A 63,061-nucleotide genomic window follows, 5' to 3' on the forward strand; every position below is an offset into this window, starting at 1 on the left:
AGCCGACCTAGACACTTTAGCACATTACAATTTTATGTGCTGGGCAACAGCTCAAGTTAAGAATTAAACAGAGAACCCTAAGGCAGTCAGCTAATATTTGTCATAATAAACATAATATTTGTCATTTAATGCTGCAAGATGCCTAAGGTAATAAGGAAACTCACAGGATCTCCTCAGGTTTGGGTTTGGGTTTTTTTTTTTTCCCCCACCTTTTCCCTATATTAACTTCAGATTTCATACTTACATACTGTACCTATTCATCTCTCCCGCAGCAGATCCTAAGTTCCAGCCACACATTCTGAAGGCTCCTTGACATCACCTGCTGTTATTACCATTTTAGATTCCATGCAACGCTGCACTGATTTCTACCACGTGAAGGCACCCAAACTCCAGAGAATTCTTTTAATCTTTTCAAACAACCAGAAGTATTACCACTGTTGCTATTTAGTATTGTTGCTATACAAGCTCAATATTAGTGAAAGGTGTGCAGCTGCAGCAAAGAAAGCCAACAAGATGCTGGGTTACCTCAACAAGAGCATCACCAGCAGAGATATAGATGTATTGTCCCATCTAGTCAGTGCTTGTCAGGTCACACCAGGAATATTGTATACAGTTTTGGTCCTCACTATACAAAAAAAGATGTGGACAGGCTGGAGAGGGTCCATAAAGATATAACCCTCAAAGTTAGTCTGAAATACCTTTCACAGGAATAGGCAAAATCAATCACAGAGGAAAAAAAAAAACCAGTAAATTTCACATCCACATCAAACGGTATAAGTGTTACACATAAATTCTAAGGAGATCCAAGCTAATAAGACACTGAACAGAAGAAAATAACATACCTGTTCCTTCACACAGTGGCTGTAGAAGTTAATAAAATGATGCTTGCAGCTACAGTAGCTGGCTGTCTCCTGTTGCTTCAGTTCTTAAGCAGAATTTATTCCCATTGCTCATCTGCATAATTTTAATCCTCTATTACGCTCATTAATGTAATTTTTGTACATTTGCTGTCATATTCTGGGTTTTAATAAACTGGTCTTCTCAAGCCTCTCATCATGTTTCTTTATTCCCTGAACCTACCTTAAATCCTGCAATGCCAAGCAATTTGCTTCTATGATCCTCCTCAAGAAGCTTCATTGAAACCTCAATCTGTGGAACTAACATTACCTGTGTTAAACTAAAATCTCCACACCTGGAGATCCTTGCACTGGTCCTACTGGGAATCCCACTAAATCCAAACCACGTCAGGAATTTGTACACAGCCACTCTTTTGACTTCAAACAAGATCTATCAAAGTCTCTGATGTCATCCTCTAGGTCAATGCCAAAAAACACTGTTTGTGCCTGGTTCCTTCACAACACAGTTCTATACAGGTCTGAACACAGGCTGTAGAAATGCCTTTATAAAGTTTTTAACAACACAATTCCACACTATCAATTTATGCATTTCTTCCTGTTAATAAATGGACAGAATTACTGGCACCATAAACCAGAAATGACGCAAAAAGAGGTCTACTAAAATGTTCTAAGCATGGGCAACAACCTAGCTCTTAAAAATGAGGAAGCCGGAATCTTTTTTCCCCCTCCCCGAAGCCATCTTTCAGGCTTACATGAAAACCTCCATGCAATATCCCTAAAACCTGTTTGCACAGAACATTTGAGAAGAGGACCATGTCAACAGCAGGGTGAACACATCTAGAGCCTGAATTTTCCATGGAATGTCACAAGGGCATACACCACAGCCACCTTTAGCTTTCCTTCTGCATGGAGTTATGACTTGGCTATCTAAGCAGCAACACTAAAAGCACATCTGTGAGGCCTGGACAGTCCCAAAAGCTAGACGTCTTACTGCTGCCAGAATATCTGACATTAACTCCACGGTTTAAAAGAGCAAACATTCCTCATTTTCTGCTTTTAGAAAGCCCTATTTTCTCTGCACCCAGAACTGACCACACAAAAACCTCTGCAGGGCAGCTGGGAGCCACTTGAAATCTCCCCTGCACCCACAAAGGCCACAGCCACACACAAAGACCATGCAAATGCAAAAAAGTGGCCACCACACTTCACTGCAGCCCAATAAAGTCAAGCACACCCCTGCTGTCACATGTGCTGTGAGTGAACACTCCCATCTGCCTCCATTGCTTACTCACAGCCTGTGTGGATGTATATTCTTTATTCCAGAGCCCCACAGTTGAGGAAGGGTCCATTCCTTCAGCTTTTTCCTCTCACCCTCTCCTGGGTTCAGCAGTAGCAGTCATTTTTCTCCTTCTTAGTAGCTGGTGCAGTGCTGGGGTTTTGACTTTAAGCCTGGGAACAGCACTGATAACACCGATGTTTTTAGTTGCTGGTCAGTACTGTTTACTCTGAACAAGGACTTTGTGAGCCTCATGCTCTGCCAGGGAGGAGGGGAAGCCAGGAGGAAACAGAGACAGGGCACCTGACCCAAACTAACCAAAGAGGTATTCCATACCACAGCACGTCATGCCCAGTATATAAACTGGGGGCAGTTACCCAGAAGGGCCAGATCACTGCTCGAGTCAGGCTGGGTATCTGTCGGCGGGTGGTGAGCAGTTGTATTCTCTTCCCTCATTATTTCCCTTATCATTATTATTATTGGTGGTAGCAGTAGTGATGTGTGTTATACCTTAGTTACTGGACTGCGCTTATCTCAACCCGTGGCAGTTACATTCTTCTATTCTCCTCCCCATCCCTCCGGGAGCTGGGGGGAGGAAGGGGTGGGGGAGTGAGCAAGTGGCTGCATGGTTCTGGGTTGCCGGCTGGACTTAGATCACGACGCACCTCACCTGCACTAAGCACCCCACAGGTGATATAAGCCCGGTAGAGGGAAATGGAAATAAAATGATAAAGCTGCAGGTGCGTGGGAAGTCAAGGAGTGCATGCCTCCTGTGTGCTTTCCAGCACATTTACCTCAGGAATAGCATCCCAGGTGAAAAGGACCAAGGACAATGTGGAAGCAAACCACAGTAAGCCAGTGCAAAGGCTATTTCCACCCCTTTTTGAGTCAGAAAGGCAAAGCTGGCTTCAACAAATGAATTAAGTGGGGAGGAAGGCAGCACCTTCACTGTCCGTCCCTCACGGAGCCCCCGGGCTCGAGACACCGCCCCTTCCCACCACACCACCTCAGCCAATCAACGCAAAGATGACAGCCGCAGGCTTCGGTTCGTTTTCCTTTAAGCCCGCCTCTGCCTCGTTGCCAGCCAATCAGAATGCACCATCGTGAAACCTTCGGGAAGGCATTCCACGCATCCGGTGCGCGACAGTTTTCCATTGGAGGAAGGGAGGCAAGCGCTCAGCCAATGAGATAGCACAGGGTAGCTGGTGGGGACAGTTCAAACCGGTAGCTGCCCAGGAGCGACGCCATGGTGAAGCAGGTGAGGGTTGGGGCTATGATCGGACCGGGATCCCCCAGCGCTGCCTTAGAGGAGGAGGGAGCCTCGGCCCCCAGGTGAACTCCTCCCTCTCCTCCAGCCACAGGCCTGCGCGATGTTGGTGGGTGACTTTGACTCCTCTGATGAAGACGATGCTGAGGAGGACACGAAGCCGTTCCTTATTTCCTGGTGAGACGTACCCTGAGGCGGGGGCTGGTGTCTTCCCTCAGAAACTCCACAGGAATTAGCGTTAAATTCCTGTCTTGCAAAACGGAAGGGCTTTTTCCTGAAGGAAACCGCTGCCGGGCTCTAGTGCCCTGTCAGAGCAAGGACGGGAGGTCGTGGTTGCCAGGATAGTGCCCCTGACAAGGGATTAAGTTGGTGCTGCTGCAGAGAAACAAACAAAAATAGCAGCCTTTCAGTACCTAAAGGATGCCTGCCAGAAAGCTCGAGAGAGGCTTTTGACAAGGGCTTGTAGTGATAGGACAAGGGGAAATGGCTTTAAACTGACAGAGGGGAGATTTAGATTAGATATTAGGAAGAAGTTCTTCCCTGTGAGGGTGGTGAGGCACTGACACAGGTTGCCCAGAGAAGCTGTGGCTGTCCCATCCCTGACAGTGTTCAAGGCCAGGTTGGACGGGGCTTGGAGTAACCTGGTCTGGTGGAAGGTGTCCCTGCCTGTGGCACAGGGTTGGAACTGGGTGAGCTTGAAGGTCCCTTACAACCCAAACCATTCCGTGATGTGAGGCCAGCTCCACTTTGGAAGTGTTTACTAGTCACTGTCAGTCTATATACCTACCTAGTCTAAGTGTAGTCTAGTCTACCTACCTATATAGGCAGGTATTTTTATTCAAAGAATAAAGTGTTCTCTTCTCATTTTTATCTTATTTCCTGACAGGTTGCCTTTGCCTCCTGTCTGCTCTTCTGAGTTCCTGGGATTATGTTCCCTTCCAGGTAAGAAGCATTCACTGAAGTTTGCAGGCCTGTTTGAAGCTGAAAAGAGGTAATAACTTGTCCCCCACAATTATGTGTTGCATTTACTCAGTGCAGTGACTTGCTTTGTAATCTACCACTGGAATAATTGTTTTAGAAATACCAAAGCTAATTTAGATGAAAGATCATATGGCAGAGTGGTAAGAGAATAGTGAAGAGGAAGAATTTTTAATGTGATTTATGCTGAGTATTACAGAACAGGGAACTTACTTTCCTATTAGTCAACTAGAAAATCTTAAATGAACTCTATCCAGCCCTTTTTCTCTCTCTTTTTTTTTTTTTTTTGCGTTTTGTGAGGCTTTTGTATTTTATTTTATTTTCATAGTTGTACCCAGATTTATAACATCCAAACTTTTCATCTGGAAAATGCATAGCAGCTTAAAACCTTGGGCAGATGTTTTCAATCCTATCACATTATAGTATTAAGCAGATAATGGTGCTTAAACTGACTTCTGCACTAGTGATCTATTTGCAAAAATAAGAACTGTGTTTTACTTGGAGTGTGGCTTTGTTCTTTGGTTTGGGGGGGAGGTTGTATGTGCTCTGTTCTTCATCTGTAGCAGCCATTCCATAAATGTCACTTACCCACAGTGGTAATTGTCACTCATTATTTTTTTAGGTTGCAGGTTTAAAGGTATTAGAAGAAATCTTCAGAAAGATATAGGTGAGTCTTCTGGCCAGTGTGTAAGTACCTCACATTTCCATGTAACAGCAAGAACAATGTGCAGGTAAACTGAAAGCATAAGTTACTAGAGGTTTACTTTGTCTTTGTCTGGAGACTGCTGGAGTTGCTGCTCATCTAATCTGGGCATAAGGATCCAGACACGTGGTATCTAAACTAGTGGTGTTTTACTGATGCTTTTACAGTGGTTGCTATAGTTGTCCATGTACATGCCACGATATTGCGTGAATGCAAGGTAGTTATTTATAAAGGCTTGCTGGGGGTATGTTCAACAGCAGTGTCTATCTGAGTTTCAGTAATGCTGTGCTTAAAGACACAGCAAGTATGTTAGCACAGTCACTGTTATGAGTACTAGACATCATTCTAAAGTGTGCAGTGCCACTTTCTCTGTGGCTTCTCTACCAAATATTGAATAAATAGTCAGGGTGTTTCCAGGCTGGAGCTAAACAGGCATCTGTGTATCTTTCACAGTAACCATGAGGTCTGCTAAGTCATGTGCAGGAGACTGCATCTTCAAAGCAGATAGGGTCAAGATGAATTACAAACTTTTAATCTCTCCTTCCCAGAGAAAAGTGAGATTGAGATTGGAAAGATGAAATTATGCAAAGATTTGTGCTGGATATTCATCTATAGACACTAGAAGAGCAGAAACTAATAGCAAAACAAAAATAGCAGCCTTCTAATACCTAAAAGAGGCTTATAAGAAAGCTGGAGAGGGACTTTTGACAAAGGCATGTAGTGATAGGAAAAGGGGGAATGGCTTTAACCTGACAGAGGGGAGATTTAGATTAGATATTAGGAAGTTCTTCACTTCTTCACAGGTGGTGAGGCCCTGGCACAGGTTGCCCAGATAAACTATGGCTGCCCCATCCCTGGCAGTGTTCAAGGCCAGGTTGGACGGGGCTTGGAGCAACCTGGTTCTGGTGGAAGGTGTCCCTGCCTGTGGCAGAGGGTTGGAACTGGGTGATCTTTAAGGTCCCTTACAACCCAAACCATTCTGTGATTCTAAGATTCAAAACCCCATAGTGTTTGGACACAGTCACAGCTGGAGACAAGACAGAATCATGCTTAAGGTAGCAGCAGTAGCAGACTGTTCCAAATGCCAGCATGCCTTCTAGTTAGGCTTGTCTCAAGACTCACTCTGAACTGAGAAAATTCCTCTCAGGGCTTACCTGAAAGCAAATGTGGGAGAGTCTCAGTAGAAGTAAATGCTGCTCAAAGCAAAGTTGCTGACTCCTGCTGGCTTAACCTCAAAGATTAAACAAGAGAATCAGTACCAAGTAGCTTATCTGTTTATCCTTGAGCGTGACAGGCTCAAGGCTTTTGTTTATTTGCAAGTGTCTTAATCTGTTTGCAGAAGAACTAAAGAGCTGTGGTACCCAGGATATATTTGTGCTCTGTACCAGAGGAGAGCTCTTAAAATACCGAGTACCAAACCTAATAGATGCCTACCAACAGCATGGGATCTGTGTGCACCACTATCCTATTCCCGATGGGGACGCTCCTGACATTGCAAAGTGCTGCAAAATCCTGGAAGAGCTCAGAAGCTGCCTGGAAAGTAACAGGAAAACAATTGTACAGTAGGTTCTGGTTGTCTCTCGTTCACCCCATGTTCTGTAAAAGATACCAGCTTCTCTCTAGATGTTTGACCAGCTGAAACAGAATCCTCTCAAACAGTTGCATTCTTTAGAGTTAGTTCAAGCTGTGAAAAACTGCTGTTTCTTCTCATGCATCTTTTTGAACTATTTTGTCCTTTGTAAGATTTGAATCTCTCCTTTCCCCTTAACTCTGTCCAGCAAGCCCTTCAAAGTGTGTTGGATGGCACCACATTTCTCATTGCTGCTAGCCTAGCTGGATGAGAGTTGGATACAATATGAGTTGTAAACTGAAGCAGCTGTTTCAGAGGATACCACACCTCTGAGCTATTTAACAGGGACTCTGAAGGTTCCGGCAGTGCAAAATTCACTCTTAAATTGCATGATACTCATGTAAAGTTATTTCTTTGGACACCTGTAGCTGAACTCAGGGTAGAGAGGAAGAGCTTTCCAAGTTCTGTGCATGACCCTGCTGACAGCTCTCACACATATGTCAATGGAGTCCTTGGGCTTCCTGCTGATGCAAAACCCTGCTCGCAGCTATCATCCAAGCTTTAATGTGGAGTAGGAATGAAAGAAAATTGAGGGTGTTCATCTTCATGCTGTTTTGTGTCCTCCTGTGCCATTGAGACTATCCCCATCAATGAAGGGGAATGTTAAAACCACGGTTTCTCTAGAAAAATGCTACTTAAGGAAGGTCTGAAGAATAAGTGGAGATAGTCTTGTAGGTATTTCTGTAGAAATTCCTATTCTGACTTTCTTGCACCACTGCTCCTCTTGATTATATTGAGACAAGAATTATCTATGAATTTTGTATTATGGAGGCTCTGGGTGTTGCAGTGTACTACAACATGTTACAACCAAATGTTTTCTTCTCTTTCAGCTGTTACGGTGGCCTTGGACGCTCATGTCTCAGTAAGCAGTTGTTTTCCCCTTCTCAATGCCTGACTAACCCATCTTACAAACCAATTCTTGTGAAACAGCTCTGTCTAAAGTAGCCAAATTCTGCTTGAAGCTTACCTGTGGTTACAGTGCAAACTGTGGCTACAGGTAGCAGGCTAGTTAATATATTTGGGCTCATTTCTTGTGAAAGGTACTATCAAATGGTAGTAACATTAGCTGCCTGTATAGAAACCCTTTGGGATGAGTGACATAAGTATTTCGTGCTATAGACCTGAGTTTGTAGGTGAGGAGGGTCAGGCAGGGTCAGTCTTTCAGTGAGGCTGACGGAAAGTTCTCTCATATTTTCTGACTCTACATTTTTGCTGCAGATTTTACTTTTCTCTGACTGATGAGATTGCACTTTTCTATAAACATCTGCTCAGGAAAAGGAGATGACCCTATTCCTCTGAGTCTTTCCTCAGTGCAGTGTTTCCCCTAAAGCTTTCAGCAAATGTGATCAAAAGACACAAAGGGGAATTAACTGGGTGTACTGTGATTCTTGAAGAGCCTAGAATTTGCATCCCAAATGCTGCTGGAAAAGCAGGGGGGGAAACAGTGGGAGGGTTTTCACCAATTTCCAATGCCTGCAGGCTTAGGCAGGAGCAGCAGGTGAACAAAGCCAATGTCAAGAAACAGCATTCAGCAAAAGATCCAACAGATCTGTGATGCTGTTGTGACAAGGTTGAGTTTTGCTGGACTGGTTTTCATGGAACAAACCATGCAGAAGTGGTGCAGTGCACAGTGCTCAGTAGCATGTGTGTTTCTGTACCTTTCTCTTACAGTAGCTGCATGTCTCCTGCTTCAGCTTTCGGATTCTCTGGCACCTCAGCAAGTAATCGACAGCCTCAGAAACCTGAGAGGATCTGGGGCGATACAGACCATCAAGGTAATGAAGCTAGAGCAGGCAATGCATGTGCTGAAATGAGAGTGGAGAACTTGCACAGCCCTCCACAAAGGGATCCCTCTGTCTGTCTGAGAGACTCCACAGCTGGTGCCCCTGCTGCTCCCCAGGGTTCAGCTACTTCTAGCTTTCTGCTTCCATGCTGATTCTGTCTCGTTCTGCCCCTGCTGAATTCACCAGCTGTTCTGCCTGTCTGCTCTTCATCATTAGTAAGTTTCTGCTTTCTTCTTATCCCTGCTCATAACTATTCTCTCTTTCTCTGGTGCTCATGTTCTACTCACAACTTGGACACCTGCTTGATTTTTCTGCCTTGGTTTTGTTCCACCCTCCTAACCCAGCCATATTCATCTTCTGTAGATATCGCATCAATCTACTGGCAGGTTTTTTTTTAAGAAGTATCCCTAGCATTAGTGGTGAAACCTACATGGACAGAGGCCTAAGTTACTGAGCATAATGGCTTTTACTACTTTTGGTGGGATTTTCAGCTACATTTTCTGTTGATAGGAGTCCTAGATGTAATGCTCTTAACACAGTTCTGTGTACAGGAAAGAGGATCTGATGTTTTAAGAGTTTACAAGATGGTAGTTTCTGAAGAGAAAACTTGCCTAAAAACTGTCTCTGTTAGCTCTAAGCCTTTCTGGAAGGCAGGTCTTGTTTAAACTATTCATTGAAAACCAGTTTTCCACAACCCAAGAGGCGGGTGGGGAGCAGCTTGTGTCCTTGACTGAAGAGCAACTCTCACAGACACTTGGGTCGGATGATTTGTCCTTCAGCTTCTGCTGAGCAGTGGTTTTATTTCACTTTGAATTCATAACTTTTTTGAGCATATGATGTATGAGTTGACCTAAGAACTCTTACTACAAACTGTTGTACATGATACTTAGTCCACATCAAGGACTTGTTATGGAAAGACTAATATTCTTGGTGACTCAAGTAAAGCAGCTTTGAATTCTGACATGAAACTCCCACCTATGAGGCCCATGGTTTGTGTTAGTTTGAGCTCATGTGTGGCCTTTATGAGGAACCACAGGATCCAAGCCAAGATCCATTTAACTTCTGTCTGATGGTGAAAAATCACAGAGTATTTGGAGTCAGCACAAGAAGAACAAATAAATGGACTAGAGGGTGCAGTTTTCATCCTGGGGTATCAGCAGCTTTGTAAGATGGGTACTGCCTCTTCTGAGCACTCACTGCAAATCTGGTTGTGCTTTTTCAGCAGTACAATTACCTCCATGACTTCCGAGAGAACCTGGCTGCACACCTTGTGACAAAGAATACAACACCGAGATCGGTGTCGCGGTAGCTAATACCAGTGTGGTGTGTCTTTGTGTCTACATGGCTGCAGCAGGCAGACACTTGGGCAAGACACCTCGCTCCTGACCTTTACAGTCTCTTCATTGGTACTGCATGTATGACACTGCTGCTTGCTTCCAAATCTGTGTGTAAAGCTTTGGGGTGTAGGGGAAGGAAATCCTACGGGACATTCAGCATCTTCTTCTATTTGGTAGTCTTTAATATGCATGGCCTTAAAAACACATGGAAGTGGACTTGTGTTCATTGCTGTTCTGCTGGTGGCCTACATGCCTCATCTCATGCACTTCTTTGTAATATTATAATGACTTTTGCACAATGTCTTCACTTTTAGCATCACTTGGTACCAACCACACACATCTGCTGCCATTGAACCGATATGCTGATGTTTTCATGTTGAGGTCCAAAGGGCTGCTTCCAAAGGGTGTACTTTCCAAGCAGAAGAGAGGCTAGGCTGGCAAAGTAGCGACTACATTTCAGTTTGACTTCATCTCCATGTACTGAGAATTAGGACAAGCTATTGGGTGTGAGGGTAGGATCTGTGAGGAAACAGAATAGCCTGTAACTCCTCACAGCTAAGTGCAGACTTCTGATGCTGATAGGCTAGCTTTTACTGCAGTGTGTTGGGGAGGGAGGAGGGGAAGTGAAGGGTAACTCCTCCTGTGCCGCCTTTGTAAGAGTGTCCTGCTGGGGTAATGTAGCTAGATAAAAATTACACTGGGGCTGTTTAAGAAAAATCCCTTAACTGTAGCTTGAAACCAAATGAAAGTCAAGTATGCAAAGTTTCCTGCTGGAGTGCTTGCTCCTCTCAACTAGTAAGAGCTCATTCTGAAACATTACAGTTCTGCTCTTTGTGTGTTCAGTGCTACTTAGGAATGAGACCCCTCATTCCCAAAGGAGGTTTTGTACTGAAGATCTGTGACAAACCAAGTGGGTGGGGTCCTACATGCATGTGGTAGGAAGAGCTGCTGCCCTGTAGCTGTGTGAGTTTCTGGTACAGCATTTCTGCATACGAATGCTAGAGAAAGTAAATAAACAGCTGCTGGTTGAAGAGAGCCTCACAGAAAGATTCCTGTAATGGTCCACATCCCTTCTCTTTAACTATATCCACTTGTAAAGACCAGGGAAGATGAACAGGCTCCTGAAGAAAACATTTAAATTAGTTGTGTGCCATCCTGAGGAAGCAACAAGCATCTGTTTCAGTGCCTGGGTATCCTGTGATGCCCTATCAGGTAAGTTTTGGCTCCAGGAAACACACTGTGTCTTCCACTATTAGACAAACCAGCAATGTCAAGGAACTGTTGCCTATGGGCTGAAGTCACTGTGTGGCTGCTGTCAGGGGTGTGTCAGCATCCCATCTGTACTCCTGTTTCCCTGCAGTTAATTCTCACTGCCTTTTTCCCTGCTGGGTGCTTCAGGAAACCAGCTGGTTACTCGCCCCACACCAGCACCTTCCTGTGCTCCCCAAACCTGCAGCCAGCACTTCCCTATAGCCACAGCAACTCAAGCATTCACAGGTCATTTTGATGAAGTTTTGGTAACTCCAAGTCAGAAGGTGTGCCATGAGATTCTGCCACAGCACCGGTGGCTGTGAGTTGAAGTAGATCTTGCAGCTTTGTGAGTTTTAAAATTCACCGCTCTCCATCAACACATTGTTTGAACCCAGACACTTGAACACATGCTTAAAGGCGATTTCTACAGATGGTATTTAATTAAATGATTTTACTGCCATTCCCTTCTCCACCCCTAAAGCAGACAACAGGAACTCTTAGAGTTTCCACAGTGTGGAATCACAGAAAATACTTTGCTGTAAATGTGCATTGTTCCTTCCCCAACATAGCTCCCAGCACGCAAACAGTAACACAGAAAAAGTGTCTGTGTTCCTTCCTCAGTGACTGATCCTAGCAACTGATGGTTTTCAGACTCTAGGCATCAGATGGTGTTTTAAGACAGCTCAGCAGGAAACTTACTGACAGGGAGAGAAATGTGCTTTATTTTCTTCATATCTTCCACCTCCTGGAGCTCCATAGATCAATTATCATCAGGTCTGCAGTTTGGACACAAAGCAGCCAGTACTCCAGCTGCACAGCACGTGTGGGTCTCCACAGCTACCAGTGGCTTTCCAAGTGAGGCACCAGGTAACAGATGACCATGTTCATACCACCCACCAGCTGCAGGGTGCTGGTGGACACCATTTTTAAAGTGTACAGAAACCAGTTGCAAGGACCCCGCCATCATGCTGTATTCTCATACGACTTTTTAACTCCTAGCTCATAGTTCCGACCTTTCCCTGTGATGTTTTGATACTTTAAAGACCTTTGAACTGAGATTAAATTCCTCAGTTGTGTTGAACCACAGTGGGCAGAGCAGGGCAGGCTCCAAATGAGCATCTTGCTCCTGGGGTTAGTGGTGATTTCAGGTTCACCAGCAAAACTGCACTGCCAAACCACTGTGCCATTCCCAGCTCTTGAATTCCCTTGTTCAGGAATACCCAGAGGTGCTTTTATTTTAGATGTGGGAAGCTGGTTCTTGCTGAGACAGTACAAGTGTTGCAAGCACTTGGTTAAATATTCCTGGGCAAAGCCTCCACAGCTGGAGGGGGGTTCAGAAGAAGCTATGAGCTGGATGCAGTACATCCTACATCTCTTACTCTGGAGCTTAACTTGCCTTACATCAGCCCAGTACCAAGGGAATGAGAGGCAGCTGAGGGTTTGTGAGCCAATCAGTCTCACTTCCATAACATTAATAAAGATATGAACATAAGAAGGGATGAATGAGCTTTGCTGCTGCATTACAGCAGTCTCTGAAGAAGCTAAAGCAGTAGAATAAAAGTGATCCATCAGGAACAATATTCCCAGGTTTCTAAAAAGCCTTTCAAAAATTCTGCTGAAAGCTCAAAATTATGATTCATAAGGAATAAAATCCTCGTCAACTAGCGACTGATAGAAAAGGATTTGGGAATGGGAGTTGAGGAGGCACAGAAAACACCAGCCCTGGTATTAACACCTGCGACTGGCGCAAAAGTTTTGGGACAGTCATGACAATAAAACTACACATTGTCACACTGAATGCTTGAGCAGGGACGGTGTGGGAAGCAAAGTGTCAATAAATGCAACCAGGAAACACATGTGAGAAAAACAACTTTATATATGTAGTAATAAGGTGCCAGGTGTCTATTATTACTTAAGAAAAAGAATTTGAAGTTATCACAGCTTGAATTCTCATACCCCCAGTACATTATAGTAAGAGGAGAGGAATTCAGAAGCAGCAAGCAGGAAGTTGCATTGCAATTCCCTGGACAGCCACACTTTGTGTGATGACAACAGCTTAGAAATGGAAAATCTGCAGAGAAGAAAGGATAGCTAACAAAGCTGAAGAAGGACTTCTCCACTTAAGACAGATGATGTGACGAAGATGTATTCAATCATGCCCAGCATAAATAAGGTGGCAAGAAGGAAATTTTCAGTATGTTTTTAAAAAAAATAAGAGCTATGGGGCACCAGATGAAGTGCAGCAGAACTTTTAAGCAGGTACTTTTTACATACAGAGTAATTCCATTGCAGAACTCACTGCCTGTCAGGCATCTTCCATAGTGGGTTATGAAAGTGCTCAAAAAGCAACTGAATTAACGGAAGAAAAGCTGTTCAAGGGCTGAAGATGCTCAACCTATAGCTCAGGACATCTGTAACATATCCAAATACATTCTCTCACTGCTCAGGCAGAGATACTCAGTACCTGCCCTATTTCATATTCTTTTCCCTCTGCCATTGCTGCTGTCCAACACACCAGCACTGGAGTATCCAAACTTCTGTCTGAAGCCAGTGCAGACATTGTACAGGTCTTACTGCATCCAACCACCAAGACACCCAAAGTGAACAAATACACAGTTTACACAAAAAAAGTTTTACTAAAACTGGGCACCTATTAGTTATTCTCCAGCACAGGTAAACGAAAGAGATTCCTAATTATTACTCCTAAATTCAGCTGTTCACAGTCACAATTTACAATGCAGTATTATCAGTTTATCTGAAACATCTTTACCCCCACCCCATCTACCATTTATCTGCAGACCCAGGAAAAATAAAAGCAGGAAAGCAGAGCTTCCCTTTTCCAGGCATAACTTGATTCAGTGTTCTGTTTTTAAAAGGTAATGTAATTATCCATCATAAAACTAAGAGGTGAACACTGCAAGTAGCTGTTCTGTTCAAAAAACAAACCAAGGCACCAGGTAAAAATAAGTGTTTCTGAATTTGAGAATCATTTTGTAATTATCATTATTTATTGCACTAAGGAACAGCAGGGCAGCTTCAATCCCACTTTCTGCTTTGAAAAGGTCTGTAGAATTATTCCAGAGAAATTTCACAAGTGTCCTGGTTTCAGCTGGGATAGAGTTAATTGTCTTCCTAGTAGCTGGTGCAGTGCTGTGTTTGGGCTTTAGTCTGAGAACAATGCTGACAACACACCAATGTTTCAGCTGTTGCTCAGTGGTTGCCCCTGATCAAGGGCTTTTCAGTCTCATGCTCTGCCCAGTGAGGAGGGGCACAAGAAGCCGGGAGGGAGCAGAGACAGGACACCTGACCCAAACTAGCCAAAGGGGTATTCCAGACCTCAGCACATCATGCCCAGTATAGAAACGGGGGAGTCACCCAAAAGAGACCCATCACTGCTCGGGTCAGACTGACAACTGGATTGTGCATCACTTGTGTTTTCTGAGTTTTCATTTCTTCTCTATTATTATTATTGTTGGTATTCTTTGTACTATCACTTTTTAGTTATTGGATTGTTCTTATCTCAGCCCGTGGGGGTTACACTCCTGATTCTCCTTCCCATCCTGCTCAGGGGAGGGGGAAAGGTGGAGTGAGCGAGCAGCTGCCTGGTGCTGAGTTACTGGCTGAGTTTAAACCACAATGAAAAGTCACTCGAAGAGTAACTCGAGTATTTTCATCACTGGAATCAGTAAATGTTACAGATTTGTCCATTTGTTAATAAGACAGCACACACATTAGCAAAAACAACCGTCATAATTTAAATTCATTCCTTTGTGGACAATTCAACTTCTGTCACAATGACAGATACTTGAGATTAAAGCAAGGTTAACATTTGGAGAAAATACAGAACTCTCTGAACCATGCATATACAGGGAAAATTAACCAGATAGAAAAAAAAAACAAAATAAACCAAAATAGAATTCTTAATTTAGCAACTGTGTCCATGAATTCATCTCCTAAAACCAACGTTGCCTACAGATAAAGCACAGACAGCACTTCCAGTCCTTCCCAAGCCCTCAGCACCTACAGCTGATTTACAGTTAGAATGGGATATGCCAAGTCCAGATGAGCCACTACAAAGCCCAGCCCAAAGGAGATCCCTAGTGTGCTAAGGCTAGTCAGTAACCAATACCTACGTGGAGATTAGGGCTGTTCCTCGTGGAGTGCAAAGTCAAAACTTTTCAAGCCCAGTAATTTTTGTATTAATTTACACATCATTCATTTCAGTGTCCCAGTAAAATATAAGAAAACAGTCTTTCCACAAGTATAAAATGTGGAAACATTTTAAAAAGAGGGGTCATTGTTTCCTAACGCAAATGCGATCACCAGATTCCGTATTTAATCTTGGTAAGAGGTTCTCGTTGTAAAGAATCCATGTTTTGTGGCTTTTGCATGCACTTAACTGGAAGGAAGCTTGCTGAATGCCTTCTTAAGAGCTCACCAGAACATAAATCATGCTGGAAAATAAAATAAAAATATAACGATGCATCATTTTCATTAATGTTATACATTTAATTCTGCATATGTATCATATATTGTAAGGCACAGACCTGTGAGGTATATGGATGGCGACTGGAGGCTTTACACAAAACACATCAGAGAGGAATTATAAAGTACAACACAAGCCAATGCAACAGCCAGTTGTCACTAGAGCAAGTGATACACTAACAGGGAGCCTGTATAATCACAACGCTGATGTGCCAAAAGCCTCAACTGTTGCAGCTGTGTTGCAGGAAGCCCAGCGTGCCCAGAGGAAGGGCTGCACACTGCTTCTATGTCACACCACCCTGGCGACAAGCTGGCTTGGGCTCAGAGGAAGAACTGGGAGGAAGAACCAGGCAGCAGCACTGGCTTTTGTGCCTCCCACCCCTGTTAACTCTCAGAATGACTCTTCTACCTTTGACTTCAACAAAGATCATATTTACATCAACATAACTACTTATTCTATAAATATTCTTAATGAAAACAGGGGGGATTATATTATGCTAAAAAGAAGAAGAAAAGCTTGGAGCTTTCCAGCCTCCAGTCGTGGTATACATATTCAAAATAGTAATTCTGGCCAAATTAAGACTTGTATTTTAAAACATAATAAATGGTGATTGTGGATTCTTTTTCAGGGAAGTTGGCACTACATATGTTCCTATATACAAAATCCTTCATGCAATAAGACAAGATGTCAAATTGAAAATCAGATGGGAGACAGAGGAAAAACAAAACTTACCCATATAGGTAGTAAAAAAATGATAGAAGGTAGAATGCTAATTTGCACCATCCTTCTTTCTGGCAATAGGCTAATATATCTGCATTCATGATGGTTGTAGGATCATACAGACCAGGGCCACTCATCACAGGTCTACTCATGTATCTGAAAGCAATGCACAGTTAGTTTTGTGGTGATGGTGATGGGAAACATTGGTTCCAGCCCACTCCCGTCCCCCTCCCCAAGTAATAGCAGAATCAGGACAAGGAATCACACCCCTCAGAAAAGCGCATCAGCTCCATGTAGGAGAGATGGCAAACCGCAAGAACGATACAAAGCTCCCAACTGAACCTGCCTATCGAAGAGCTTTTACAGGCTCACCTCACCATGACAGCTCACCTCAGCCTTAAACCATGCTGAGCTCTGGTACACCAAAAGGAAGCAGGACAAATTTAGAAACAAATGAAAAATGGGATTCCTTATAAAAGTGTTGGAGAAGCTGCAGAAGAGACTAGCATACAACCCTGTGTAACCAACAGCCTGTCCTCATCAAAGAACACATGCTGGCTGCCATGCTGAAGGAATACTCCCATGGATCAGTACAAGATGAGCCTGAAAATGTAGTTTAACATAGGCTACTAGCAAAAGGAACAGTCCTACCTCCACCCCTCCAACCCCTCCTCTCACCAGGACTGGCACAGGCAGAGCTGCGCAGTGGAAGCTGTTTGGCTGGGTTACAAGTCACCCAGACCAGCTCCCTTCTGCAGCTCCCTGCACAAGCCTAATACCAGCTAATACAAGGATATTATACCTAATACAGGGAGAGGCGGAGCCCACATCTCAGTGGCAGGAGGAAAGTGGGATTGCCACTTCTGCCGGCAAGCCACAGTGTGAACCTGCAGCAGTGTATCCCTCTGACACGTCAGCTACTTCCAACGCACCCGCAACATAACCCCATTCTTGCGTAGCATGAGAGAGTAAAACCCAAAAGTGACAGAGAAAGCAAAGTGATGGTTCTTATAGCTATCACGTAAACTTTGTCAATGTCCTACCAGAAAGCATCTTTATTTGCCAAAGACACAGAACACTGAACAGGAAGCACTAAGACAGGAGAATGAGTAACAACTAACGTGAGTAGGGATGCCAGACTTGTCAATATTACCTCCAAATATGGTAAGCCAGCAAAGGCATATTGAGACCCAGCGTAAGCCACTCTGCTGCACAGAGAAACATAACACAGAAGAATGCATGGATGAGGTACTCTGGAAGTACAAGCTGGAAAAGAAAAATATGAGTTAGGAAGTCTCAATTACTCAAAGAAAAACGCATGGGGTTTAATCTATTAAAATATTACTCAAAAACAATGTTAACAAGATTGCAGAAAGTGAAAACAACAACTAGCAGTGTGTGCCTTGCTGTTTTCACATGGTAATTCATGAATCATGAAGAGAAATTTACAAAACTAAACGCTCGGACTGATTTTTTTATTCCTTCTATTAATTTAAGTGCACCATTACCAGATTCCACGCTTTGTACACGACCTTCACAACAGAAGAGATCATAGAGATATTTCTGCTCATGCAACAGTGAAATATCAGTAGGAAACGCTCCGTAGAATGGTTTATAGGCAAAAAGATGTTTTGGTTTTCCCTGTTTTAGAGCTTTGCTTTGGTATTCACTCAAACATCACTTTCCAAAGTGAAACTACTGCCAGGATATAGCCCCACAGGCAGAGCTTCACACACCAGAGCAGCGGTAACAGTGCCTGCGGCACGCAAGGAGGGCGCGACAGCAGCCACACACATAGTTTGTTGACCAGTTTCGTTTTCCTTCCCCAGTGTGCATGCTCTCCAGCATCATGCTTCCCAGCAGAAGCCCACAGAGCTAATTGTCAGTTAACTATGAAATCACAGGAAGCGTGAAATGCCAGGTAGTATTAGTGCTATTAATAGGAATCATACGGAGAGATACAAAGACTAAATGCATGCAAAGAGCCAGCAGAAGCCCACACCCACCACAAGAGTAATGGGTTACTCCTTTACCATGTAGCTCAGAAAAGAGGAAATCTGTACACTTCTGACTTCTCAACTCAGGACACTAAAACATCTCCTCATGAAAAAACAGAATCATAGAATAGTTATTGTTGGAAAGGACCTTAAGTTCATCCAGTTCCAACCCCCTTGCCATAGGCAGGGACACCTCACACTAAACCATGTCACCCAAGGCTCTGTCCAACCTGGCCTTGAACACGGCCAGGGATGGCGCATTCACAACTTCCCTGAGCAACCCATTCCAGTGCCTGTCCACCCTCACAGTAAAGAATTTCTTCCTTATATCCAATGTAAACTTCCCCTGTTTAAGTTTGAACCCGTTACCCCTTGTCCTGTCACTACAGTCCCTGATGAAGAGTCCCTCCCCAGCATCCTTGTAGGCCCCCTTCAGATACAGGAAGGCTGCTATGAGGTCTCCACGCAGCCTTCTCTTCTCCAGGCTGAACAGCCCCAACTTTCTCAGCCTGTCTTCATACGGGAGGTGCTCCAGTCCCCTGATCATCCTCGTGGCCCTCCTCTGGACTTGTTCCAACAGTTCCATGTCCTTTTTATGTTTAGGACACCAGAACTCCACTTCTACCCAAAGACTTCAATTGTCAACATGTGTGCGCACACACACACACAACATATTCTGCCCCTTTGTGTGTGATATGACTTACGATGCACAGGATAGCTGCATTGGAGTTTCAGTGGTTTAGCAGTTTGCTCATTCTCTCAGTCTGCTTTAAAACACCCAAAATATCTTCCTAGACATTTAAAACCTACCAACAGACATTCTCACATTGCTGCTACAACATTCTGCTTCTCTAAATGAAGAATATCAAACAAAGCAAACTTGAATCAACATCAACAAAAAGAAGCTGTCACACAGGAAATGTTTCAAGTAAATATTTTCACCCAGATCCTTCTTTGTATATTCACCATTTACAACTTGGCATTTACATATCCAAAACACAATGCACTTGGCAGCCTGCTGAGGCAGATTTACCAGGTCTGAAAATCTGTAGTTTATTTTAACTACACATCTCAAAACAGGTTTTTTCTTTCTCTTGTTTATTAGAGCCTACTCCCACACCACAATACCTGTCTCTCAAACCCACTGCACCTGATCCTCCCTGGCTATCTTAAAGGAAAGTCAACTACATGAAATACCATCATGATATTTATTTCAGAAGTGAGGGAGGAAGAAATCTCCTTGCTGAGAAGAGACACGACTACAACCGGAGCAGGGAAGACGGCATCAGCAGCGTACTGAGCAGTTACTATTTTGGGCTAATCTTTCCACTGAGGCGCCTCCATTCCTACCAGGATTTTTGATTCTTTGTAGAGGCAAACAACACTTCAGCGTGTTTGTCCAGCACCATTTACCGGATCCCGAGAGTCTGGATCTTAACTTCACTTTTAGTGGCTACTCTACTTTCACAAGAACAGCAAACATTAAGTTACTTAGTATTTTCAGTTCACAAAGCTATCAGATAAATAAATACTACATGCACGTGGGTTAACAGAAGGTTAATATTTGCGTTAAACATGCGCATTATAATACTTCAGAGAGGCTGCGATAAGATCATAATGCATAAATGTACCCATACTGTAGCAGGGATGACCGTAGAACAGACCAAGCAAGGGAAACTGTTAGATGCGCAGCCATCAAGCAGCAAACCTCACTCTCTGAGATACAACCCTCTGACTGCTACCTCTTCTCCTCCCCACCCATTCTCATGCTGCAATACTGGCTGGCAATTGATGTGCTGTACGTTTAACACTTGGGTTTTCTTCCCCCAGCTACTGCAAATTCATTTTTCACTTGCATAATTTACATAACTCTTCAGAACACAACCCAGGCCACACTGCTGTGCTGCTCCTATATTCTACCTCAGCAAGGACACACCAAGCTGAAGTAAAACCCATGAGGAACATACAAAAACTCAGCTGTATCAAACAATATGCTCTTTAACAAGCATCCCTCTTATTATCAGCCTGTTACAGACGTAAGCAGATAGTTTGCCTCAAATTCTTTTCATAAACCAAGGAGTGTCGGGAGTTGCATCCAAGAGAGGATAACACCAAGATACACCCCTGATCCTGGAATGGAAACCAAAGAAGTGAAGATAACACCTACCAGGCTGCATCCCCTAAATCCTCTGAGATCAGAATATATTTGGGCAATGCTTAAAAAACAAGTAGTCTCCTATAATCTCAGAGTTCAGTAAGTCTTGAAAAACACTAGTTATGTCTATCTGAAGTTACTTCAGGTGACCAAGAAGACATCTAACAGGCATTTAACAGTTTTCCCCACTTCACTGGGTAAGCAAGCAAATCATTTTGCACAAAATATGGAAATCCATGGAATTGTTATAAACCCCGACAAACAAAGAGCGAGCAGATGAACAGGCACACTAAACAAAACAGCTTAATAGTACTGCAAACGTTCCTAACAAAATGAAAGGGAACTGGCATTAAGAACATTAAACTGAAAAGCAGTACACACCTTTAATGCAATTTTGACTCTTTTAATCTTTTTGACCTTTTCAACTGTCTTTGTGCCGAAAACGTAGAAAGCAGATTGAAAGAATGTTAGTATGACAGCTGACAAGATCACCAGGAGATTAACAACAGTCAGAATATTCAACTTGAAAGTAAAGAATCAGACAAAGAAGTTTCCACAGAACTTCTATCAAACAGCTAGGTTTTGTCAACCCAGGTGCAATTCTATTGCCTAGTTTGATTACATCAAACACCAAAACCAAGCACTTGCATATATTTATTAACGAAAACCCCAAACTTATAGCATGTTACTCACAGGATTGAGAGTATTACATTGGTCTATGGGATTCTTGTAATCAGTCTTCAGTTCGTCAAATGCTATAATCTAGAAAAAAGTAACAATGAAACAGTTGTGATTCTTCAGTGCAGGAGCAACAATGTGTTTTAACCACGAAAAAGTAACGTTTTGGCACAGAGCAGTAGCATCCACCCAGAACACTGTTTCTGCCAAGTTCTAGCTTCATAAATGCGCAGGTCAGACATGTTTAAAACTGGTTATACAAATGAGAAAGCAGAAGACACTTCAGGTATTCAAAGATATTTGTCCACACCCCACTTTCCTGCCTCCCACCAGCAAGGAATTCCCAGCATCCCTCCCAGCAGTTCCTAACCCCACTCCCTGTGCACAGACCCGCTCCATGGCCCAAACATCGCCAGTGACTCTCTTGGTGACCAGTAGGAACCTGACGCAGGGCTCCTGAACCAAGAAGTCAGGAGCAATCTTAACAGCAGACAGATGGCTTGTCTTATTGTCAAAGTAAATGCTGACTCCACATACATGTCCAAAAGGTGCATCCATAAAGAAACCACACAGACTTGAGCTTTTCATGTCATAAAAATGAGACGAAGGTGCAGCATGAAACACAGCAAAAGCCACTCTATGGAACAAATGTCTTGCCAGACATTATGTCCTCTTCTAGAGAAATATCTCACAGCTGACCCTAGGTAGATTCCTATTTGCTTAGGTCTCAAAAATTAAGTGTCAGTACAAAGCATGGAAAAAATACATCACACAACACTGAATTCATTATTTTTGTTAAATAAGCAAGCAGACTGACTTCAGACCGACATCTTCATAAGAATCACAGAACGGTTTGGGTTGGAAGAGACTTTAAAGCTCTTCCAGTTCCAACCCCACTGTCATGGGCAGGGACACCTTCCACCAGACCAGGTTGCTCCAAGCCCCATCCAACCTGGCCTTGAACACTGCCAGGGATGGGGCAGCCACAGCTTCTCTGGGCATCCTGTGCCAGCGCCTCAGCAGCCTCACAGGGAAGAACTTCTGCCTAATATAATCTAAATCCACTCTCTGTTTTAAAAAGGCTGCTCTCATTTAAAACACCACTCAGTTAAACGGTTGTATCTTCTATGAGCGCTCCAAAATCCACGTTATTCGCAAATAAGCACTGCCAGGTTTCTTCCCTCTTCAGGCCAAGGATGAGGCCGCTGCCTCAGCCCCAGCTCTTGATGGGGCTGTGCCTCGGGAACCAGCCCAGCGCTGCGCCTGCCGGCCCCGCCGCTCCGGAGCTTCCACTGGGCCCCTACCCCCAGGCAGGGAGGAGATCCCCGGCTGATCCCCGGAAACCTCCAGCCCACACGCTGCGGCCCAGGGGGGTTCTCATGGGACAGCCCTGCGTGACACGCCTCGGCCCTGCCGGCCGCGGCTTCATATTCAGCTCCAGACGGGCTCGGTGCTCCGAAGGCGGCCTCGGCTGTGTCCCCCTCCCACCCTTCTCCATGCTGTCTTCGGTCCTTATCTGCCGCCGGCCCGGCACACAGAGGGGTAAAGCACGTCCCGTCGCCAGAGCGGACACTGGCCGCCCCTTCAGGCGGACTGACGGGCACTATCCTGGCCTGCGCCGGCCCCCGCGAGAGAGCGGCCGGCCGAGCGCACAGGGACCCCACCCGGAAGGGCCGCACGCCGCACCGGCAGGACTCCCTGTCGGCCCGGGGCGGCGGGAAGGGAGCGGGAGAGCTGCCCCTCAGGCCGCGGGGAAAGGCCGGCGGGAAGAGCGAGCCGCCCGCTCCGCACTCACATGCCAGATGGCGAAGAAGATGAGCGCAGCGGTGAGCAGCAGCGCCAGCATGTAGCAGAAAGCGGCGAACGTGAAGGCCATGGCGGCGGGGCCGGGCGAGCCGCGGCGAGCCGGGAGCAGCGCGGGGAGAGCCGGGAGCGAGCATTCACCGCCGGGAGGGGCCGCCCGCCACGCCCCGCGGCGGCGCCCTCTGCCGGGGACCGCCGGCACCGCCGCCGTAGCCGCGGGGGGTGACCCGCGGGGCCCGGGTGAGCGCGAACCAGCCCAGCGGCCGGGGCGGAACGTGGCGCGTGGTAAAGAGCGGGAGGCGGGCGGTGGCGGTGATCGAGGGGTTGCCTGGCGCCTGTGAGGGGAGGAGAGAAGTGCGTGCCCCTGAGGAGCGGTGTCACTGGGGCATACAGCCCCCCATCGGTACCGTCTGGAGCCTGCCGGGAGGAAACGAATAGAGATCTAGGTAGATTTCACATCGATTTCTACGTAGACTTAGACTCGATTTAAGGAAGTTCTTCCCTGTGAGGGTGCTGAGGCACTGGCACAGGGTGCCCAGAGAAGCTGTGGCTGCCCCATCCCTGGCAGTGTTCAAGGCCAGGTTGGATGGGGCTTGAAGCAACCTGGTCTAGTGGAAGGTGTCCCTGCCTGTGGCAGGGGGTTGGAACTGGATGATCCTTACAGTCCCTTCCAACCTAAACCATTCTGTGATTCTGTGATTTTCCTTCTGCAGGGTCAGATAAAAGTAATTTCAGCTTTAAGCAGGGATATCTCATGGTAATGGACAACCTGGGTAGTTGCTGCAGCCATTCCCTCCAGACAAACAGCACAAGTAATGGGGACTGGCCTAGATGACCTTTGAAGGTCCTTTCTAACCCAAACTATTCTATTTCTGTGATAAACACATAAATGTACTGGCTTTCGCAAATTGTAAGTGTGGTTATGTGGATATAACTGTATGAGTTTACAATAACAGAAACAAAGCTCGCTAAAGACACAAGATTCCACAAGTTAAAGAAGGGCCGGAACTCTAGAGCAAAACAGAGTCACATAGCAAAAGGAATTGTAAAGGAGAAAGAAAGAAGGGGGGGGGGGGGGCTTGATATAAGAAAAGCTAGTGCCTGGAAAATAGAGAGTTAAAGTACTTTTTAGCTTAACTAAGGTTGTAGAAAGAGAACAATGTTTATGTTTTAAGTCTGTGGAATTTAGAGGCCTCACTAAACATGAGTTGTTTCACACTAGTCTTCTAAAGTATCTTTAGCTTCAAAAAACAGTGTTTGTGTTGTAGGTCTGTGGTGAGATAACAGGATTTAGTGGCCTCACTAAACCTGAATGAGTTATTTCACACCATCCTTCTACTTATCAGTTAGTTTAGAGACAGAGCCTCCCAAACATCTGCTAGCTTGGGATACTCCTTTTCTGCCCATCCTGCAATAAATTTTGCAGGAAGGTCACACTGTTTCAAATCTTTGCTAGTTATGAGAAGAATTATAGATACGGCTGGTTTCAGCTAATTTGTGATTACTGGGGCGTCCAACTGTGCCAAAGGTGAAAAGTACACTCTGAGGAAGACTGCTTACTTCACCTGGAAGACCTCTACTCACAAGAGGAAGACTGCTTACTTCATCCTCAAGACCCCTGCCCACAATCACCGGAGAGCAGTGCACAGACGCCAAGAGGAGGAGACTTACGATAATAAGTTACTGGAGCTAGTTACAATATTCCCCGCCTATATGCGGGAATTATGAATATGTATGTGACTAATGCAAGAGTGAAAGTATATAAACCTGTAACAAATACTAATCACTTGCGCCTCTGGCTACAGTCATGCGCCCAGTGCTGTCGCTTTTGCTTTATTGACTTTGTCCCTCAATAAAACCTTGTTATCTCTTTTAGAGGAGTGAGTTCATATTTAACATTTCCATAAAACTAATAGCTGCCAAGTAATATTTTCCAGTGATATCTGCCAGAAAGCTTTACACACAGTAATTGAATGTCACAAGGAGAGATGGGCAGAAGCTTTATGTCCTTCACCAAAATAAGAGGGAAAAGTGTAGCAAACGAGATGTCTTTAGGAAATCAGTTGTTGAGAACATAAAGTTGATCTTTCAGTATAAAATCACTTACCCACAAACTACTTCCATAAAACCACAGCGGTGTCATTATGAACTTCAACTGAAACCTAGAAAAGAGACCTGAAAATTAACCTTAGTGAATATTAATTAAAAGGTAAGAAAATAAAGGAGATGTGGCTCTGGCAGTGCATCACAGCCACCCTCCAACACTCCTTATCCCTTGCTCCTGAGGAATGAGTTAGAAACAACAGGAAACCAAAGTCTTCCTCTGCAATATTTCATTATTATTATATTATATATAATATTATATATTATACAGATTATTATATAATATGTTATTTTTGTACAGACAACTTACCAAATGCTTCATTAGGCTGTATTTGTTAGCATAGTTCATTTCCTACCTCAAGAGGACTCCAGCTGCATAGAACACTTATTCCCAAGCCCATCTGACAGGATGTGTGTAAACATCCTGCTATAACTTGGAATTGGGTAGTGCTGCTTTTCAATCGCAATATGGAAACCAGCCATTTGGTCCATTTGAGGTAGATATTTAGTTACAGAGGGACCCAGATGTAGTGATCATCGCTGCCTGGACTGTTACACCTACAGCCTCGCTGCCAAGCCAGAGCTCTGAAGAATTACAGGTGTTTCGGCACTAAGCGTTTTAATACTGCTCAAGAAAGAGACCTGGCTCCCCACAAGACCCATAGGAAGCCACCAGGTTCACGTGTAACACAGGAATTTGTCCTTCAAGACACATAAATGTGCAGTAAGGACTCCACACAGGATTAGGCCAAACCAATGTTCTTGTAGCACCTGGGCAGGTCAGCACCACACTGTCAGTGGCTGTTCGAACACACAAGTCATTGCAGCAGTAAGATTTCCTTCCCAGCACTGCAGCTGGTGGGTTTGGACTGGGATGTATGATCTGAATTAGCTGAAACAGGGGAAAGAAAAGGGAAATGATCTGTTCTGTACCTGAATAAGCAATGGAGTTTCATTCAGCGTTCTTTTACAACAGAACATTGTGCAATAGGGATGTGTAGTACCAGAAATAAAAAGGTGTGTCAGCCATGTACTTGCATTTGCAATTAATATTGGTTCTGCCTCAAGGAATGTGACATTTTATTGCCTCTGATGCTTGCATGCCATTCAACTGCAATTATCTTGTCAGCAGAAGTGGAAGGCAGCTGTAATCTCATGCAACACAGATCTGTTCATTGACGGATTTCTTGTGTTATAGATCGTCTTTTTAAGATAACACAAAAGGCAATTAAAAGTAAATTCTATAGAAAAAGGTCTAATCAATTCTAGTTCATTTATTTGGGATCATAAATCAAACAATGTTTCTCAAATCCAATCAAATAAAATCAAATCAATAAACCAAAATGAGTACTTGGATTAAACTTTGTAAACAATGTAAGGAAGACACAGTGGAGATCTGGCGAGGGTCTACAGCCTTTAATGCACTGTCCTTTTATCCTGGATTCATTGAGTTTAATCCTGATTGGAATTCCAAGGGGAAATGTCAGTGTCTGTTCACTTCCATCTTAAATCCCTCTCAAGTATTTTTCCTTGTCAGAAAACAGTCGTATCATCAGTCATAATTCAGCATGTTACAGTCGGTTCATAGGGAAGATTTAGGTGAAGAAAGAAGACTCTGGCAGGTCATGACAGCAGTGCTCTGCCAGAGAGCTGGCGAGAAAAGGTTACAGAGCAATATCTCTGAATTATCATGGTAGAAATGCATAGGTTAATGACATCTGTTGACATTAAAAATAATATCCCTGGAAAACAGTCATTTCAGTTACAGGTATCAGGGAAGAATCTAATACTTTTGAACTCGGTAATAAAAATCCTGCTGATTTCAATAAAGATTTCACTTCCTGGGTGTTCAGGAGAGGAAAATCTGAGTGTTTACCTGCAATTCAGTAGAGACTCCAAGTACCTCTGACATAGCATGACAGAGGTCACCTTTCTGCACACCTTTTTGATACATGTCAGAAGCAGCAATGTCATCTCCGTACCCGCTTACCTCACATATGCGCCAACAGACATCAGGATGGAGGATGGTGGTTCACTGCTCAATCCTTAGTCAGCAGAGTGAGAAGATCCCTGGACTTGCAAGTGCACCAGCTTCCTTCCCAAACCAGCACGTATCCTTCCCTGTTGCACTCAATAGCTCATCTTTAGAATCCCTGGTTAGACTCTACCATTATGTATGTGACCACGCAAACAAACTGATGTTATAAATTCATTTCCAGGTGAAAGTAAGTCTCAAGGGAAACCAGAATCACATTTAAAACTCAATTTCAGAACACAGACACTGCCAGGCATCTCACCACATCTCATTATGGAATCCACTTGTGGCCTCAATCCCTCTGACATTTACTGTCACATGGCAACAGTTTTCTTTTAATACTGAATACTCAACCTGTCCTTTTAATAATAACAGGCTTTGTTTTTCTCTTGCTGTGCTGTTGACGCCTATCTGTACAATTCTGAGCCCACGGCACAATACCAGCCTGTGATCAGGCAAAGGGACCAATAATTGTTTTTTCAAGAACTATTTTAGAATGTGTTTCAGGATGTGGCTGCTCATTAACAAAGTAAGAGGGGGATTTTCCAAGACATTCTGTATTCGCCTGTAGCAGTGATGACTCTGAAAATGCCACCCTTAGTCTCTAACTCTTCAAAGAACAACTTCAAATTCCAATCCAAATATAAACCAGTGCAGCAGTGTCAGCCTGAATGAACAGAAGATGAAGCCATAGTACTGGCGTTTTAAGATGGCGTCATGTTTGGTACTGAGTGATGACACCAAAAAAGGTCTCCCTCGTTAATTATCCCATTGTTAATTGTTTTAGCAGAAACCCCATCACTGCTGGATATGGTGGGAAGATTGCATCAAGGTACTCACTGGGACAAATGAGGCATTCAGTCCTCTGCCAGACATAACATCATTATTGTTTCTGCCCAAAATGAGGGAAGATACATGCAACTTTCGCTTTGTATCAAAAAACCCATGAGCTGTTCAGGGATTGGTGTCTTGTCAACAGTCAGAAGACACAGCCCAGTTACCACATGTCCTGGCTTCAGCTGTAGCAGTTACTTTTCTCCTTCCTAGTAGTTGGTGCAGTGCTGTGGTTTTGACTTTAGCCTCAGAATAGTGCTGATAATACACCAGTGTTTTAGTTGTTGCTAAGTAATGCTTACCCCAATCAAGGACTTTTCAGTCTCTCATGCTCTGCCAGTGAGGAGGGGCACAAGCCAGGAGGAAGCAGAGACAGGACACCTGACCCAAATTAGCCAAAGACGGATTCCATACATGGAATATACTGGGCACATCATGCCCACTATATAAACTGGGGGCAGTTACCCAGAAGGGCTAGATCACTGCTGAGATCGGGGTGGGTATCAGTTGGCAGGTGGTGGTCGGCTGTATTCTCTCCCCTTGTTATTTCCCTCGTCATTATTATTATTGGTGGTAGCAATAGTGGTTTTGTGTTATACCTTAGCTATTGGACTGTTCTTATCTCAACCCGTGGGGTTCAATTCTCCTCCCCATCCTTCCGAGATGTCTGACATAGACAACCCCTGTGGCTTTGAGTTTGGCACCTTCAGGCCCAGTGTGTATTTACACACTTAAATCACAGTAAATAGTAGTATTTCAAAAGGCTTCATCTACATCTAAATTCCCTTACAAATCTTGCTTTTCATCTCTCTAGCTATATCTGTATTAACAAATCATCTCACAGCTCTGCTAGTGCTAGAAATGCACCTCCTCTGTTGTTATTAAGATTTAAATCCTGCTACGCATTGGCTCTATGCAGGAATTCTCCCATCAGTAACCACAGGCAGAAAGACCAGCACGGGTGTCTGGCTTGTCCATCATATCTGGCTCTCCAGGCCATGTGGACAAGGTTGCAGAGCCAGCAGCTCCAAAATCTTTGGACTAAACTGCAGCAAGAGGAGCAACAGCAGCACCAGTGTAAGGAATAAAGATGCAGAAATGAAAAGATGTGAAATGAGAACAGCTCTTCCTTCACCTCACAGAGAGAGAAAGCAGGCTTATGGTCAGGCTGTACAGACCTTGGATTTGGGCCATTTAAGGAAAAAAGGGCTGTTGAGTGGATGCATCTATTTTTCTATTCTTCCAGTAATACAGCTATACAATTTGTTTTGTACTTCTGAACCAAACAATTGCACATTCACAGTTGGAGGTAGGGTATAAATATTGTCTCTAGCTGATCCCTTGATCCAGTCACCCTAGCTGAATTAATCACATTCACAAATCAATCCAGGATTTGGTGCTGTCGGAGCAGATGGCCAGGCAGGCTGTAGTCGTGAGCAAGGCAGGCACATTCTCCTTCCATTACCCAGCAGCAGTTTCCAACGGCAGATATTTAAAATTAGACCTTATTTTGATGAAAGGCTAAATCTCTCTTGTTCCTTATTCAGCTTAATAAGGGCACTGACCCCTAACTTTCTGCTCTACTTCTGTCCTACCAAGGCCTCAATAAAAGTGTAGAATGGCTGGTGCCCCTTTCCCTTTCAATTGAATATTTTCTGCCCCATTTTCTTCTGCTGTCTTCCCACTTTCTGCAGAGAAGAGGTGACAGCAACAGATGCTGTTTGGCATGGGGTTTTCAAGGGTGCACTATATTAACTGATGAGCTGCGCACTGCAGAAAGGGAAGGGGAAGCTGCATTCATGCTACTAGCTGCCTGCCGCAGCACGTAACAGCGGGGACAGTTAAGAGCACATCTTTCAAAAAGCCTTGCTGGGACTTCCCTATCACAGTAGTCAATTTGCCATGAAAGACAGTCATGCTGTTCTCCCAGTGCTCACATCTGTTCTGCATTGAGAGTCTTTCTGGCTGATAATTGCTCTCTTCTCCTGTCTGTCTCTTGCAGAGGAACTGATAGAGCTGTGGGGAGAGTTTCAGCTGAGCTCAGTCACATTCTGTGTGAGATGTCTCACTTATCACCAGAGGTGAACAAGGTTAACCAGGAGTGTGTTTGCAGTCCCTAAAAGAATGGAACATGACAGAACAGTCCAGAGGAGACAATTTCCTTGTGGTATGACAAAATGGCCCATTCTGATTAACTACCTCTATGCAGGTGTATTTAAATAATCTCTTTCACTTTAAAGACCTAGAGGCTAGTCAGATCAAGGCAAGCTGTACAAGTACACGCTGCAGCAGATAGCCTGTCGTCCACACGGGATCACATAATCTTAGTAGCATCAAAAGGAATAGCAGATACTGAAGAAAGCCTGCAAGAACTGGGAGGGGAATGCTGGCCAAGTTTACACTACTGCAAATACAATTTGAAGTAGTGTCCAAACCATTACCACAGCATATTCAGCTTAGTACTCCACCATTTGCCTTCACCATCTTCCACAAAATGCAAATGGAGCATCAATAATGTATGTATGTAATTGCTCAGCCTCATGCTCAACCTTTTAGTATAGACACCTGGAAGATACAAATGTGATTAATTGAAGCAAATAAAAGCTAACACCAGGGCTTCCTACACTTCAGAATTGTGTTTATTGAAACATGGCTGCAAGCAAAGCTCCCAATGCCTTGAATACAGCACAAATCAAGCCAGTCCACTACCTTATGTAGCAGCCCAGAGAAAGATTGCCAGTTCTCCAAGATCAACGTTTGACCCCAGAGGTATTCTGAGAACTATGACTCCTTTTACTTGCTAAGCTGCAGGGACATTCACACTTGCATATCCAGAGCTCAGGACTGCTCTTTAGGAACACGAGGGCTTCCTCGCACATCCCAGAATTCTCTCCTCCCCAGCGGTTACAATTTAAGCTGTGTACCCAGGCCAGCCCCAAGGCCAGCTTAGTGCACAGGACTGATTCCCTGTGCTCAATATCCTTCTGGAGGAGATGGGGAAGCAGCAGTCCTTCTGCCAGCTTGGTACCATCTCCACAACACTTCCTCTGCTGTTAGAGAGAAGCAGTTGCCTGCCCTAAGAGGGCAGAGAATACAGAGAGTAACTGTTACCGAACTAGACATACATGTAGAAGGAAAGTGCTATTCTTCAGCATTGGCAGAAACAATGTATGGCATAGTATGAATTCCTTGAGTCATTAGTAAATTTTTTTTACGATATAAAAACCCCACAACCCTCCAAAGATCAGGAAAGGCAGAAAGTCAGCAAGAATGAGGGAAACAACTGTTTCAATCAAATTAATCTAGTGGTCTTTTGATCAGGAAAGAGATGAGCCAACAACTATGAGAAGGTACAACTAAGTTCCTTTGACTCCTTTAAGCTTTGAGGCCGCCTCGCCAACTACTCTTAACACTGCACAGTTGGCACCTGCGCTCTATACTATTTCACTGTATTTCACTGAAATACCATATTTCACTGCTCCAGGTCATGCCAGGAGCCTTGGCCTTGTGGAAGCGCAACATGGAAGTCTGTGTGGCATTTCAGAATGAAATCGAGCTCTCATGCTGCCTGCAGGTCACAAACGTACACAGAGTTTTGTGACACGGAGGTGCAAATCAGCAGAGGACGATCGCAGTTATCCCATAGTACTCCACCAACTGCTGTCCTCTCCCTTGCTGCCACCCTTCACAACAGATGGAAAGAGGCATTATTTTGGGTAGAAGAGCAAGTGAGGGAGCACATTCAGGACTGAAGATCCCACTACAAGTACAAAGTAAACTCCAGGAAGCTGAGGAGGAAAGTCATTACTAGTATTAATAGATTTTCCCTGTCAGACACCCACGCTAGATGTGCTACTTTGCAATTAAAACAGGGTACCAGAACCTCTTAATTAAACATTTTATTTAAACCAATACAAGCACCACGCTTAGCAAAAAAGATTTGGTTTAAAGTAAACATGCAATGTGAACTAGCAGAGACTAAACAGCATATGGAAGTTGTACTGTTTTTTTTCATGGAATTACCAAATTCACAAAACTGGCCATGAACCTCTCACACCTTTTACTACCTGCAGCACTGGTGCCAACCCTGGCATCTCACAGCATGCAGGTCACACTGAGTCTGGGTCACACCACACCTCCACTTCTCTAGATGTATCCAAAAAAAGTATGTTGGATATTTCTTTTTTGAGCACACTGAAGTGAGGAACTGAACTCCCTCATTTTGCATGTTTGATTCAGACCCTTGTTACCAGCTTAACGTAATTTCTGGACTACTTATTCAACAGTTAAAAATACAAAAATGGAATGCTACTACAAATGCCTAAGATGCTCCTTTGGAGAACTGAAAAGGTGTCAACACCCACATTATTGCCTCCTTTGACAGATCAAAACAGCATTCATGATACTAGAAACTAAAATCATCAAATACCAGCATGTAATTTTTTTCTTGTTAATAATATTCAAACAATACAAGTCCATTTTACAGGCTGACATGCAAACTCATGCTTTAATTCAGTCTACCATCAATTAATAAGAGCTGCATCCCAGCCATCTAGCCAATATTTAAAGCAAACCAGATTAACTGTGGCAGAATTCTCCCTTTGAGGGACCTTCAACTATAACTCCAGGCAAAAGATTTTATGGACAAATTACTAGCTCCTGAAAAATAGGAGCTCACAATGGAAAATGCTGACTCTCAGACCTTTAGCTACAAAGGCTCCCACAGGTGCCTTTAGTTAATTTAGGTTGTCCTTTTGTCTAAACCATCTTTAAAGATCTGAAAATTCAAGACAAAAATGTATGATTACAGATGGGCAACTCGCTAATAAAGCCCAGTTAGAACATACTGGCCTTCTGAACATGGACACATCTGCCAACCACTGATCTTAAGGGGGCAGCAGTACAGAAAATAAAGGTAAGGTGGGAAAAATGTTATAAAAACAAGTATTATTTGTGCAGGAAAGATTCTGACATGATTAATGTCTTTGTTTTATCAAGTATTAGCACTACCTGTATCTTGAAAGCCCAGGAAAGTAAACATCATACAGTTGTGTCAAAACACTGCATTAAAAACAAGGAAACCACGAACAAGCCTAGCAGAGCAAACATCCTCTGCACACTCATTCTCCAAGTACCTGCAGCTGCTTCCTCACTTCCATAGCTCAGAAAGGGGAAGGAGGTACAGCTATCAGGGCTGTTTGATGAGTAATACTGGTGGGCTGAGCAGCATCATAGAATCACCATTCACAAGAAAGTGGGCTTTTTTAACACTCTCATCAGGATTTGTTTGCTTTCTGCAAGACTTGAGGGGAAACACTCAAGGCACAAAGTCCTTAAGTGGAGGCAGTAAGAACTTCTTTCTGATATAGCCAAAAGTAGCAATATTTTCTTGGCAGAAGGTAGAGTGATGCAGAGATGAAGAACCAAATTCAATCACTTGGCTGCAGCAGCTCCTCTCCTCCTGAGAGACAGGCCCTTTCCCTGTTATTTTTGTCAAGACCTGTGCAAGCAGCAGTTGGATGCTGGCAGCCCACCAGTGTACAAAGTACAATGAGAAAGATGATTAATCCAGTTTTCCCCACTGCAAATCAAGCTGAACATTGCAAGTGGCAGCTTCCCTCTCACCCACGCTGTACTTTGACATGCCTTACCCTTAGCACAACACCACAAAATGAGATCAATTCTTCCTGTTTCAAGAGTGATGCTTAAAATGACACTGTTCTTTAAGCCAAAGTCTTATTTATACAATGTTTGTCACAAAACACATGGCTTTTATTGATCTGTAGTACATCATGATCAAGCAACAGTTTCATAATTTTTTTGTCCAGGGAAATGAAATTGTTTTTCCAGTTCACTACATTAACATAGAAATTTAATTACAAGCATTTCTTTTCCATACTGAAAGATCAATTTAATTGCATCATTCTAACATGTATTTTGAAAAGTTCCTCTCAAGTCAGGTTTGAATCCAAATAAGTGAGCAGTAACATCAAACTAAGAAGAGGTTTACCAACACTGAGGACCTTTGCAAGTCAATTCCTTGTGATCTCAGGGGAATTAGTGTTTTAACACTAACACAACATATGTTTACAAATAAAAATAAACCTCCTTTCAGCAAAGGTTTCACAGTATGAAATACTGGCCTCCAAATTTAACACTGCATTCCTTCCCACCAAACAGACTTGTTAGGGCAGCTGTATTTTAAGGTACATTATCAACAGGAAGCTGCTCTTATGCAGAAACTTATTCAGCAGCACAACAAACACAAGATAGTGAGATACTGTCACATGAGTACTCCTTGTGCCACTGCATGGGTTGAACATGTCCCGTATCAGACAACTACTCTATTCAATATAAAACAGACCTGAAAAAGACTGGTCATTTATAAAAGTTAAATACTAATTTCACATTAGAATATTTGCTGTTTCAAAGAGATGAACCGTAAGTAAATGAAAAATCAAATTATCACTTATGCAAAAGCTTTATCTGGAATGTAATTTTGATCAACAAGCAGTTAAGAAAGTTAAGAGACTGTATAATTTAAGTACTCAAAAGCTATATGTGGCCAACTTTTATAACAAAAGAGATATAAATCATTCATTATAATGAAAAGCTTTAACCTCCTGACTCCTACAAATGGAGTAGATGAGTGGAATTTCAAAGAAAATGAGGTTGGCTTCTTTTTATTTAAACAGATGTCAACTGCAACAATAGGCACTAGGAAAAAATGTTACTTAGATTCTTTTACAAAGTTTTTACCAAATTTGTACTAAGTGGCAGTGTAAAATTCTCATTTTAAAGCTAACAAATTAAAGGCACACAGTAGTAACATGTGTTCATATAACAGGAGACGAGCAGAGGTAAACTTCCTAACAGTGTATAAGTTATATATGCAAGACATCTGGTACGAGAGTAACCAGAGTCATAATTCAGCCCTTAGTTATCATCTAGTTCCTGTAAGACTGTATTAGTATGAGAACTGGACAGTCAAAGCTTTGCCCTGAAGTTTATTAAGACTGACTGAACTGAGGAATTACTGGAATAACAAAAAATAGTTCCAGGAATTTGAGAAAGCTCACATAGACTCGAAGGAAAGATTTGCTGTACAATGATTTTGTCTTTTTAATACTAAAGGTTTCCAGAGAATAGTTTTCATAATTGAGAAGACATTAAGTCTCAAAATCTGAAGAGTAGTTGACAGTAGACAATTTTTGCATATAAATGGCTAGTATGTCTTAAGGATGCATTTGTAGCTCAGAAAAAATTAGCATCAGCTTCCAAATGATGTTTTGAGATAGTTATAAATACAGAACTGAACTGTTTTAGTTATAGAAATATTAGTTACAAGAGTGCAAAAGAAGTCCCTGCATTGGAGTATTCCCTTTTAACAGGTACAAATAAGGAAACACCTGCAAAGATTTGTTACTTCAAGGAGACAGACCTGCTATTCTTTGCACAAACTTTGCACAAGAGAGATACTGCAGGAGACAGATGTAAATACAGTGCATTCTTTAGATGTAAGTATTCATGTCTGGTTCCAGTATTATCAGGATGGTACATAAATACTTATCACAGAGGTTTTCTTAATGGAAGAAGCCCAGTTTCTCCCGCAGCCATTCTTCAGTTAGGTCTTCTGTGTTTCTTATTTCAAATACCTAAAAAAAATTGCATTGCAGAAATTCTTGAGGTGATGGTATTTGAAAGGGATAAGCATACAATGCAGACAGCACCTTTCCACACAACTTGAGCTGCAATAAACCAGTAACCAGAGTTTTCATATGCTTTCTTGAAAGGATTGGTTAGTATTCTAAAGTAGCATCAGTGGAAAATACACAAGACTAAGTGGCAAGGAATATTCCTAACTTGAACAAGAATCCTGTAATTCCTATTTCTAGGCTTCCCTCTTCTTTGAGGATATGTGACAACAGCACATGTACTACATTTTAAAAGTTACTCTGAAATGGCACCATCTCATAATTGTTATCTCAGCAAGAAGACTGTCTATTTAAAGAATACATCTGGTAAAGCCAAGTAAGTAAATTTTACAAATCACAGAATGGTTTCGGTTGGAAGGGACCTTAAAAATCCACAGGTCTTCAAAAGCATTCTTCTAGGCAACAAAAACAAAAGTATGTAATATTTTAAATACTGACAATACTGAAAATAAAACTACATCAGCACCAAATCCATTATCTGCCTTTTTAATGGTATGGAGCAGCCGTCTGCAAAAAGCATGCTCAGTCCAATAGAATGGATCGGATTTTGAGAGACTCACAAAACAAGCTTCTCTGTGAACCTGCCATTTGGAGTGAACTTCCTACTTAGTCCTGTCCTCAGCCATTTCACCATTTTAATCTCCTTCAGGAAACATTTCAAGTTTTGTACCTTTTCTTCCTCATTTTCCATCTTTGCTGGAGTGGGCTCTGGACACTCCTTCCTGTGTTCAGATAGTAATCCACTAGTATCAAGCTAATACTGATTTTTAAGTAAAATATAGGGGGAACCCCAAAAATTCAGTGTTATAAGGACAGAACAGTTTAACAGAAGCCAAGCTAATATGCAAGCCACTGGAAAAATAGAAGGGCTCAATTGAGTCACATGCTGAAATCACACCAGGAGGAAGTCACAGCATGAGCTAAAAGAAACATAGCTCAGAGAGTGGCAAGAATAAAGGACATTTGAAGTGCAAGTAAGCAACCTGAACTGAAGGCAGGCTATCTTCTCCAGCTTCAGAAGGAAGGTGATTATAGACCTCTATATCCACTCCTAAGCTTTCATTTAAAACCCTTTCAGAGTGAATTTCTCCCACTTGACAGGTGATAGTAAGTCCCATAGAGTGAGTCCCCAGGCTTTCACCTTCTTCTCATCAACTCTTTCCTTCCCTATTGCTGAAAACTGCCTTCTTCCTCAAGCAATTCTTCCTTTCTGTCAAAAATGCTAGAGTTGTCAGGCCTCTAAGACGCAGTTTCAACAGACCTAAACAGAGATTTCTTGGGGCCGTAAATGACTGCTTCCACCATCTTCTCTTATGTTTCACTCCTATTTAATACTGTCAACTTGACATCTGATTTAAAACAGAAAGGTCCTTTCTTACAATGCTACAGCTAGAAGAGGTAAAAGTTCACAGTGCTCTTACTGGCCCAATACACATTTTTACTGGGATGTTAAAGTACTCAGTCAGGATAAGAAAAACCAAAAGGGAACAGTGCTGTTGGGGAATGGTCAAGTCATTTCACATATGAAAAACCTGAAGCGACCACTGACTATTTAGCTTTACTGGTTGGAACTAGAACTTGAAGAAGTCTACATCCCAACGAAGCAGACATTTCAAAGATTTCTCAAATGACAATTAGGTAGCTTTTTGAACTTTTAAATATATATATATATACACACACACACCTATCCCTAGTAAATGCAGTGATCTCTTTTGATTTCAGTACTGGAGGAAGCAAACACAGGAAGATTTAGAATTCTTCAGCACTTGGCAAACACTAACTTATTCTGGAGGCTATGTTGTGCAAGCATACAGCCCCATAAATCATGCAGCAAAACTAGTCTGCACCACACCAAACTAAGACTTCAGTCTATTCCTCCCATCAATAAATTAATTCCCCAAATAAAGACATCCATCCTACTAATGGATATGTTAGTTTTAGAGATTACTGTTCTTCCTGTACCCTCAGCTGCCAGAAATCCCCACTCCTCTCTTCAATCTTCCTAAAACAATCTGTTCAGTGGAATTGCAAAGTCTTGTAACATCTTTCTTGTGATGGGTTCAAGCAAGACACAAAACAGCTTCCGCAACCTGCATTTAAGGAGGAGACAGTTATTTCAACTAGTCAGTTATACCTTAGTGAGTTCAGCTGTCTGTACAAGTTTATTCTTGCTTCCAGCATACATCATTTGCTGTTCAGGCTTACATCCTGTAGTTGTGTGGAAAAACAGAGGTTTTGTTTAGTTACTTTGACTGCAACACTTAAAAAAAAAAAAAAAAAAAGTCTTTGAAGAATCCAAACTGAAAGCTGAAGTCTCCATTAAGTGACCTATTTCTTTATGCACATTCTCATCCTTGCTTTTACTTTCAGATCTAGTACTTGAAAGGCATTTCTAGAAGTAACAGTTGTGCAGGTTGAATTGGTGGTCTCAACATGCCAACCCTTCTGAGCCAACATCAAATATGGCAGCAGTTAAACTCGAATCACAAGAGCCAACAAAGCAGTATCTTCCACCACTACAGTAATGTGCTGATTATACTATGTTACATTTTTTGCCCCTCTTGCTATTTCTGGAAGATTCCCATGGTTTTCCTAGTTACACAGATCTTTATATCATATGCCTTTGAGCTGGAGTCAAACTGAGAACAAACTAAGTTGGTTTGAATTTGTTATTCTTTTTCTTAATCTAATTTCTCCCCAAATACCTCGATTTAATTGGTAGGTCAAAGTGACACACACTTCACTTCCCTTCCCTTCCTCCTGCACTGAAGACATAGCAACTTCAGTCACAGTCGAAGTTAACTGCTGTTTAGAGTCCCAACTGATGTTTTTTTTGTGACTGCAGTTACAGCCTAACCACTAACTGCAAGTCTGCCTGCTTTGCTATTTCAATGTCTCCCAGGAAGTTTCTTACTGCTTGTCTAACTCACAGAGTATCTCTCCTTCAGAAGAGAAGTAACATCCATAACATCCATGCAAAGATTCTCAGGTAACTAAAGAAGCATATGCCCGCAAGTTGCTAAACTTTTACCTACCTATTCTAGCTCTGAGTAACAAAGGGTAAAACAATGCAATCACTTTATCTTCTTCTACAGGATAACAAGGATAATCCAGTAATGCTAGCAAGCTGCCCTATTACAACTCAGAACACAGATGGAAGCCACAGGAGCAATTCAGCTCTGTAAGTCCACGTCAAGTACACACAGGTAATTTGGCTTCTATTAAAATCACACAGTTGCCTGCACAGGTATGTTTATATTGAAGGCTGATGTAGCACAAGCACAGGCAGCTACTGCTCTATATAAACCTGGAACGATCCAAGATTAGTTTCTTTCTCTTTGAACATAGTCTGTTCACCCAGCACTTCCACCTGCCCAGATCTGGGTTATGGAGCCCTCTTTACCTCCTTCACCCATAGCTGTGGCAGCCCTTTAGACCTCCAAATCACAGCACTGTTTGGAGGCATCCTCTGTCATTAACATTGGAATAGCAAGATGGACAGAGGTGAACGGAAACCCTCAGGAACGGTGGTGGCATCTTCCAGCTCTCTCCTCACTTATCCCCTGAGCCTTGTCTGGTCATATCTTGAAGACTCATCAAGATTTGAGGAGAGGGTGACAGGAAAGCCATTAGGTTAAACATGTATGACTACATGTAGAGTGCTCCAGGCCCCTTTCCTTTACAGGAGGGTGCAGCTGAGCACACCACCAAGAACACAGAGGGCAGGCACATTTAGGAAGACACATCTTTTGGCCAGCTACGTAGGAAACTAACACTTCCATTTAACTTTCAGAAATGGAAAAAGATAGAATCTGTTCTATCATCTGTCCTAAATGTTAACCCCTAAAGACAGTGCAACTGGACAGATGGAAGCACTTGTCATGAGCTGATGGTGTGAACAGAGATTCCTCTCTGCCAAAGAAGGTCTCCAGTAATGCCATAGTTTTACAGTGCCTTGCTTCCACCAGTGGCATAAACACATCTAGCCTTAAGCACCTGAACCAGTATGACAGCACTAAGAACTCAGCTTCTCCTCCATAGTAAAGAATATTCTCGTTTTCACAGCACATACTAGCTACTATTCACAATGTTCACTCACCAACTGGACTGGAGAAGATAAAGCACAAAGGATAAGAAACTCTTCCATCTTCATGCTGATACTTGTAACTATAGACAATAAATGTTTTTTCTGAGGTTAAAGAAACTAAGAAATCAATGATTTTATTAGCATATAATCCTTGGTTATCAGAGCTTCCATATCTGACTTTCAGAACTGACCCTGCTCATCTTTTACCAACCTCTACCACAGCTGGGTGCGAGGGCTGTCTCTATAGTACTGTTTCACATCAGAGCTAAATATCACTGTTTCATCACAAATGCTCCCAGCTGTGTAAAAAGATTTCCCACACCCACCAACATGTTTCTGGCTAGTGAAAGGCAAATTCTTTCTTTTAATGAAATTAAAGTTCTTTGCTTTTAATGAAAGGAAAATTCTTTCTTTTGCAGACTAAGCACTTCATTGTTTCAGGTGTTTTGCTGAATATGACTGAAGTTTTAGCTAGGACTACTGCTTTTATACCCTCCTACTGAACTACAGTGATGAAAAGAAAGATTCAGAACAGCACATGGAATAGTGCCAGCCAACTTTTGAGGCTGATATTTTCTTCACTTATAACTTGAGTACTCCTTTTATTTCATCTAGTTAAAGAGTAATTTACCTGTCCCTCTCTTTTTCTTATTTTTTTTTTTTTTTTTTAAATACAGGGATTCTTCCCTAAATCACATGCCTACAGCACTCCCAGAATCAGTGACTGCAGCAAAATAGCAAGGGCCACACACTGAGAAAGTACCAAAACAGATTCTAAGTTACACAGGCAGTTTTCTATGTTTAGAAGTAGCCACATATAAAACTGCTACCTTTTACTCACTTCTTTACATTAACAGCAGTGTGGCTTCGCTTTACTTTCCCAAACATGATATAGTCTAAAGAGATATAAAATCTTGGGAAAGGCTTAGATGTGTCAGTCATTGTTTCAGCAAGTGGGACAACTGCCCAGTACATCATGAAAACTGATCCCTAGGTTATCTCACAAAGGAAGTACCGGTGAAGTCAAACTATAGGCAAGTATGGGCCCAAGAAGGTGAAGTCCAACTTTCAATGTTTTGAACAGCTTTCAGGAGTAAGACCAAATGCCAGCAGCATAAGAAGGATATCGAGGTTGTCTCTCAGGCAGCTCATCTTTCAGTTCATCGGGAGAAATACCCTGGTAACATTAAACACAAGCAATATCTGAGCACACAATCTTGCACTTCAAGGTAAAGTATGAGGGCTAAAGCAGAATAATGGAACAGTGAAACAGCTGTAAGTCAGGTGTACATCTACAGCTTAACTGGTAACCTTCTCTCAAATTACTAGAGCAGTTTAGGAAAACTCATGTGCTAAGAGATTCCTATGACCCAATACAGAATTAATGTTAGCATGAGTAATCATCCCTATTTTAGGCATAATGAGTTTAAAAAATATTTTTGGCTCTAGTTGTATGTGCTGGCAGCTATCATGCTTTTCTAACTCTAGTGCTAAACAGAAGTAAGCAAGCACACAAAAAACTATCTGCTAAAATCAGCTACATAAATGGTTCTTTTGGAAAAAAAAAAACAACAAAAACCCAACAAAAACAATTCTTCCTCCTTGAGCAAGCAAAAAGAGTCCCCATTCTATTTAAATGTCACATTAACTCCTACATTCTAGGGAATAAGAGCTACGGTTAATGCTCAAATCCCTGGAAAGGATTTAATTTTTCCCTATGTACCATTAAGAAACACTGCATGCTGGGCCGACCTTATTATGCCACCCATCAAATTTAGAGTCTGCAGAGGATTAGCAATCCTAGCTTCTAATTGATGGCAGACCAGCTCAGAGGCAAATATGCAGCTTTACGTGGAAACAGCAGAAACCTCTTCAGCCAACCAGCAGGTGTAAAAGATGCTTTTTACATAGCTGTGTCCTGACAGCTTAAAATAACCTTTTCTTTTTTGCAATTAATTAGTCAATTCAATTGCTTCTGCATAGTTCCACTATAAATAGTGCTGTGCTTTACATGCAGAGTGACCATGCATTTAAATAAGCTCATGACCCAAATTAGATTAAGAGTTTGATAACAATTTGAAACTAAGGCAGTACCTTAGAGACAACAATACATTGCAGGCTGAAGATACTCTTATTTACAATTCATTTAACAAACCTCATGCTCCTCATCCAGTACCACCAACTGCTTATCCTTGTCGATTTTCACTATAAATCAAAACAAAAGAGATAAATTTCAATCAATTTATACAAACATATGCATGAAGCATTTTAACATTCCTCCACAAGTATATTCCTTCTGCTTCCATTGTGCTGCTTCATCCCACGACTTCACAAAATCACTGAGGTTAGAAGTGCACAGCCTGAACGGGGTTCACTGCAATACGCTACCCTCAAATTTCAAAGACAGAAACATCAAACCCCCCTACTTAAAGGCTGTAAAACTTACAAACTCAAAATGACTGTGCCTGGACATTTTTTACTATCATTTTACAAAGAGTGGCAGACTCTGAGCCACAATTAAGTAAAAATACTAGGATCAGATGCAGTCTTGTGCCATAAAAAGCATTGCTTTACTGTTAAAACTACAGGCAGACTTGAAGAACTTAAGTTCATACAAGAAACAGCCTCTTGGCTCACCTCTACCTGTTAGGGCAGCAACATTACATGGGAAGAAAGAGACAGAATTTTCTGCAAGACCTTGCAATTTTTGTCAGACATGTTTTTAACTTACTTATAATGGCAGCATTGCTGGTTTCTTTACGAAACCGGAATTTTCTCAGTTTCTCCACCAGGTCTTCAGCAACATCACAAACCACCAGAGATTCACTCTACAAAATGGAAATAGCAGAGGGGAGAGAAAGATAAGTCTTTCTAGAAAAAGAGAAAAAAATCCCCATGTCACGTATAGGTGCACATAAACTCTACTGACGTGGAATTGCGTGCACCTTGTCCAAAGTTCGAAAACATACACATAAACCAGAAAAACCAGGGATGAATGCAGTTTAAAAAACACAGTAATAGATCCTTTTAGTAAAACCTATCTGTTTTACTATCCCTCCTCAAAGCCACACAGTTAACTAGAAATAGTTTATTAGCTACTCCCAGAGTGGGATTATTCTCAGAGCTCTTAGAGGTAAACAAATTTTGCAGTTCATTTGCCAAAATACACCCTGAAATAAGGAAGCCCCTCAGTGTGGCACTGAATTAATTTCAACAATTTGAATGAGCAGAAGCTACTGTTAGTATTTCAGAAGAACACAGACAGTAGTTAAGGGTGAAGGCTTATTTTTACCTACAAAAATATTAACTGAACTTTTGAGATTTATGCACACAGAAAACATTTTCGACATTTTAGTAAAAGTACACATGCTTTTTGATTAACTCCAAATTTTCAGAAGAGAGGTCCAGATAACATATCAGTCATCACACTGCAGATGGGGAAGGAAATTATTATTTCACAAGCAACTATGCAGGTTATCCTCCATTACAAATGCAATTTTCAAACTGTACCAAGCCAACCACTGCCATTTCCTGAATAACATTTTATACACACAACCTCTATTGCCAGTTATGGCATGCATGCCAGCTAGATGAAGAAAAGTTAACATATCCAGCTTATTCATACTACTGTATGCGTAAATTCCTAAGGCATCAAGGCTTTTGTGCCAAAACCAACCGTATTTCAGGACTTTTTTTTAAAAAAATTGCTCAAATAATAAATACTTGCAAAATTACCTATCACAGCTCTGCCTAACACTTTAAACAGCTGTTTCATTGAGACAAATCACTGCTTATAAATCAGAAGTTACTATTTAAACTCTGTCTCCTCATACTCAACACTGGCTTGTTTGTGAGATTTTCCTCAAAAATCAGAGAAGTGTCTCTCATTCCCCACTTCCAAAATCACCTTGTAAATATCCTATATTTGTTGTTACTCCTAGAAAAAAATTCCACCTTGACCAAATTCTGGCACAAAGTCTTGTGCCTCTGCTTCCTTTTACCAGCTGGAGCTGGAACAACAGTAAGGCAAATGCTCTTTCCTGAAGGAAGCATTTCTCCCAGTTCTCTGAGCTCAGCAGTTTCCTAATGCGTTCCAGCAGACACTGCAGGGTAAGCAGTGCTGTTACGGAATCACAGAATGATTTGGAAGGTACCTTACAGACCATACAGTTCCCACTCCCCTGCTGTGGGGAGGGACACCTTCCACTAGACCAGGTTGCTCCAAGTGCCATCCAATCTGGCCTTGAACACTTCCAGGGATGGGGCAACCACGGCTTCTCTGGGCACACTGTGCCAGGCCCTCACCATGCTCATAGGGAAGAACTTCTTCCTAATATCTAATGTAAATCTACCCTCTGACAGTTTAAAGCCATTCCTCCTTGTCCTATCAGTACACACCCTTGTTCATACCTGTGCAGCCACACAAACATAAATCCCTAATAGAAGCTGAAGGTTGTGCCTGCAAAACACATGGTGACATCTGATTTGGATCATCTGTTGGGGCTAAGCTGGCTCACCGGTGCTTACTTTAGTAAAAACTGAAGAAAGTCAAGAGACAGAAGGGCTGCACACAACAGACAAACGTGCCACTCAGCGCGGGGGGGGTCGTGCCGTTGGTTAACCTCAGCCACCATACTACAAGACTATCAGAAACCGATTTAGCTGGCTGCCGGCAAGGCAGATCACAACTTCCTTTTTAAACAGCTGTTTCTTCACTCTCCCCCCGCAGGCTGCCAACGCCCGCAGAAAAACAACTGGGGAGGTCCGCAGCAGGCGAACACGGCACGACCCGGGGCTTGGGCAGGGCCAGGGAAGCTTCTCACGGCGCTACGTTGCCGGGTAGCACCCCAAGACCGAAGGGCTCGCCCTGAGGAGACCCCGGTCCCCACTACTCCACAGACACCTGCTCTCTCCTCAGCGCTTCCTCCCCAGCCCACCGCGCGGGGACCCCGGCCGCACGCTACCCCCCCAAGCCCGCGGAAGCGGCCGGGCTCACCGCGCCCCGCCCCGCCCTACTCCACTCCACTCCACCCCACCCCACCCCAGCCCGGCCCGGCCCGGTTCCCCCCTCAGGCGCCGCGGGTTCCCCTCACCATCTTGCGCGCGCCCAACCGCCGCCGCTCGCGCGCCAACAACGGAAACCACCGCCCGCCGCCCCTTCGCTGAGGTTGCACACCCCGACTGCGCCTGCGCGACGCAGACCCCATGTCTCCCCCACCCCTTCTCCACCGCTGGCCAATCAGCACCGCTATCCCGGCTGGGCGGGCGGGGTCACCCGCCTACGGGTAGCGGGAAGGCCCACGTGCCGCGGCGCCACGTGACGCCCTCGGCCTCGCACCCTGCTGTGCCCCTCCCTGCTGCCCATGGCGGCGAGGCTCTGCCCTCCCGCGGAGTCAAGGCAACGGGGCGGGGGCGTGTGCTGGCGCTGCGCAGGCGTTTCTGCTGGTGCGGTGCGGTGCGGTGCGGTGCGGTCTGGTCTGTGAGAGGGGGGAGTGGGGTTGGGATGGTTGTTTGTCAGCCGTTGATGTCCCTTAAGGGGGACAGGGGTTGGCTGTTTGTAATAAATGTTTAATTTGCTGATCAAGTAAAGTTTGTGTATTATATGGCTATAGGTTTTGTAATGTTGATATTGAGTGAATGAATTTAAGTTTTGTGTAAGTGTCAAACTGATACAGAGGGCTTGATATAAGAAACGCTAGTGCCTGAGAAAAATAGAGTTAAAATACTTTAAGTCTGTGGAATTTAGTGGCCCCCACTAAACATGAGTTAATTGTTTTTCTGAAGTATAGCATTTCACACCATCCTTTCTACTTATCAGACAGAGCCTTCCAAACATTTGCTAGCTTGAGATACTCCTTGCCTGCCCTTTCCTGCAATAAATTTTGCAGGAAGGTCACCCTGTTCTAAATCTTTGCTAGTTATGAGAAGAATTATAGATATGGCTGGTTTCAGCTAATTGTGTAACCACTGGGGCGTCCAACTGTGCCAAAGGTGAAAAGTTTAAGAAGAGGAAGACTCGTTTACTTCATCTTGAAGACCCCTACTCACAAGAGGAAGACTCATTTACTTCATCCTGAGACCCTCGCCCATGACCACGGGGAGGCACTGTGCATGTGCAAAGGACCTTTTAGCTCATTATAATACGAAGCGGGGATGGATCATGAATACGTATAGGCGTGTAACTTTAGAGGATAAATGTAGCGGGAAACAACACTGAGGTGTGCGTCTTTGGTGGAGCGGAGACTCCCCTGCACACCCAACGCTGCTTGCTTATTGCCTCTTACCCTTAAACAATCTAAATAAAATATTTGGAATCAGTCGTGGCTGAGACTGAATTTTTATACCACTGTTTTAAGTCCTGATCCGCTGAAGGTCCCCCTTGTGCTGAGGCCGGGCGAGGGTATCAGCCCACGGGCAGGGTCAGCGCCAGGCCCCTGGAGGGTGACCACAATTCTACAAGGCTGTTAAGTAACAGTAACTTTGCGTACTTTACTAAAACACCAGAGAACACACACAGAAAAACGTCTACTAAAAAGCCTCAGCTAGGATGTCTGTCTCATTAAATGTCAGAAAATTCAAGCACAAGGCAGAAATTAGTAAGTTCTGCTGCTTCTGGCTCTTCTTGTTTGTACAAGTCAAGTGTAGTAAACCAGGATTTGTAGCTCATGAATCACAAATATGAGAGTTGAGCACGAGGCACTTTCCTAATAGGCTGTTGGTGGAGGGTTGTTGTGGTGCTGGGGTAAACGGCCAGCCTTTTTTGTGCTGCTGGGAATTTAAGCTGCTGTAACAGAAGTCTGAAGAGGGACTTTTGACAAGGGCATGTAGGTATAGGACAAGGGAGAATTGCTCTAAACTGACAGAGGCAAGGTTTAGATTAAAGTAGTTCTTCCACCTGAGGGTGGTGAGGCCCCGGCACAAGGTGCCAGGGAAGCTGTGGCTGCCCCATCTCTGGCAGCGTTCAAGGCCAGGTTGGATGGGGCTTGGAGCAACCTCCTCTAGTGGAAGGTGTCCCTGCCCATGGCAGGGGTTGGAACTGGATGAGCTTTAAGGTCCCTCTAACCCAAACCATTCTGTGATTCTTGGCAATCCTGTATCAGTGAGAACTGAGAGTATCATTGCTTAGCTCATTCAAAGAGAATGAAAATGTAGTCAATACTTCACATGTCCAATATAACCTCTTGATAATTATATTAACAACTTAAATGCTGGCTCTGTAGGATAAAATTGCACATTTTCAGCATTTGGCACGGCTCCATCCTCACCCAGATCAGTTTGCAAGCTCGGGGTTGCCGCGTTAAGGCCTGAGCCGGTTAAGGTGATGATGCCGGACATCACATAGGCGTTTTCTTGCTTTTTTAACGCTTTGTGACGCTGTAGGCAGGGAACTCAAGCAGGGGCCAGCAGCACCGCCCATCTCCAGGCAAGCTGAGGGCAACGGCTTCCCTCCGCCGCCGCGCATGCGCCCGGCTCCCGGGCCGGCGGGGCTGTTGTGAAGCGGGAGGCTCGGCCCGGCCTGTCTCCATGGCCGCCGTGTTCCTTGTCACACTCTATGAGTACTCGCCGCTCTTTTACATCACTGTGGTGTTCGTCTGCTTCCTGGTCACCAGCGGCCTGGTGCTGGCATGGTGAGTCGGCGGGGCGGCCGGCAGTGGCGGTCCCTATGGGGCCGGTCCTGCCTGTGGATACCAGTCTGGGGCTATGAACTTTGGCTGCGGAGGTCTGTCCGTGTATTGAGATAGCAAAGCGTAGGAGGGGCGTAATAGGAGCTGGTACCCCTTGGGGAATGAGCTCCGGGATGTGGGGTGTCTGTGGGCTGCCACAGCGTCGGGGCTGGCAGTGGGGATGCGTGTGTGGGGCTTAGCAGAGGTAGGGGAGTGGGACTGTGTTGAAGTAGAGATGGTAAGGAGGGCTAGTACTGACAATAGGGGAAGAAGAGGGGCTGCTCGGGCAAAAGAGAGTGAGAGCTGTCAGGAAACACGGTGGCCAGGAGAGGGCCTGACCCTGAGCGTGGGGATGGGGTCAGGGAAAGTTCCTGCAGGGGAAAAGTTTGGCAGTGTTGGAGATAAACATGTAAAATCTTGATGGTAAATAAAATGGGCAGATGTTGAGTAAGATGACTAGTGTCAGGCCGAGTAGCAGCTAAATCTGGCAGGCTTTAAGGCAGGGTTGTTACTGAGGTATCAGAGTACCCAGGACTGTTGGTGGGGCACCAGCCTGTTTCGCTGTTGGAACTTGGAGGAGAAGGGGGTGTTTAAGGTGAACGTAACAGGATGCTGGGATTGGGATGAGGAGGAGCCTTAAATAACTGATCTGCTGAAGTATATAAAGGGGCCATGAGTGGAAGACCTTCTACTTGTGTTTACGAGGATTCACCAAAGATGTCACTGCTGCCTTTTTCAGAAGCAGGTCCCTGCATGTCTGTCGTAGATAGCACTGTTCTGTCTGTTTTCCTGCCAACTCAGGAGCATCTGTAGATGTAAATACCGATACTTGCCCGTGCAGGGCATTGATTAGCAATCAGAATATTTTGTGTAGGAACTGTGGATACACTACACTTGTGTGGCTTCTGGAAGGAATAAAATCGAGTTATTTCGTTTCCTCCCATTAGCTCAACATTAATATTTGTAGTGCTGTGCTTCAGTGTTTTCCATCTGTTGTCTCTCTTTGAATTACAGATGTTTTAGCTGTAACTATTTGTTGTCTTGGCAGCTTACAAATACTCTGCTTGACTTTTCCTTCAGTGTAAAGTCTTTCCCTTTTTTACCTCACTTTGTTAGCTGCCATTGGCTCAAACATATGCCATCCATTGCTTTCAGTGGGAATAAAGCATATCTTTTGTTTGGTGGAAAGTTTTTGTTCCTCTTTTGCATTGCCTCCCCTAGTGCTCGGCAAATGGTAGTGAAGGCTATTGGTCTTTTTGTTATCTTTTTGCTGGAGGAAGCTCCACCTCGTTATTTACTTGGAGAAAAAGTTAAAGAAATCCCTTTCATAATGCTCTCTCTGTGTCCTACTGCACACTCATGTTATTACATTGCCATCCGCTTCACTTTTTTGCTTCATCAGTTCTTCAAAAATATTATCTTTACCAAAAAATGATACTGAATCATGATTCAAATAAATCTCCTGCATATATATCTCAAACCAGTGATCCGTTTATCAATTTAAATTTTTTTTATAGAAACACAGAATCATTTAGGTTGGGAAAGATCATTGAGTCCAGCCATTAACCCAGCAGTGCCAAATCCATTGCAGTGGACTTTCAGTGGACTGAGCCATGCATGACAAGCTGTGTCTGGTCTCCTCTGTTTTCTGGTGCAGATGAGGCTGTTGGGAATATTCCTACCCCTATTTAAGAAAGAAGCTGCCAGCACTCCATTTCTGTATATGAAGGAAAACAGTGCATGGAATTAAATGTGAGGGCTGAGGACCTGCTTCAAACACAGAACGAACTAGGCTGGAAAAGACCTTTAAGATCATCAAGTCCAACCATTGCCCTAGGACTGCCAAGACCACCACTAAACCATATCACTGAGGGCCTGCTTTGCAATTCCCTACTGTAAAATGTCGGAAGGTCCTTATGTCTGATCCTTACATGTGTCTATTGATGCATTTTGGGCCAGAGGGTGTGCAGAGGACTGTCCAGAGGCATTTTTATTTCCGGATCAGAGATTCTAGGTATATCTACACTAGGGATTACTGCAATTTATGTGAATATATACAAACTGTCTACAAACTAGTTTGTTAAGGAACTGTTAGTCAAGTAGAACCAGCAATCAGGAGCTCAACATATACTTACTTACATGTGAATATGTAGCCAGTTGCTCAGAGGTGATTGCTGCTGCCTTTGAACTCTACCCTACTACAGCCGTATGACCAATAGCTTCGAAGCAACTTCAGTGTGTCTGCAGTTGCAGTCATGGTTTAAGTGCTCTAGAACTTACTCATGAAAACAACTTGATCCTTTATTTGCTACAGAGAGTACTATAAATACATGCGGTGTGATATAAGCACATAATACATAATATTTTGTTGTAATGACATTTTTCCCCCCCATCATTTCAGCATCAATTGTCAGTTTGTTTCATGGATGTGTTTGTGGTGGTGTCAGTCAGCCTGAAAACCACCAGCTGCTTGGGAATGTTGATGTTTTTATTTGCAAAATTCTGCACTGATTTGATGAGCGGCTGTTTTTATGGCCAGCTCTGGATACCTGTGGCTTTGCTCAGAGAGTCTGAGTAGGTTACTGCACAGGTACATAAGTAACCTACAGCCGGTCCAATAGATGCTCTGGATATATAGGAATGATGTGGAATTTAAATTAGGTGAATACGGTCTTGTGCGTCACCTTCTAGCTGTAGATTAATTATAAAGAGGAACTGGAGGCTCAGCACCTGTTTGAAGTCCAGACTGCTCTTTGGGGAAATAAACCCAATAAAAAAACTGTTGGAAGCTTCTGCCTTTTATAAACTAGCATTGTTCTGAAGAAATTAATTTTCCCCTATACCAGCTAACAATCCTGGCTGAGAGACCTGGATCATAAAATGAAAACTATATTCATCCTTCATATGCTGAATACTACCTTAAAAATTTTACAGCAACACTGTACCTTATTGTTGAACAGAGAGGCCTTTCTGCCTTCAGCTGCTGCTGAAACTGTACTAGAGGCTCTTTTCTGTGGCTGCTTTTCATGGTGATTATCCTGTTGCTTTTGACCAGCGAAGAAAGTTTCCAGAGAACAGGGGTTTTACTTCAAAATCAGCCAGATGGTATAAAACAGGAGACATCTTTATGTGCGTCGGGAGAGATTAGCTCCACTGAGTTTTGGATATTGAATAAGTGAAACAGCTGCTGCACCTGGTTTCTTTGTAAGGTGTTTAACTGGTGTGTTTCATTACAGCCCCAGGGAAGTCAGTATGGCTGGTTTTACTCGCATCAGAGAGATCTGACCCTCCGTGCGCCCAAACCGAGTATGGCTGAGTGCCCTATATTATATCATTGAAGAAATGCAAATGTTTCTATCCAAGTCTAGCAAAACAAAGGCATTTCTCAAAGATGGAGTAATGAGTATAGAGTATTTTCCACCAGCCCAATCTCTTTTCTCTGTGGTGTATCTGTGACACTCTGGCACACAAGATGTTAAATGGTAAAGGCAAATATTTGTTAGACTGCCAGGAACAGGTTCTTTCTATTGAGAATGGATTTGCAAATTTTTTTTCCTGAAGTAGTTTCCTCAACTTGAAAATCACTATTGACTGATGTTTTTCCCAGTTAGTCTTACAAAGGCACCTGTCTGACATGAATCAATAGAAAAGAGCCCAGTGTCAGTAACAGCTCTGCTTTTCCTCTGTGTTTGACACACAGGAGTTGGAAAAGATTTTAAAACCAGGGAAAAGTAGTAGTTAAGCACAGAATTGTCTGTTTGGCTCAGAGCTGTATTGTACACAAAATTACTTTTGCAGTTTCAAACCGATTACATTCAAGTTGGTAGTGCCCTTTTCAGCTTGAGTTATTGATATAAGACCCATCTTACTGTAATAGCTGCTATTTCAGTATACTAAATGGAAATGATGCGGAGAAGAACCGATGCTTTGTGCCATTTGGAGTTTTCCAGCACCCAATATTCTGATGGCTGCCTAAACCAAAATTCAAAGCCATTAAACAGGCTGTCATGTCAATAGTACATGTGGCAGCAACAAAAGCACAAATTTAGGAAAGTACAGCTTGAGCTAATTAATAACTGTTTTCTAAAACACATTGACAAAAGCCTCCCACAACCTCTCCCTATTACCTTACTAATGAGACAGGACTGGATTAATGCAATTAAGGAATCTCTTTAGTCTCCAAAGTAGTCTTCTTATAGCATATCTGGGACAGTTTCTCTAATCAACTGTTGGTTATTGAAAGTTATTTCTAAGAATTGTATTTAGCCACATGTAAAAGGAAGTCTGTTGTGGAGCTTGTTTTCTAGATCCTGACCCTATGTAATGATTCTTTTAGAAGCACCAGGTAATAAGAAAATCTTGGGGGGTTTAATTGGTGTCAAAAGTCATCCCAAAATATTCTTCCTCACTTTCTTTGATTTTTATTTTTATTCATAGGGTGTTTAAACTTTTAAACCTTTTCTTCATTACCCTTTTAGGGTAAGAATACCACTTGGGATAGTGTGCCAGGTTTGGCTTTGAAGGGGTCATAGAGTCTCAGCTTTGATTTAGCTATTTTGCACTTGGTTTCTTGCTCAAAATAGAGACTTTATGGCCTTCAATTCAGTATCAGCATATTGTAATTGAGGTTTACATGGGAAATCAGGATCTCAGTCTTGCTGGCTGTAGTTACAGCTAGAGAAATATCTTAGAGCTGAATGATTTACTCTTCCGTTTGAGCACCCAATCCATTAAGGTTGTTCCATCTTTGCAAGCAGTGTTTTTTTTTTTGCCGGGGATCCTATAAAAGGATGTGCAAGAATGTCAACTGGGAGAAAGTACTGGCTAACCGTTTACCACTAGAGGGCATTGACCAGTCTCATTTATTTTACTCCCTTTCTGGAGAGGCAAGAGTAAAATATTCCCCGTTTAGAGATCTTCTGTATCACTGTGAAGACTCCTACCTTCTGCCACAGAAAGCTGAAATCAGATTGGCAGCCTGTATTACGTTTGCATCCTGGCAGATGTTGTGCTGCTTGCTATTTAGATTGAAGAAAAATTCAAATGTGTCAACACTAATACTTAACCCACTTATTCTTGTTTTGTGTCTCGTAGGTCTGGGTTGGGTGTTCCTGTTATTCTGAGAAACTCGGAAGAAACAGAATCCAGTGCAAGAGTGTTGAAAAAGCAGATGAGACAAGTGAAGAATCCTTTTGGGTTAGAAATCCTTCATCCTGCTACAGCTTCTGTAACAAGTCAGTGGATTTCTGATGTGCTTGATTTTTGTCAATTTGGGTTCCTGAACTTCGTACTTTCTGTTTTCTTGCTCTCTCCCTTTTTCTTTACCAAAATTCCTCAGAAACATGCTTCTGTCCATCATTACAACAGAAATCATTTTTACACCAATTATAAATGTGGTGGTTTTAAAAGTAAAATCTTTGGCTATTTAAACACAGTTTAATTCTTACTAATGAAACACTTCCTGCTGTAACAGATTTCTACGTAGCAAAAACATTTGTAGATTACAAGAACGCCCACAGTAGCTGGTAAACTTTACAGAATTGTAGAACTGTACAGATTTTATTACAGAATATATGCCAGCCACTAAAGTCCCAGTCTCCAGTGGTGTTTGGAAGTACACTACTTTACTTTAAAAACAAATCTCCTCTTTCTATCTGTGTTTCAGTGGAAACTGAATTTAAATATCTGTTTGGATCAAAGTTCAAGGTAGTTCCTAACATCTCTGAAATGGCTACATAGGAAGTAAAATTCATGCCCTTCTGCATCACTGGGGAGTAGTAAACAAGGCTGACTTGCATTGACATCTTCTACCATCACAGATGTGGAGCCTTCCTATGAATGAGAAAAAGGCTGCAGCAGTTTTACTCCTCTGTCTACATCAAAAAAGCCCAACAAACCCCAAACAAGAAATCCAACAACTTAGTCTTCTAGTAACTTGGGTTTTTCAAGAGGTTTGGGCACTTGAATTTTGTGGGACTTTTCAAGAGCTCTGCTTCTGTTTGTGCAGTAAGTGATCAGAAGTTAATGGGTTGGGTGCTTGATTTTTATAAAAGAAATGAAGCACACAGATCCTCTGTTTATCCTCCCTCTGTATGATTAAAAGGGCCTTGTTATTTGAGACCACAGAGTGTTGTAGGCTGGTGATCCAATTAATACCATTACCTAAGGAGAGAATGGACTTCGGACTAGGGGTTGTACTTGTGGGTCTGCCAGTGAGTGTGTAAAATGTTACCAGAAGTTAAAATTTATCCTTCACAAAATGCATGTGCCTACTTTTGTTAGCTTAATCAGCCATTTTATCTCCTTGCACCCACTTCCACATCTCCATTGACTTTCATAGCACTAAACCTGGTCTGAATTCTTAGAAGATTAGACTATAATGATAAAAGTCTGGGACGCTGAAGTTGTTTTCTGCTTGCTGCCCTGTAAGAACCTATGCCTAGCAATTCCAGAATCCCGGTACATAGGTGAGTTAATGAAATCCTTATCTTCTTTCTACAAGAGGGTATAATACTGATACCAGACTGTCTGGAAGACTGTATTCTTACATGCTACTGGGGCTGCAGTGTTCAAAACTTCCACAAAGCATTGGAGAAACATGTCTACTGCTTCAGACTAAAGACTCCTCAGGCATTAGAGGATGCTCTGTACAGCGAATACCTCTATCGACAGCAGTACTTGTATCCTTTTTTGCAATTGTTTTGACAAAATGCTGTTTCATTGGCACAGGGAGTGTTAAGACTTGTGAACACTCAGCAGTTCTTGGCACAACATATTTATGAACAAATATGATGACAAATATTCTTTATGCAAACGTCACATTTGTCTGCAATTGCAGCAACACTGATTGTTTTCCTTGACACCTACAAAGCATTAAAAAAAATGACAAGGAAGAAAAACATTGTCAGTTACCAGAAGATGCTCAAGTTGTTGATTTTGGTCCAGTGCCTAGATCTCGCTATCCCTTGGTAGCATTGCTGACGTTAGCAGATGAAGAAGACAGAGAAATATATGATATTGTAAGTAATATAAGAATATATTTTAGGGTCAGTGTGTTTAAGTTCTGAATGTTTCAGGAGATAGGCTTGAATAAAACAGCGTCCTTTCTCTGTCCCCTAGAATTTGGTCCCTAGCCTTGCTACCCGTGACTCCATGGGAGCATGGCAGAAGAGCAAAGATAATTGCTATATATAAAATGTGTGTGCCATTCAAAAGATGCTTATGATTTTCAGAAACCTTATCTCAACAAAGTTCTTTGTGGTAAGCCCTGTAGTCAGATGAACTGGGGTTATGGTAGGTTAGTAAGCTATTACTCCCATTTTTCTGATCACATAAGCCTGTGGTGGGGTTCTTGCACTGATAGAGGCTTTTGGATTGCTGTTGGCAAGGTGAGAGGATTTTTTTTTGTGTATGTCTGGCACAGATATGTGAGCTGACTGCTGGCTTGGCTGTTAGGAACATAGAAGTTACCTTTCTGCCACAGCCCAGTTCTGTAATACAGTGCATTGTGTTTCACAGTAGCCAGCTCCAGGGTGTTTACAGGAAGGCATGAAGGTCTTGCAGTGGACTGATATGGGATACTCTGCTCCCCGGAAAGGTCTCCTCCTAATTCCTTAGTTAAAGCAGCTTCAGCTTTGTCACATGCAGTTCAATATCCCTTCTAAACACTAAATTGATTCTTTTTAGAATGATTTGAGACACTCTTTTCTCTCCCATCTTTTCATTTGCTTGATAATCTAATAGCACTAACTGCTTGAACAATAATACAAATGAACTAGGAAGCAGTTTGCCTAAATCCACCAAACACTTTTCTATATATTCATTTGGAAATTGATTGTGATCACATCAGTGCCTAAAAAATCTGGTTCTTTTCCAAGTGGTGCCTGTCCTTGGCTCCTTGTCACTTAACCTTAGGACTGCCTCCCTCCCTCCTGTCCCCACTTGAGATACTCCCACATGCCCTAGCTATTTCCTATGTGTTTGACATCAGTATGGACATGAATTTGTAACACCTCTTTTGTTCCTTAACATAGAAGAAAGGGATGAAAGGAGAGTGGGGAATGTATTTTTCCTCTGGTTTGGGGAAAAAGGAACATGACTAGAATCTGTTAATATCATCAAAGAAGTAACTCTACCTGAACTCCTTGCCATACAAATGTCAGAATTGCATCTCTTGTTGTAAAAACAAACTTTTAAAACATAAATACAGTGTGGGAAGGGATCTTTGCCACTGTGACCAGTATGGTATTACTGCATTATTCTCACATCAGTGCATCAAGCTCCATCTTTAATTATTTTGTGTGTGTGTGTGCATGCCCATCACTATGGATGATGTTCCAGTAGCTCTTTTCTCAAGAGATTAATTTTCATCCGAACCATATTTGTGGCTAAATCATGCCTATTTGGTTTTGTGACTTAATTTTCCTCTAGCTCCAGAAATTAGCATGGCCATATATGAGTTACAGAAATTATTTGAAGACTGGCAGGGGTGAAGTGGAAGAAGGCTTAGATCTCAGGCCTGGGTAAAAAACAGAAGCTGGAGAAGTAACTTGATTATGGTGTACAAATACTTACAGAGAAAGAAAATACCTGGTACTGAAGGGGAAGGGGCTCTATAATCAAACAGCATAGCATTTCTACTAGATCATAGTATCACTGCATGTATTTCTGTACTACAGGGTAACAGAGGAATTAATAACTTGAAGATCAAGATGGTTGTATTAGGAAGTGATCCCATTCAGAGTTAAACAGTTTCGTAGGTCTCTGAACAAACTAAGAATTGAGGACATGTGTTGTCATTGAGAAAGCATTTGTGGTGGAATGACATAATACAAATACACTGCAAACTGTTAACTTGTGAGATCTTACTATCAAAAGACAGAAGCTGTCATTTTAATGCAGATTTAATGGCTTTCAGATTTGAAAACAAAACTAGTCGTGGTGTGGGGTTGTTTGTTTTGGAGTGTTTTTGACACATTGTGATTTAGAAAGAAAGACCTTATTGACAAAGAATAGTAAATTCAGTTAGTATAAATATGTATGTGTAGGTACATATATTGAAACTCTGCATGTAATTAGGCATATGTGGATTTTGAAGTGCAAGTCTAAGATTTGCCTTTAATTTTTCTTGTTTTTTCTTTTCTTAAAACAGCTTTTTCTATATTTCATTTCTCTTTTGACAACTTCTGGGATCTACAATAATATTGAGTTTCACTTTCTTTTTTTCCTTATTTTTAGAGGCTGTTATGTAATTTGAGCAGGGTAAGGGGTATTAAGCACAGTATTCAAGCTTGGAGTGCTTTTACTTTCAGAAAAATTACTCTAAAGTCAGTCCACAGGATCCTTTAATAATCCTTACCAGTGAAATTTGTCTTTTGCCTACTTGTTTTAGAAGCTGATCAGGGACTCCTCTAAACACTTTTTAGAGTAAAAAAAACTGGTCTGTGTTTGTGAAGGAAGTGAGAGAAAGTAGAGAAAACTTTGTCTTTTACATGTTCCCCTCTAATTATGCACTTGGAGCTTAGTGGACAGAGTCATTTCTTGCTTTGAAGACAGCCCAGGATGTGGCTGCAGAAGTGGTATGAGACCTAAGTGCCTGCAATTGCTTGGGGCTCGGTTGCTGTAGGAAACTCCTTGCAAGTTTGTCAACTTCTCTCCCATGTAGAAGGAGCTCATCATGAGTTAGTGGAGTGGAAAGAGGAGTGTAGGAGCTGCTACTTGCAGTTGAAATCATTTTTTTATTTCCATGGCACATCCGTGATTGTGTAAGCAGCCCTACCTCAGCTGCGTGAGCACTTACCTTCAGGAGTGCATGTGCTTAGATGCATTTTCAGTGTGGGATGTGATTGCATTAGGTGAGAGCAGTCAGAGGTGGTCTCTGCTGTAAACTGGCTGTAAAAAGGCTCCATGGAGAACAAGGGCAGAAAACTGAAATGCCACAAAGTGCTGTCTTGTGCCATGTCCTGTATATTTTTTATTTTTTTTTAAAGCTGTGTTTGAAGTCAACATTGTTGAAGTCCCCATTGTCTAAGGAAATAAGCAGGTCAAGAGGTTGTAACAAAGTACGCAGTCTTTCAAACCAACTATTTTATATGAATCATATAAAGAAAAGGAAAGTTATTAAACATATCTTTTTCTTTTTTTTTCTTTGTAGATCTCAATGGTAGCTGTAATTCACATTCCTGATGAGAGCTACAGACTTCCCTGCAGAATACTATATCAGTATCTAGTTCTAGCTCAAGGTCAATACCATGAGCTGAAGGTAAGCAGCCCCATAATGTGTGTTGTTTCATTTGGGTGACAGTGTTAAGTTTAGCTTGTGTAGGCAGGAGCCTAAATTAGTGTAAGACTTTTATTGTCAAGCCATGAACTGGATAATAGTTAAAATTATCAGTTAAGTAATTTCAGCAAAAGTTACTGAACAGAAATATTTTATATGACAATATTAAAGATTTCTTGGTGAAATTACTTGATTCTAGTCTAGGCAACCTAGGTCATGTCTGCTTATTAAAGCAGCAGGAAGAAATTAACTAGCTGTTGAATGATTTCTGTCTCCAGAACATGCTACCTCCTTCCTAGTCTCTCAGAATTTCTCCTATACTGCCCTTCAGTTGGGAAAAGTGAAGAAGAAACTCCTTGGGGTTGGTTTGTTGTTTTGGGGTTTTTTTTTAAGGTATTTTTACTGCAATACATGCACAAAACTTAGGAGTAAGCCTAGCACAAACCAGTAAAAATTAAACCAATGGTCTTGTTATTCCAGTCCAGTTTGCCTTACCTGTGCTTCCTGTGGGAGCATCTTTCTGCTGTGTCTGTCAGGTAGTTGATGATATGATTCTATGCAATCCACTTTTTTATCACTCTGATAATAAAAATAATATATGGTATTGATAAGCTAGTAATTGGGCCAACTTAATTCGATTGAGTTCATTAGCCTTCATTCAGGAATAGATTTGTCCAAAGACATGTTTGTCCTGGCCAAAGTGTATGGTTTCCATTTAAAAACACGCTTCAGCTGAACGGAAATAACTGTGCAGCTGCACGCTGTGTAGTTATGTAGTGTGTTCTCCACAGGCACCTTTAGCTGCATGCTAGTTTATTGGATTTAGTAAGTTATCACACCCAGAAAAATTTGCACTTCACATAAAATACAACAAAAAGGAGTAGGGGATTGTAATGTGAGCAAGAGTGGAATGGGTTGAATGAAGTAGATTTAACAGCTGGGTGGATATATTTTTGGTAGGAATGGATAGAAGCGTTGCTCTAGGCACAGAGAACAGTATACCAGAAACAGAAACCTGAGCTGGGTTTCAAAACCTGGACAGTCCTGTTAAAGTTAATGCATGTACATTGATTTGGTTTAGCTGAGATTTGATGACTTATCCTTAATATTTTCCCAGTGTTTTATGTAATCTTATGCTTCTGAACTATCTTTAACTGAAGGCCAGGTAACTGTCAGGACACGTGGGAAGAGTGTCTGGCACTACTTGACCCAGTGGAAACCAGTCAATCTGACCCAGTGGAACTTGCATTGTGTGTATGTGTATTTTCAGCTATCAGAGGAAAGTTTATTGGCTTCTGTGTATATGAATGTCTGTGTATATGTGTATTTTAGCAACTCTTCATGTCTGCAAATACTACTGCAGCATCTTCAAGCGACACATCTCCTGGTGAGAGAAGCACTGACAGAAGCTTACTAGAAAGGGCTGGACTGGCTGAAGATGAACCAGAATTGCATGAAGAAAACAGTAAAGACTGTGTTGTTTGCCAGAATGGCACAGTGAACTGGGTACTCCTACCCTGCCGGCACACGTGCTTGTGCGATGGCTGCATCAAGTATTTTCAGCAGTGTCCAATGTGTAGGCAGTTCGTTCAAGAATCTTTTCCACTTTGCAGTGAAACAGAGCAAGATGAAGATGAATCAACCCATATCTTGCAAGATGTTCTTCCTAGAAGAGTTTTCTAATATGGAGAAAAATAGAACTGGGTTGTATGCACCAAGATTAAATGTAGAAAACAGACTGTTTATGGGAGGTTACGTAGCATTAACTCATATGGTTTTGCTTTTTATTGTTAGGTAATTCTCAGCTTCCTTATCTGTCTTTTCTCCATATGCTCACAGGAACACCATGCTTATCCATGCAGTGTGGACGAGAGAAGTGTGTGGGGTATCTTTGAAGGATGTGATTTCAGTTATAACTTCTTACTAGTTTTTCATGGAGCACTATTGGAGGCTATTTTGATTACTAAATTTGGTACATCTACTAAAAAAAGAACAAAACATGCAAGTGCAGTTGCACACAGCTCATTCTATATTTATTGTATTTAAAATACTAGATTGATATATCGTTTTAGCTGAGTATAATTTAGAAGCGTAGCACTTTACAGAATGTGTCAAATGAAGGAAAGTAAATATTCTTCATTGTTAAACCCATGTATGTTTATTTTGTAGATGCAGGCTCTATTATGGCAGGAGCTGGGAGTCAAAGGCATGATTCAGGACACTGTTCCTGGCTGTTTTGAAAGATTTGCGTGTGTGCATGCATGTGTGAGCGACTTCGTCAAAGCCAATTGGAATGAGAGGAAAGATTTTTGTTGATAATTGTTGTCTTGAACTAAACATTGCTGTCACTTTCAAGCCTGAGCCTCTGCTAAGTCATCTTGAGACAGGCTTTCCATCTTGTTAGCTATGGCTGGAAGAACTTGTTCTCCGTACAAATGTCAGTTAATTACTCCACACAGAGTGGTTACTTGGGCAGTTTTGTGGTGCTATTCTAATACGAGTAGCCTGCTTTGGGGAATTTCCAACTCTTTTTACTTGTGTTGTCAGCTTAGATGCAAAGTTAACGATTCACCTTTTTCAATAGTCCCAAGGAATTTACTTACTCAAAGAAAGAAGCTAAAGAACAGCAGAAAATTACTTCTTTTTCCCTCCAGTGGTGTATTGTCAAAAGCAATAAAAATGGCTGTTGAGAAGAGAAAGTGTTGTTTTGCTTCTTAAGAGAGTGCTGAATTTTTCCTAAAAACAGACAGGCTGGGTTTCACATCTGCTTCTGTAAGACAAAAATGCAAATGCTTATTAGAACCTGTGGAAAATGGAGAGTAGCTGCTTTCTGTCCTCCCTCTTGTTCCTTTGCAGCTTCTCCCCACATCCAATTCCAGGACAGCTGCTCAGTACTGGGGAAAGAAAGCCCTGCTCCAAGCCATGCTCCAAGCAATTCAGCCTGCGACTCCTCTAACAGTGCCGCTGTACAAGGTACATACAAGGTTTATGTGCTGCACACCTCAAAACCAGAGCAGGAAGCTTCCCCTAATCAAAGGTATTGCATCTCTCCATCATTCTTTTTATTTCCTGTTTGCCATGACCCTGCTTCCAAACTCTTGGTAATTGCCTCTGAGGAAAAGATTTAGGTGGTGGTGGAGAGTAATGTTGTAAAGACAGGTTGAGATTGGGAGTTGATCTCCAGCATTCAGCAGGCTGTTTGTAAGACAGTTTATCTGGTCTACATAAAGTGGCCTTCCTTGTCAGAGACAACTTGGGAACAAACTGCTGGCCAAATCGGCCTTGTGTTTGCACTGTAGATCAAACAGGGATTAAATACCCAGGTGTCTGTGGGGACTGCTTAGTGCTTGCAGAGAACACATGGTTCTGTGAGGAAATCATCATGGCAAAGAATGAATGGTGTGTATGCTGCAATTCAGGAGGCTGAGAACAGTGAGAGGAGAGCAGAGGAGAATGTCATTGCAGAAGGAATGAGTGCTGGTGGCAGCAAGGCCATACCTCAGATAAAAACACAGCACAGATACGGAGCAACAACAGGGTGATGTAACTCAAGCAGACCCAGAGCTGCCTGTATCAAAAGAGAGTATAGGGACTGTAAATATCATATGGTGGCTTCACCACTCAGGCTGAATCAGATGAGAACTTGTCTTCTGTGTCACTGTAGACAAGCCTCGCGGGATCCCTTGATGCTAGTGAGAATGTGAATGTGCAAGAATGAGCATGAAAGAATGAGTGGGTAAAATCAGCCTTAAAAATAAAAATCATAGAATAGTTTGGGTAGGAAGGGACCTTAAAAATCATCCAATTCCAACCCTCTGCCATTGGCAGGGACGCCTTCCACTAAACTAGGTTGCTCCAAGCCCCATCCAACCTGCCCTTGAGCACTGCCAAGGATGGGACAGCTATAAAAACCATCACCTTCCCTTTCTGTGGTCTTGCATTAAGTTTTGCTGGCTTGGTTGCAGCCTACCTGCTGGAGGTAGTTGCTGAGTTTAGCTTCCTTACCAGTGTTATGAGCCTTGTTCTGCCATTAAAGGGGAGCAGCTAACATGATAACGGTGGAAATAATTACTCTTCAGACTTCCCTTCATAGCCATGTGTCACTGCTGTGAATGGAGAGTAGCTGTAAATTGTTCCACACCTCTCTGGGCTTTCAGAAAAAATAAAATAAAGCATATAAAGAGCCTGTGCCATGATAATAACTGTTTCCATACAAATGGCTTGTGCTACCAACATGTGGGATAGTGGCTGGACAGCTTGTTATTCCAGAGGAGCAGGTTAATGCTGCACTGGTCCTAACTTGGAGCTGAGTGCTGCTTGGTAGTCAGCAGGAACTGGGTTTGTCCACATAGATAATCAAAGCGGTGTTGTTTACTGCTTGACCACAGCAGTGCCCAACATCCAATCAATTCATTAAAATTTCCCAACAAGACGGTGTGATCCAAGCTTGTGGGCTTGTTTAATCTCAAAGTGAAATGGTATTCAAGTAAAGCCTGTAGGGATTGGCACACGGAAGATCACGTGATGTGATGGGAAGTTGCCAGGAGGGACAGGAACCAGCTGATTCTAGGGAGGTGCTTAGGCAACAGATATAAGGAATTGTAACTGCGCAATAAATTGTTGTTGACCCACATTCCGTGAATGCTCTATGTCTCAACCCTAGTTCGGAGGGAACTAGTGCTTCCATCCCTCACCACACGAGTAGGGAGAAACTGCAAAGCCTACAGAGTTGTCTGGTCTGTCTCATCCTTCAACAAATAGATGCCAGTATTAAGTAATAATAACAACAAACAGGATGTAGCTCTGCTGACCTGCGAGGCCATGTATTTAGCATTAAGTGTATCCTAGCTTTTCATTTGTTTCATGGTCTTTTAATAGCATTTTTCAGAGATGCTTAGTTACTTTATCAGATCTAACACGCTTCCTTGCTGGCTCAAATAAAAGACCTGGCGGAGAGTTATAAAAGGTATGGTAGCTAGCTTATTACATTCACCCTTCTTCTAAGAAGCCATCTCAAAATACAGATCAGGGAGAAGTCAAAAGACAAGCTCTGAAGCTGCCTTGTGTGTCCCATGGTTGTTTTAAAACAGGGATTCAAGGCTCTAAGAGAGAACTAAAACCTTCCCCTGACCATGGCAAACAAAACCACTGTATAGTGACAGAGGCTGTTCTGCTCTGTCACCCTGTTGTAATAGAGGTAATATAACATTACTCTTCCACTCATTATAGGTGATGGTTATGGATTTGGTAACATCAAGGAACATACGCAGCTGCAGGCAGCAAGACTTGCTTCTCTTTTCAGCAGCGTTGGAGTATTACAATTTGTAATGAGTTTCACTGCAGGAGAGAGATGAGAGGTACCTTACTGGTTTGGTTCATCAGCTGTAATCAGAGCTGTAGCTTTGAAACGGGTTGATCAAAC

The 63,061-nt window shown here is 42.7% G+C and overlaps 4 protein-coding genes across 4 annotated transcripts; 2 read left to right on the plus strand and 2 right to left on the minus strand.

The window, feature by feature from the left end:
• Positions 1–3,379: 3,379 nt before the first annotated feature.
• On the plus strand, positions 3,380–9,804 carry CDKN3 (cyclin dependent kinase inhibitor 3; the record flags this gene model as incomplete). Its single annotated transcript, XM_080618261.1, has 8 exons — positions 3,380–3,391; positions 3,489–3,577; positions 4,287–4,342; positions 5,001–5,045; positions 6,421–6,643; positions 7,542–7,573; positions 8,383–8,486; positions 9,718–9,804. 8 exons carry the CDS (start codon positions 3,380–3,382, stop codon positions 9,802–9,804), a joined length of 648 nt encoding a protein of 215 aa, XP_080474387.1.
• Positions 9,805–14,826: 5,022 nt separating this feature from the next.
• CNIH1 (cornichon family member 1) lies at positions 14,827–23,074 on the minus strand. Its single transcript, XM_080618457.1, has 5 exons — positions 22,915–23,074; positions 21,135–21,203; positions 17,443–17,555; positions 16,302–16,445; positions 14,827–15,537 (listed from the first exon to the last, which is right to left on the minus strand). The coding sequence occupies exons 1-5, from the start codon at positions 22,993–22,995 to the stop codon at positions 15,510–15,512; spliced, it is 435 nt and encodes a 144-aa protein (XP_080474583.1). The 5' UTR covers positions 22,996–23,074; the 3' UTR covers positions 14,827–15,509.
• An 8,769-nt stretch (positions 23,075–31,843) lies between these two features.
• On the minus strand, positions 31,844–44,864 carry GMFB (glia maturation factor beta). Its single transcript, XM_080619225.1, has 7 exons — positions 44,790–44,864; positions 42,428–42,524; positions 41,852–41,901; positions 40,822–40,873; positions 39,709–39,789; positions 37,744–37,817; positions 31,844–35,549 (listed from the first exon to the last, which is right to left on the minus strand). The coding sequence occupies exons 1-7, from the start codon at positions 44,790–44,792 to the stop codon at positions 35,478–35,480; spliced, it is 429 nt and encodes a 142-aa protein (XP_080475351.1). The 5' UTR covers positions 44,793–44,864; the 3' UTR covers positions 31,844–35,477.
• Positions 44,865–47,174: 2,310 nt separating this feature from the next.
• On the plus strand, positions 47,175–60,595 carry CGRRF1 (cell growth regulator with ring finger domain 1). The gene is made up of 6 exons (XM_080619452.1): positions 47,175–47,324; positions 52,455–52,594; positions 53,863–54,040; positions 54,232–54,379; positions 57,514–57,621; positions 58,972–60,595. Exons 1-6 carry the CDS (start codon positions 47,221–47,223, stop codon positions 59,320–59,322), a joined length of 1,029 nt encoding a protein of 342 aa, XP_080475578.1. The 5' UTR covers positions 47,175–47,220; the 3' UTR covers positions 59,323–60,595.
• The last annotated feature ends 2,466 nt before the right edge of the window (positions 60,596–63,061 follow it).

The sequence above is a fragment of the Psittacula echo genome (assembly GCF_963264785.1).
Source record: "Psittacula echo genome assembly, chromosome: 5".
In the NCBI taxonomy this organism is placed as follows: domain Eukaryota; kingdom Metazoa; phylum Chordata; class Aves; order Psittaciformes; family Psittacidae; genus Psittacula; species Psittacula echo.

Excerpts from the sequence above, each read along its gene's own strand:
- CNIH1 (XM_080618457.1), bottom strand. The coding sequence starts at position 22,995 with ATGGCCTTCACGTTCGCCGCTTTCTGCTACATGCTGGCGCTGCTGCTC. Across the intron at positions 21,204-22,914 it reads TCTTCTTCGCCATCTGGCAT|ATTATAGCATTTGACGAACT; the intron begins GTGAGTGCGGAG and ends ACTTTTTTCTAG. Across the intron at positions 17,556-21,134 it reads AATGTAATACTCTCAATCCT|CTTGTACTTCCAGAGTACCT; the intron begins GTGAGTAACATG and ends TTTCTTTTCCAG.
- CGRRF1 (XM_080619452.1), top strand. The coding sequence starts at position 47,221 with ATGGCCGCCGTGTTCCTTGTCACACTCTATGAGTACTCGCCGCTCTTT. Across the intron at positions 52,595-53,862 it reads TGCTACAGCTTCTGTAACAA|AGGGTATAATACTGATACCA; the intron begins GTCAGTGGATTT and ends TCTTTCTACAAG. Across the intron at positions 57,622-58,971 it reads GTCAATACCATGAGCTGAAG|CAACTCTTCATGTCTGCAAA; the intron begins GTAAGCAGCCCC and ends TGTGTATTTTAG.
- GMFB (XM_080619225.1), bottom strand. Across the intron at positions 41,902-42,427 it reads CAGCAATGCTGCCATTATAA|TGAAAATCGACAAGGATAAG; the intron begins GTAAGTTAAAAA and ends TTTGATTTATAG. Across the intron at positions 39,790-40,821 it reads GCCTGAGAGACAACCTCGAT|TTATTGTCTATAGTTACAAG; the intron begins ATCCTTCTTATG and ends CAGAAAAAACAT.